General features: G+C 42.0%; 2 protein-coding genes across 9 annotated transcripts; one reads left to right on the top strand and one right to left on the bottom strand.

Moving 5' to 3' along the window:
* Nucleotides 1-9172: 9172 nt before the first annotated feature.
* Nucleotides 9173-14576, top strand: kcnj1a.1 (potassium inwardly rectifying channel subfamily J member 1a, tandem duplicate 1). The gene is made up of 2 exons (XM_071471562.1): nucleotides 9173-9328; nucleotides 11519-14576. Exon 2 carries the CDS (start codon nucleotides 11537-11539, stop codon nucleotides 12656-12658), a length of 1122 nt encoding a protein of 373 aa, XP_071327663.1. The 5' UTR covers nucleotides 9173-9328; nucleotides 11519-11536; the 3' UTR covers nucleotides 12659-14576.
* A 1273-nt stretch (nucleotides 14577-15849) lies between these two features.
* Nucleotides 15850-47375, bottom strand: fli1 (Fli-1 proto-oncogene, ETS transcription factor). 8 transcript variants are annotated; one of them, XM_071471554.1, is made up of 10 exons: nucleotides 47166-47375; nucleotides 45296-45407; nucleotides 35677-35888; nucleotides 35268-35419; nucleotides 33986-34189; nucleotides 27665-27733; nucleotides 20840-20899; nucleotides 20293-20352; nucleotides 19766-19813; nucleotides 15850-19579 (listed from the first exon to the last, which is right to left on the bottom strand). In XM_071471554.1, the coding sequence occupies exons 2-10, from the start codon at nucleotides 45359-45361 to the stop codon at nucleotides 19050-19052; spliced, it is 1401 nt and encodes a 466-aa protein (XP_071327655.1). In that variant the 5' UTR covers nucleotides 45362-45407; nucleotides 47166-47375; the 3' UTR covers nucleotides 15850-19049. The 8 variants fall into 8 exon arrangements, with proteins under 8 accessions (XP_071327655.1, XP_071327657.1, XP_071327654.1 ...); XM_071471556.1 differs by having other exon boundaries at nucleotides 45323-45407; nucleotides 47166-47373; XM_071471553.1 differs by having other exon boundaries at nucleotides 35268-35422; nucleotides 47166-47371.
* Between the last annotated feature and the right edge of the window lie 7205 nt (nucleotides 47376-54580).

Genomic DNA, 54580 nt, shown 5'->3' with positions numbered 1-54580 from the left:
GTAGAAAAGAGAGATGAGAGTGTGTGTGTGTGTGTGTGTGTGCTTGTGCCGACAGGGAAAGCGCAATGGTGAAGAGGAGTGTGGTGTAATCAATTGCTCTAAAACTGCAGTTGAAAGAAAGCCCTAAGGATTTCAGAGTGATATAAAGTGGAAACAGAGAAAAGAGTCTTTGGAAGAGACAGACAGAGAAAGACAAAAGACAGACGGTGGAAGAAAGTCACAAAGTCGTACGATAAAAGAGTGAAAGGGAAGCAAGTACAAAGGGAGAGCAGGTAGGCAGAGATTAAAGAGGGGAAAGGAACACTCTGACCCTCCGAATTTCTCCTCATATCCTACAAATCAGATTGGGTGTCACTTTTACCGAACACTTTCACGTACCACGTCTCTTCACAGACAGTAAATGATGACTCCTGAATAATCTGGCTGACCTCGACTCGGCCACATTACCACCACATCTACCACGATGATGAGCAGCGTGCTCATGAGGCAAGGTTCAGATGTAAAATAGATTCACATAGCTTAGCAGCAGAATGGAGTCCGTGGGATCATTTATTCCCCATATTTTAAATCCTGCTCAGTAACCGCCACGGGGAAGTGTGTGATCTATGATTGGGGAGCGTGTGCACATGAGAGAGAGAGAGAGAGAGAGAGAGAGAGAGAGAGAGAGAGACAGACCGATGGATACTTGGCACTGGGATGTTATTAGGCATGGAGAAAATTGAACGTAGACTCGACATAACAGAGGAGGAGCAATGGGAGTGAGAGCAAAGAGAGGGAGAAAGATGATGATGATGACGAGTGGGGGGAGGGGCAACACAGGGGGCTATCACCAGGAAAGGCTCTTCGTGCACTTCCTGCATTGAGTTTTGAGAATAGATTGATGACTGCAACCCATCGTTTGTTCCTGCATGTAACCCCCACCCCACTGAATTGCAGGGGTGCAGCGAGATGACTGGGAGATACTTCTTCTTCTCCTGGTCTCGACCAGCAGGGGAGCCAATAACAGTGGATTATGGCACATCAAGGAGTCGGGCTGCAGTAATAAAGAACTTGGGATTTGGTTGAGGGGTATGACCTCTGCGCCATGCTCGCCCCCGAGGTAGAAGTGCTAATCTCAGCGGTTATCATGAAGTGCTGGTGATCCTAACTATAAAAATTCCGATCCTTGGGCGGCAGGGCTACGTGGATCCTGCCTGTGGATCAGCCCCTCATGGGCCCCCAGTGGTTCTGATCTTGGGCATGTGTAATTATTTCCTCTACTGAGGTTACACCTTTATTGATCCAAGCTAAGCCCCTTCCATCTTATTGCCTCCGCCGTTCATCCTGTGGAGAAATCCATTGAGTTGGTTGTACCGGCTCACATTAATCACACATTAATAAAGCTTCTTGGCACATTCATTATTACAAGTGCTCGGAGGAAACTTGTGTATAGTGTAGAAGCATTAGCATGAAGATAAAAGGGTGTGGGTAACACAACCTAACAGGTCCTTTAATAGATGATCCATTAGAAGTATCAAACTGGATTATCCAGCTAAAGTAAACTGCAGGATGAAGACACCTAATACAAACACTGAAGTGTTATGTATGTTCTGAGTCTGATTTACTATTCATCAATGCAGGCATTTCCATATGAAATAAATTGAGCTCTGTCTCCTATGCCCTCTGTAGGTATGTGCTATTCTTGGTATTCTTCTTGCAGACTGAAAAATAAGCATGCATGTCAGGCAGCATGGCTCAAATCTGTACAAACAGAAGAGATTGTAAACGGGAAACACATGATGTAAATAATGGATTGGCCCATTCTGCCAGGACACTTCAGACAGGATGGCAGTATCGGGGGGTCAGTGTAGGCTATAGTCCAAACCAGCAACTCTGACTTGTAGCCCCACAGTCGATGGCATGTGTCAGACCATGGCCATCAGGTGAAGAAATGATCATTTGAGCAGTCATAACCGAGGGGAGAGGAATTAGTTCTTCCTTGCATGGAGTGAGAAAGTGAGGAGGAAGTGTCATTTTTCTTAATCCTCTCTCTGCTCCCCTGGCTCAAGTATTCTTTCTCCTCCTGCAACCCCTATAGGCCTACTCCATCCACCGACACCCCCACCCGCATTCTCCCATTCACTCCTGCTTTTGGCTCCATCCCTCTTTGTTTCCTCTCACCTCCTCCCAGGCTTCATTAGCTCTGATTGATCCTCTTGTCAGAGCTTGTGGCACCCGATGAACTGCATTGTTACTCGTGGCTCGGAACGAAAAAGGGGCTTGAATGGAAATCAAGAGGAAAAGCACAGTAAACGTACAGTATCGCTACAAGGGCGTAGTGGAGAAAGCTGAGTCGCCGGGCATGCGTGTGTTGAGATACTGAAATAAAATTGTGCAAATGTGTCACACCTTTTGTCCTCAGTGCTGAATTGTTTAGCAAAAATGCAGAAGTTGTAGTTAGAAGCTGCAATATCAAAAATATTTAACTCTTTAAGACCAAATGCCTGTTTTACATCTGGTGTTGAACAAAGAGCAGAGCTGGAGGCCAGAATTTAATTGCATGAAGAACTGGTGAATGCATGAAGAGGCAAGCTATGTTTGCAATGGAAAATGTGTAAATTATTAAAAATCTATCTGAGCAAGCTGGTATAGCTTTGACTGAAACAAATTCATCAGTGTCAATATACTGAAGCAAGAAATCATTATGCAGAAGAAAGAGGCTTCAGGAGCTTCCTAGCACCCATTATATAGCTACTCTTTATTTTTTATAAGCTCTGTCGTTTAAAGGGGAGCTAAACTTTCGGGAATGAGCAGATCTATTAGTGTTTAAATTATGAATTATGTGAGTGTGAAGATGTACAGCACAGCACTATGCTTGTTATATATGAATACATAATTCAGAGATACTGTAGCATGTTTTTATCTTGTGCACAGAAAGCTCAAGTGTCCACAGAGGAAGTAAAGCAGACCTGTGCACACACCATAAAAGACCACATCCAATGACCACTGAACACTCTCTCAAAAGAAAACATTCAGACTGATGCACTTTGCTTTATACTGAATATAATTTTAATTATTCATTCATGGTCTCATTGGCTCATTGAATAGATATTTAATTTGCAACCTAATAGTCAAGGGTGAGTCACCTCAATAGATGAGAAATTCTTCACAAATACACACATCTTCATGCACTGAGACTCTAGTCATATGTGAGATGGGTGTATTTCATTAGCTCGATTTTCTTCAAGATGTAACCATCGTAAAATGAATACTTTGTTTATAAAAATCACTGTGTCGATTTTATTCTAAAACAATGAACTGTGAATGATCTGCTGCCATATTATATTTTGGACTGGGTGAACAGAATGTGCCTGATCCTGGTTTGAGCACCACCACACAGTCCAGACACAGTGACACTATGTGGAGGAAAGAGGTATAACAGGGAGGGACTGAACATCTCTGATAGCTGCTCTGTGCTTGGAAGAGGCTTGACTGGGTGGGGGATCTGATTCCAGATCTGAGACATTTTGGAAATTGTAGCACTCATATAAAAGCAGCAGACTGTTAAGATTATTGGTCATAACCCCTCAGTGACTGACAGTCTGAAGCTGCAGCTCTCTTAGCTGCTTTCTGCTAGAGCTACATGCAGTGAGTAGATGATTTAATTGGTGGCCATATTTTCAACTTCAAGAACTCAGTCCAAACTCAAAATTGAATTTGTTTTGCTTTTGTTGTTGTTCACAGGTATATATTTTACAACTTTTTCCCAAGTGATGTGGGAAATCTTGTGCATCCAAATGGGTTGATGTGCCCTGTTGGGTAAATAGTATCCGTAAGTAGTATCCGTAACCCACTGGCCCATTTTCCCTGTACAGTCTAAGTTAAAATTCAGTCCAAGGCCATCAATGTCAAAAAGCTTTGGCATCCATGCTCTACAGCAATCTCCTCCTGTAATGGATAAGTGTTAAAAAGTATGGTCTTCTGGGACCTGCTGCCATGTTGAGTTCTTTCTGAGAGGAACAGTGTCATTCCTTCTGAGCATCCCTGCAGGCAGAAGGACTGTTAAGATCTCTGATACCTTCCAGCTCCTTTACATTCATGTAAAGGATCTAATATGCAGGTTTAGAGACACCTTCTCTTCTAACAGTGCTGTATTTTAATATCCAGGGAAGTGCTTACCACTGCAAAGCAGAGATTAGTCTTAGTAACTAGATGCTCTATTTTTTTTTTCATTTAAAGGATATCACTATTTGAGATACTGAAAAAATGAAAATAAAAAATGGAGTAGCCATAAAAGAAAGATAAAGGAGTGAAAATACATGAAATGTGATATAGTGGCTGTCTGGCTCTTTCCACAATTGAGAAATGTTATAATCCCTCAAACAGAACAATAGATCAATGTTCTCATAGGCATTTTGTCACTTCTGTCACTTTGCATTGCACTAAATTGAACTGTATGGAAGGAAGTGAGCGAGACAAGTGATTTTAAGCTTTGTTTTGCATTTTCATTCCCTTTCATTGAGTTACTTACTCAGGCTACGTTCTTTGAGTGGTGGGTGTATGACAGCAGTATGACAGTTAATTACTTGTAAATTCATGCCATACAGTACTGTACATTAAATCCAGCTGGTAACATATACATAAAAGGGGTATTATACATACTGCATTACATCTGCTTATGAAGTGGAAATAGGTTATTTCAGTAGAGTGCAATAAAGAGATGCTGTATGGCGGAGTGAAGACATGCCTGATCCCATTATTTTTGATTAAGCCCAACAGTTAGTGCACAATCAATCAAAGTCTTAGTCCTGTAGTGGAAAATCCCCACAAACCCTGTTGGCCAGGATTCTCATCTTTGACCTCATTCAGCCCTTACAGCAAAGGTCCTCGTCTACAGGCTCCTATTGATATGCACATTGCACCCAAAGGCATCAATACAGGATGCATAGATCCCGAGGCAATTATAATCACAACAGCTTGCTTTGTGTGCATGCCTACATGTCTGAGTTTTCAAGACAAGATGGTCTTGTGCAAAAGTGTGCTGGCAATTAGGCATCAAAGTGCAAAGACGTCCTCTGGAAAAAGGTTTTGCAGCTTATGTTTGTGATATCATAAGAGGCAAATGCTTCACAAGCACATTGCACAGCTTGGGATTGCAATGCTTGGCATTTAGCACTTTGCCATTTTTACTCTGAGAAAGATGGATATGGAATATGAATGCTCACTGACATGATGACTCAGCAAAATGGCTGCCTTCAGCATACAGCCCCCTCACCCCTTGTTTCCATTCACACAAACACAAGCACACACACAATCTTGTGAATACTTGTGAATCACAAGTATTCACTTCCACCCAAGCAGATCACACAATAGTAAGCCCCGTGGTGAATGCTATGGCTACGTGTTTCCAAAGCAAGTCTGAATCAGGCGTCATTTCTATTCACACAAAAAGTAATTAAAAGGTTTTAGCTTAATAATCTAGGCTACATTTCATAATTAATTGCGATTGCAGTGGATTTTTTATTTATTTATTTTTTTCAGAAACAGCCATGTGTTTTTTCTAAAAAAAAAAAAATAAATAATAATAATAATAATAATGTATGAATGGGCATGGAAGGGGCAGCATGTGCAATAGGTTTCTTGAAACCACAAAAACAAAATATAGCCAAATCAAAACCTTGAAAGTGATGTCTGTCACCATCAACCTCTCACCGACTAACTGCTGTGTTAGTCCTCAGGTTGGAGGCACAACTAGGTCAAGCAAAGGGAACCACAAAGGGGCTAAAGTGAGGCAGGATATGAATCTTAAAGGGCCATGACAACATGTTGACTGTTTAACAGCTTCAAAGTCTCCTCAGCCTCATGACCTCAGTCAAGAGTCAACAGACTTAAAAAGACATCTCTGGTCTTGATTTCATTGCTTAAGAAGTGCTGTCATTTCAAATCATCAATTTGCCAATAATGAAAATAAAAGTAAGAGTGGCTTTTCCTAACTTCAGTTGATTTGAGCGTCTGGAACCCACAGCACAATTCAGTATTGTTATCAGGAACGACATCACATATTCAACAGAATCATTGTTGCTTATAGACACTGGCACACTATTTAAAGTTTATGCAGCATGGCTGTGACTTTTGAACCTGCTCTTTCCCACTGATCTGCAGGGAATTCCTTATACATGTATTATTCAAACTGTCTGTCCAGTTTTTTTTACAGTCCTTTTTTATTCTATCGATATGTGACCCCATGACTCTACAGAATGTAGAAAGTATAAAAAAGTTTTAAAAAATCACCCTGCTCTACAGTTCCGCTGTTCTCCACTGAGCTATCTATCTATCTATCTATCTATCTATCTATAGCTGGAAAAAAAAGTGGAGCATTCAGCTGAGCCAGCTGTTTCTCTGAAACAGCCTGAAAAGAGTCAGAATATTGGACCTAAATTTGTCAGGTGACCAAAAACACAACTTCAAATGAATGCTAATGTTGCTCTGTGTCTGCTGGATGTGTAAATGAGCAACAGTTAACATGTCTGCTGTATCAGCTTATAAAGTGATAATAAGTCATGTAAAAAGTAAAGAAATAAAGTTAATGTGCTGAATCTAATATATAAATATAAATATAAATATATATATATATATATATATACACATATATATATATATATATATATATATATATATATATATATATATATATATATATATATATATATATATATATATATATATATATATATACATACTATATATATATATATATATATATACATACTATATATAGTTTCTGATGTGTGTATATATAATGATGAAAATGAAAAAAAATGAAAGACATCCATGTTGTTTGGGTCTAAATCTGAGGCTAAATAGGAGGGTTGTTCTTATTTTTCATTGTGGTAAATCAAAGTAGTTGTTGAACAGTAAACATGAATTCCATCACAGGGATGGTTGACCCAGTGACCATTGATGAAGACATGCAAACATAGTGTTTAATCATGCAAAAACGTGAGCACCAACATGTAGTGACACATGCCAGTGTGATCTGTTTTATTCTTTTTTGTTATGCCACTTATCACCTTACGAATAGTGAAGGTTAGTAGGTTGTACTGACTGCTGCCTGCCTGAAATTGATTGACAGAAACTGATATAGAAACTGACATTATTCATATGAGTGGTCCAACTGACGCAGACAGAAACTGCCATTGTTTTCTATCAACACAAGATATCCAGTTATCAAAGGCACTTAAGTCCTGAAACATGTATTTCTATTCACTGAGGGCTTGCAGACAATGTTGTGTTTGTGTACTAATCAGCTTATCGTAAGCACAAAGGTAAACATGAACATATGTTTACCACAGTGTGAGCCTGTCACAGGTTGGAGCAGTGAATAGAAATAGGTCTCACTTGTGTACAGTATTGTATTTTAATAGCTTCACATTTCAGTTGTTATCAGTCTGTAATCTATACAGTATATTTATACATTAGTGCAGTTTATAATCTCCCCTAATAATGCTGTTACCTGTACACTGAATTAGTAAGACTTTGATTTATTACATTCAAGCAACTTCGTAGATTATATTTGATAATTTAAATTATCACAAAAATGCAGAAATGAAGCACTAAATTTGCAGAAAGATGTGATTTGTGTTGTTATAACTTTTCCTTATTAGTTACAAAAAAAAAAATAATTTAAATTAATTTTCTTGAAAGGTTCTTGATGATCAGTGCTGTTGATAATAGTGATAGTTTTCTTCTCAGGCATGGAAAAAGCATCACCCTATCTGGGGACTTATCTGTTGTTGTTTTTATCATTATTATTCAGTAGCAGTAACATTCTCAGATTGCATCATCAATCAAATGGAGCCTCCACAACTGTTAAGTTGCTAAACCAGCCCAACAATCAGTGCAGGCATGTTCTCTGACGGCTATTTGCCAGTCTTTTATCTGATATAAAAGAGATAAAAACAGGGGAGCTGATTAAACAAACAGGCAAGTCACCTCCTGAATAAAGACAACCCTTAAATGCTAAAAGCTTGTCATCTTTTTACAATAGCATGGATTTAGAGACTAATCTTGTTGCGTGTAGCAACAGTAATGCTTTGTGTCTGTCAATGGAGTACACATTCTGCAGCATGCAAGGTAATACTGCAGCCTTTTGTGTCACCTTTGCTGGGAACAATAGAATTGAAAAATGACTCCCATCGCAATTCACAACTTTTCTCCCTGACCGCATTCTGAACGTCTTCGCCTCTGAAATTATTCGGTCCCTGGTCGACCCCGGAGAGCTTTCTATTTGGATCTAGAGCTTCTCCTTTTTACACTCAGCCACCTCTGTTGTCTTGCTCCATCATCTATTTGTGTCTTTTGGTCCTGGTATTTCATCACAACACAGCTCTGTAGTTGTTCTTAAGAGGGGACAATGGTTGTAGCTTGGAGCAGGACGGCTGTGCTGTGCTGACCCGTGAATCACTGACGTTTGATTTACAGTGACAACACTTTGCCAAGAATCTGCTAATGGTGACGGCTTTCAGAGAAATTGAGAAATGCGTAACTCAAATTCTCTTAACTATCATGAACACATATTCTGGGAACAACATGATTATTATAACATATTAATTATCAGGTGAATGAAGATGTGAGCAGCAAGGATGATTAGAGTCATCAGGAAGGTGCTTTTTATCACTTGCCAAATTCAGACATCAACTGGGGAAAAAAAATGACTTCACCAGAACAGTGCCAATAAAAATGTGTGTGTAAGTGTGTGTCCACAGTAAACAGTGTCTCACAGACTGTTTGTCATTGAAATGCAGAGAACCGGAAATGTGTACAGATACAGTACATACGGTACATAATGTGAAATTAGTGTTGTCAGTTGGCAAATTATTCCAAAATGAGTGAACTGTGAAAAGGCTTAAGTTTCAAAAAAATCACAAACTTGGAACAACTGACTATAAATCCACAGCAACTCCCAGTCTGTGGTGGACTGGGAGTGATAGAGGTCAGCTTGGCCCTCGGTGCCAGCTAGGCATCTGTGGAGTAAACACAAGGTATTAGAGCCGGGGGAAGGGCGTGTGTGTGTGTGTGTGTGTGTGTGTGTGTGTGTGTGAGGGTGGAGGGGTACTTGATGTGTCTGTGGGCGTAAACATCACCTGGGTGATTCCAGCACAGCGAGACAGGACAGTATAAATGCACACAGGTATTGGTGAACAGGCACAACAGGAGGACACACCTAAACTCTCTAAAGCAGTTGTGAACAAGAGAGGCACAGACGGCGAGCAGAGACGGCTGAACTCGAGATTTCCATTCATCAACTTTTCACATGTGCATCGAACAACTCTGACTTCATATCACAGAGGTGAGTTTGGACTGAAGGAGGTTCCCTTCACTTTTTTTCTATCTCTGCAAGAATATGGCGAGGGTTGTGATACAGCTCATTTCATGGGAAATAGGATCGTCACCTTGAGTGTGCAAAAAACAAAAAAAATCAACAAAAAAAAAAAAAAAGAAAGGGGCTGCAAATAAATGGATTGGTTCAATTTCCTCTTGTGAAGGTGGTTTGTACCTCATTAACAAAAGAAAGCATTTGCCACAAATAAGGTGCTCATTAGAGACTTATTCCAGTAATCTGCCTTTTAAATCAAAGAACAGCTAAATCCCTGCTCTCTCACTGGAATTATATAACACAGCACTTTAATAATGCAAACTATGAAACTTTACATTGATTCTTAGTTGCAGCATTATAAAGACTTAAAAAGAAAAAAGTAGGTAGTTTTCTAATATGAATCGTAATGGCAACAATTTCCATTATAAATTATTTGATTTGACTATTTGAATTCATTAAAAAAGAAATAAAAAAACCTCAAAATTCATACTAAAATTCAGTATGCAATGAGAAGACAGTTAATCTCCCAATGTAAATCTAATACCAGCAGAAATAGAGGAGTCTAAAAGCTTTAAACCCAAAACATATTTAATTGTAATGACTCTGAGTAGTAAAGACACATTCAAAAGCACGTGCAATGACATTGGAGCTTAAATCTAAGGAAGAATACAAGGGAAAAAGTCCATTATTCTGACATACAGGCTAAAGTGATTGATGATATATTGCATATTAGCTGTTTTAACTCTGGTTGGTCTTTACGTTGAAAAACTTTGTCTCTGAGCCATGACAGTGAGGCAACTATTATATCTAAAGCTGTGTGGATGCCCTTCAAGCATTCTTTACACTGGCCATTTCCATTTGTAAAACTATTTGTTTTCTAATGCAAAACAATAATTTAGAGCAATTTGGAGCGAGGTGTACAATTACACGACCTAAATACCTGAAATTATTTCAGCGCATATCTTGTTACAGTATGAAAACATACTGATGTAATGATGAGCTGTGCAAGGACAAGGACGTTTAATTCCAAAAAGGATTCAAGTTTTCAGATGAGCTGCAGAGTGGGATTATCGGATTTCTTTTGCCAAAATAGCTGGCTTTGAGGCCTGCATACAAAAACATAAACTCACTGCACTGATCGTTTTGTACTATTTGACACTCACTAACAAGCACGCCATGATCCAAATGGGTAGTTTGCATGACTTGGCAGGAACAGACCCCATACTTATTTGGAAACCTCTGTGCAGCCAGCACTGCCAGTTAACCATCCATCAAACACCAGACTTACGAGAACTCAGAGCTTGAATAAAGTCAGAGATTGTTATGTCTGTGAGCAGCTGGCCCTCTGGCAGGGGTTGCCCAAATTATTTTCATGTCACGTTTATTTTTGCTGCACTGAAACCCTGCAAACAAAGATGATGCTTGTTTTGAGACACTTACGTGGGACTGAAATTCCCAAATCATTTGGTTTATTTGCAGCACTTGTGTGTTACGCTTCAGTGGAAACTTTTGTGTCTCATTATAACTTCAGGTCTTTACTGCAGTGCTGCATCTACTCAGGATTATGGCATTTTCAGTGAGGGTTAAAACTGCAGTGGGACACAGTAGCTTGGAAATATGAGACTGTACATACGTGCATTGAGACTCAACCATGTCACCGTGGGAAGAGGAGTAGAGAACTTGGAGAAGGAAAACAAGAAATATACTGACTGTATACAGAAGTAGGACAGGTGCTCACTACAACTGATTATGCATTTTTTCTTTTTGATACCTAAAAATTAAGTCTTTCATGTCAGTTTTAGTCATTCCTTGCTTTCTATAGGTGCTAAATATTCCTGCATATGCAAAATATCATTTGTTCTTGGCACAATATGCGTTTGCATATCCTCCTTTCATCTCCCTCCGGAACCTGACAGACAGTGTCACTGTGTTACTTTGCTGTTTGATTGTAGTGAATTATAGCATTTAAGGAAGACTGACAGTTTGAGAGGGCCTGTCACTGCCTGACATGATAGATACTGCAATTCAAAGCCTGGTGAGTCCCCAGATGCAGTGTCAAGTCAGCTATGAGCAGATTGTTATTGCTTAGTGTAAAGTTTGCAATCGTTTAATTGTGTATCTGCTCGTCATCTATATCTTCTTTCCTGTTCTATTGTCTTATAGGTAGTGGGCTTGTAGAAAATGTTTGGACCTTTAAACAAACATATCCAGGACAGGCTGGCAGAGCGAAGAAGCCGCAGGACCAGACTAGTGACCAAAGATGGTCGCTGTAACATTGAATATGGAAATGTCAAGTACAGCAACCACTTTGCCTTCCTGGCTGACTTCTGGACCACCTTTGTGGAGATCCGGTGGCGTTTTGTTCTCTTCTTCTTCATTGCCTCGTTCACCCTCAGCTGGTTCATTTTTGGCCTGCTGTGGTACTGGATAGCCCGTAGTAATGGAGACCTAACATGGCAAAACCCGCCAGCAGACCACACTCCATGTATTGACAATGTCGTAGGACTCACCACAGCGTTCCTCTACTCCCTTGAAACCCAGACAACTATAGGGTATGGCGGGCGAGCACTCACCCCTCTCTGCCCAGGTGCTGTAGCCCTTCTCATCATCCAGTCCCTCCTTGGAGCCATTATCAACTGCTTCATGTGTGGAGTCATCCTGTCCAAAATCTCTTTGCCTAAAAAGAGGGCAAAGACCATCACATTCAGTGACATGGCTGTCATCAGCCCCAAAAAGGGTTCGCTCTGCCTGTCCATCAGAGTGGCCAACATGCGCAAGACCCTGATGATAGGAAGCCAGATCTACGGCAAGCTCCTGAGAACGACTAACACGCCAGATGGGGAGACGATCATCATGGACCAGGTGAACATTGACTTCATGGTGGACGCTGGGAAGGACAACCTCTTCTTCGTATGTCCTCTCACGCTCTACCACATCATTGACAAGAGCAGCCCCTTTTTCGAGATGGCAGTGGACACACTCCACAAACAAGAGTTTGAGCTGGTCGTCTTCCTGGACGGCACAGCGGAGTCCACCAGCTCCTCCTGCCAAGTGCGGACCTCCTTTATTCCTCAGGAGATCATGTGGGGCTACAACTTCTTGCCAATCATCTCCAGAAGCAAGGAGGGCAAGTACAGAGTAGATTTCTCCAACTTCTCTAAGGTGGTGCCTGTAGCAACTGCACATTGTGCCTACTGTTTCCACAACATCAAGGGTCATCATCACCACTCCAGAGACGGACATGACAACCAGGGCTTTGAGGTGATTGATATCGATGATCCCCCGAATGCCACCAAGATGTGAGATGGTGGAGACAATGACTAGCAACAAACTTTAGAAAGTGAGACTGGGAGAGGCTTGTATGTCTCAAAGGCAAACTCCTAAGGACTAACAGGGTTTGTCCTTTAGGCAGGTGGGGTGTCCTAATGGCGGGCAGCACATTGTGTAGCATTTAAATATGAAGTAAAGCAAACTTACTTATTTGTTATTCTTTTGTGTTTAACAGAGATAAGGAAGCTGTTTGTGGGTTTGGACAGTTATTGTTAAGTATTTGTATGTAAAACCACACCTACCGCTGTCTTCTGATCTACTGACCAAAAACCTGTTTTCAAAAGAGAGGCCAGGTCATGCATGATGGTGCAGCTACAATTCATGCAAGATGGTGCAGCTACAATTGAAGAACAGAAAAACAGAAGGCTTTTCCAATCACTCGCTAGAAACAAAACTCTTGGCCTTGTACTTCAGGTTTACTGAGTATCGAGAGGCAAAGAAAAAAAAAACACAAAAAACAACAACAACAACAACAAAAAACACCCCCTCCCTAAAAAAAAAAAAAAAAAAAAAAAAAAAAAAAAAAGAAACAAAAGGCATGTATTGTCCTGTCCATAAATCTTGCAGTTACTTGAAGGACCAATGTTGGGGGCCATTCTATTGTCATGGATGAGAAAAATATAAAGTAGTTGTTCAATAATACATGCTACTGTATGCTGTCGTGCATAAAGAGACACTTGGACTTGAACCATTAGAGTGTGCTTTAACTATTCAGACACTGAGCAAAGGGTTGGGCTCAGGGGCCAGTCTTTTCAAACAGTGGGTGATGTTGTTGTGGTCTTCTTCTCAAGTGAGGATACTGTGAGAGAAGAAAGCTCAGAGGAAACACAACAAAATATGATTGCATTCAGCACTGACCATAGTAGGAAAATCAATTCTGTTTGTGAAGTTTTTTTTTTTTTTTTTTGTATTTCATCTCAGGGGAAAAATACACTGAAGGCTATTTTTGCATTTTAAAAAGTGTCTGCGCTGTATTATTATTCATTATCTAACGAAGCCGGAACGTCATATGAGGACTGTGATCAAAAAGGTCAAAGCTACGTAATGACAGGTGCCAACCCCTATCATGGCTTTTTTATCTATAAACAAAGCGAAGTTGTGACAGCAAACAGGAACCCAAACACAACGGAGTGGTAGTGTTTGGGAGACGAGAGCTGTTGCTTATTGTCCACTATTTTGCCTGCAGATTCTGAACATGAAACCAGAACTCTCCATTTGGGGAAATAACAGCACATACTGCATGCTAGCATGGAGCTTTGACAGGTTTTGTTAAGGCGGACCTCCCACTATGCCCTGTCTAATGAACTGCATATGCTTGGAGTCTTCTGTGTGTGTCTCTCTGCACCCGGGGATGTTGCTGCAGCAAATGACAGAGTAATAAGCAAAGCCAGTGTAAAAGATTATGAATATTGACAAATATGTGAAATTACTAAGTATATACATGTGACACATGCTTCACAGACATATTTTGATTAAAAAAAAAAAAAACAAGCTCCACAAGTGTCTCTTGATGGCTATTCACTGTGCCTTGTTGTGCATATTTCTGTTTTCATGCTACCATATGCAAAATAATAGGGCACTTTGCAAGTTATCATTTGAAACTGACACCATGCATACACAATGGTTGTTAAATTACCAACACCTATTATTTCAAGCTTCAGAAAGAGAATTAAATGATACAATGAGCCATTAATAAACCAGTTAGTATGTTTTATGAAGGAAAGTACTCAGTAGACCTACATACTGATAGATGTATACCACATTAAAGCAATTTTAAATCTTATGCTAATATGTAGCTAGCCTCTTCATACAGTTAACACTGAATGACATTCAGTTGGGATTTGACATTTACATCAGAACAGAGGGATGTGTAAGTCAGGTGTGGTAGATGGGTGTATACATGGCATGGGTTCAGGATCTGTCTCAGTCTAATGTCAGTTTTGACATTTTTCTTATTTAGAGCTGACACAACTGCACCCTGAACTTATCCAAGTGGTGCCAGTTGCTTGACCTTACTGAAGGAATATACAGCTCAAAGCACACATCCAAAGTCAATGCAGAGAAATTTGTCTGAGATAAAGGTGAAAATATAAGCAAATATAACATAATGCTGACAGTATTGTAATGCAGAAGATAAATGGTATACACATTTGACTGGTCAAAGTGAATGCATAACTGCCCTAATGGATTCTTACAGTGCTGCTCACGATATCACGGTGGAAATTTGTGGATGTATTAATTATCTCACACGATAAGAAAGTGCAGGTCTGTAATGATTAAGGTAAAACTAAATAAACTCATTTTTTTCTTTGTAGGGAGAACCTCCATATCTGGGTCTTTATTGCGTCACTTTCTAAAAACAAAGAAAAGTACAATTCCCTTGCTCACAGCTTGTGGCTTTGTATGATCTGTTGATTCAAAACATGATAGAACTGAAAAGAGTGTAAACACAGCTCATCATTATTTTTGCGATGACAAAATGGAACTTTTGATCACAGCGAAAAGCTGAAAAAAAAAGCCTCCCCATACCCTGCCTTTCACCCACGTCTTTCAGCTGGAATTGATAGATGCTGAAATTATACTCTCTTGTTAGTGCATCAGGTACAGCCAGCTAAAACTAATGCAGTCTAATGTTTATTCTACCCTTATTAGCATATGTTAAATATGGGTGCAGATTAGAAACATCTACAACAAATATAACACAAGTATGACACCATACATTCAACAGCACCACAAACTACAGCCTCTAAAATGACCAAATATTGAATCCAGACCTTTCCAAAACAGTTTCAACATTGAACATTATAACCTTCATGAAGGTAGGACTTATTGCATGGCTGTTGTGTTGGACTGCATTAGGTGCACCTAAAAGTAAATGAGTTTATAGTCTTAATAGGACGCAGAATTTTCTGCAGCCCCTTGTCATGGTTAGTTTTTGCATAAATTTGATTATATTATAATCAGATATCAAGATAAAGTTGCCTCAGTATAAACGTGGTAGTGCCTCAGTATAAAGGTGGTCACTTTATCTGTCTGTAAAACACATGTAGATCCAGGAGAAAAAGCTACACTTCAGTGTGCATGATTGTTTTTTTTTAGAATGAATGCATGCTTTGTTTGTTTCTTGATACAGATACTAAAAAATCAGGCTTGAGATAAGGAGGCAGAAAAGCAGGTTTTTAACCCCTCCTACCCTCTGAAGGTGTAAATACTTCCAGTTAAATACAACAATACAAGTGTTATGCACTGTACTATATGGAATAATAAAATGTAACACATCACTGCTCACTTAAATGAACAAATACAATGTCTAATGAGTTTCAAGAAATGTCATAAACTTGAGGCAAAAGAATTGTGAACACAGCTGAGACAAGTGTTGTGCAAAATGTGCAAGTCATTATCAAGACTGTTGTGTACTTTCGTAGATCTGGTTTCTCAAAATGTCCTGATGGGAAATACAGCGACTTTGTTTTCATCTGTCATGACACTCAGGCAATGGAAGATAACATGAGAGGTAAAAACATTTATTTCGTCACATTTTCCTATACAAAAGCCCTTTTCCAAAAGGTATTCATACATTTCAGGAATTACAATAATAATAATAATAATAATAATACACTGGTTAATTGTAAAATTATACACACACGCACACACACACATATACACACACACACACATCTATATATATATATATATATATATATATATATATATATATATATATATATATATATATATATTTGGTATCCAAAATACATTGCATATACGAAGTAGCACAGATCCCTTTTCATTGTCAATGCTTGTGAAACTTGGAAGTTAAGGGTACATTACAATAATTTCTTTATGCTACGAATTATATGTTCCCTTTTTTATTTGTTCTTTTAAAGCTATAGATCGTCAGGAGAAGCCGGTTTTGGATATTAATACTGTTGGTATTATTTTGCATAAAAAACCTGAAATTTTTTAATGCACAGGAAAAGCTTCCAATCCAAAGGCTATCTGGCATAAAAAGTGATTCAAGATGGAAACAAACCATCTTAACCACAAGTTGCATACAGAGGAGAGGAGTCCCTGGCTATTGGATTATGATTCAAGCAGGCATTTATGGTTTGGGGAATAAAAAAATTTTTTTGTGCATTTAGGATGTTACAACCGAATTTCAGAAACAATAACAACAACAAGACAACAAAAAATGTTAAAATGCATTGCCCAAATGTACAGATATAAAAAAACGCTTAAATGCTGAACACACTACTTAGCAGAAATGGACTCAAAAGGTTTGCATTTTTGACCGAGGTCAACTCGTATTAATTCTCTTGACTTTTTTATACTGTGTCACATATGAAAATAACTCTGCATAATTTATACAGTAAGTTGCTTTAATGCCTAGTTGACTGATGCTTATAAAATAATAAAAAATAGGTCTGACAAACGCACAGCGTTTGCGAATCTGAGGATTTCTTTGTTTCATCTCGTCATACTTTATTGGTTTTGTTCGCTGATAAACTACTTAGTCCCAAGTAATTTATTTTCAAGTGTCCATTTTCAGTTACTCTTTAGGAATACTTTTGCTATAAACAGCTTTGAACACCTGAAGATGGATATGTTTTGATATGATACTATTACATGATGATGATGAAATCCTGACTTGAGATTCATGTGCATTTTGCTGGGCTCTAGATCAGTGAGAAACTAACATTCAAACACACATGCTGCTCTCAAACTAGGATCCAGCCCTGGTATAAAAAAAAAAAAAATGCAACTTGACTGTCTAACATGACTTACTGCTAAGCCACTTCTCTGTGCTGACCCATACGGTCCTGACTGGCCTACATAGAGGAACGGGACACCGTGGCAGCCGTTATTGTCAGAGTGCAGTTCAAAATCAAAAGTTGTCAGATTTCTGGTCAGACATAGAAATGAGTTATGTATTTCACAATACACTTTTAAGCTGTAATGCTGTTTAATCTTTAATGAATAGAAAATATATGGTATAAAACAGCAGTTAAGGCATGGCATTAACACTTGAAGGGTTAGGGTTTTGGGTCTCATCATGGCACATAGTGAACCACCTCATAGTAAAAGTAGATGCACTGTATGGTACTTTGAAGGACAAACAAACAATGACATCCACTTATCAACATATAACCTCCAGCTTTGTTATGTTGATAATATCTACAAAATCGCACCTCTTATGTTTTAGATTTAAACAGGTGCAGCAATCATGGTCTTAAGGATTGTGAAGGAATTTATTTCTCCGTTAAAAAAAAATTAACAAAACGAAAACATCTGACAAGTCTTGATTTTTGCTGCAGGGGTATCCCTTTTGCGCGTTTCACAAACCAGCAGACATTCACATTAATACTGACATGGTCCAGCGACAAAACATCTGGAAATGGCATGGCTGAAAGGCAACAACATGGCAAACATTTAGTAGCCTTGTGTGTGGCCCCCTGAAAACATCTGAGCTGGGTTGAATTATTGTTGCAAATGACTTCAATTACATCTTGACTCAGCTTCCCCGGCACAAACGTCTCAACTGTACACATCGGGCGCCTTGAACTCTGTGCACAACACACAGAAAGCATTTTAAGTAACTGAGTTGACCCAGGTCAGCAAAACATACAGCGCTTCCTTCTCTGGCATTTAACTCTTCTCTAGCCTTCCAGTTTGGAGGATAAATTAAATTGTGAATGGCATATTCCAGTTGCCAAATTTTCATTCAGTGCTGAGAAAAGTCCATCCTTCTGAGAGCTCTTCCTTATCCAGCAAATTCCAGAAGACTCTCCACACACACATAAAAGATGCAGATGGACAGACGAGCAGACGAGAGTAAGAAACCCCATAGACAAGCAGAAAAGGCGGATGCTTTAAAGCATAATGTACATAATGTACTGAGGAGGATGAAGTTTGAGACCCATTAATAATAGGCCCATGTCTGGTAGTGGAGCAGGAGGAGGAGGCAGACAGACTCGGGTTGTTTCTCCTGTCCTCAGGCTTTGGTTTGGGAAGGTTTTGGGAAGGACACCTGTAGGTGCAGCTTTCAGGAGGATGGGGAAATAGAAAGGCACAGGAAACTCAGACGCACGTCCAAAAAACATAAACAGTTGCTAGTCTTGTAAAGGTAAGTAGTATTCCATTTTGGAGCATAGCATCCAGTTGTTTATAAATTCTTACATATAAAAAAAGTCCTTCAATTTAATCATCCTTCATTTAGGAGCAAAATTTCTTCAGAGGTCAAATGCCTCCATCAATTCAGTCTTCATCGGTTTGGCGTCACTGGGAGTGCAGGTCAGCAATTGTGGACTTCGTTGTTGAGAGTGGGCAAGTTTAAGAGGGTGGTGGATGGACAGGAAGGCACGTTTTAATAGTAACTCCCCAGGTGGGAAGGCACGTGGGTGTTAGGGTGGCGGGGAACATTTGGGTTGGGGTAGATGCCTGCAGTGGGCGAGCTCCAGTATGGAGCAGTGGGTCCAAAGAAGTTGGAGGAGGTGACAGGCATGGATGGCGGGTGCGGGGATACAAAGTTGACCTTCTGCTGGTGAGCGTGGTAGGAAGGCACATAGGCTAGGTCCGAGGGGTACTTATACATGGAGGACTCGGTGGGGTGCGGCTGCAGCGCCTGGGCAATGCCGTGGAAGTCGAACTTGTAGGCGTATCGCTTGCCATGCACCTTGGTCATGATATTTTTGTCGTAGTAGTAGCGCAGCGCGCGGCTCAGCTTGTCATAGTTCATGTTGGGCTTGCTCTTACGCTCGCCCCAGCGCCGCGCCACCTCATCCGGGTCCGTCATCTTGAACTCGCCGTTGGTGCCCTCCCAGGTGATGCAGCCAGCGTTGGCGCTGTCAGACAGGAGCTCCAGGAGGAACTGCCAAAGTTGGATCTGACCTGAACCTGATGGTGGACACACACAAGCACACAAACTGGTCAGAAAGAGATGCAGCCTCATCCCACAAAGGAAACAACCAACATTATTCACTGTCCACAGCTTGATGTGTCATTACCTGTCTGGTGATGGAACAACAACAGCCTATTCACAGCAGATTAATTACAAATACTAGGGTGTGCTCAATACCTTACCTGGGTTGGCTAGGCGACTACTGGTGGGACCAAGAACCTGATAAGGATCTGTGGACAAAAGGAGAGCTGTGTTGGTCTACACACTGATTACTGATAAGATATAATGGCATGTGACCTGTACGGATGACTGAAGACAAAATCAAAAACATGTTGCTGGGCAACAGCTGGTGCTAATAATTTGAAAGATGACAGTTGAAAAAGTCCTCTTCTTTACTCAGATTGAGTAAATCCAGCTAAATATGCAAAACATGTACAAAATGAGAGTGTGTTATGCGGTCAAGTCTTGGTTTCAGTGTGTGTGCGGATTATCATGCTCTGCACACCCGCTAACTAATGAGCTGACTAGGAAAACCAATTACACATGCTAATAGATGTGTGGTTGAGAGGTAAGGGAAAAAATACCAACACTAGTAGTAAGAAGCTTGTTGGTAAATTTCTGTTGAATCTAAACAATAGTTTTGCACATTTCTGAGGCTGTGAGGATTTAATCATGTCAATCTGTATCAAAGGCGCAGGGAAGCTGTTACCTGGCTGAGCTCTGGGCTGCTCAGTGGACTTGGTCACATTCTGAGTAACCACCGGTGAGCCTGCAGAGAGAGAGAGAGAGAGAGAGAATCAGGGAAGGAGAGAGACACACAGAGAGAGACAGACATAAAAAGGTTCAGAGAAAACACTGGTGGGGTGGCTGCAGATAACCAAGCTACACATCATGAAGGCAAGTCAGCAGAGGTCCAAAGTAAATAAGGCAGTAACTGGGAGGCTGGACTGACTTCTTTTGACTGTGTGTTCCTGTTCTGACAACAGAGGCTGTAATCGTCAGGAGTCTGACCCACACGTCTAGACTCCCTCTGTGGATGTTGGAACTTTCACTAGTGTGATGCAGACTTAGGTTAAACAGCATTTGCAGATAATGTGGATGTTGAAACCTGCACAACATACCAAATGACCACCACCTCAGATGAAATGTAGGCTCACGCTGTCTCTCAGTAGGTTACAACCAGCAACACTTACTCTACCAGTATTATCCAGGCAAATATAATACATGAAGATCTTTAACGACTTGTGTGTCCTCACCTTTACCACTGTGCATGTTGTTTGACCATCCTGTCCGCCGTACAGCATCATATGAAGGGTCTGAGGAGGACAGAGGAAAGGAAGCAGGACAACCTTTGAGTACATTTAAAAGACCTCCCAGTTGCTTTATTTCTTAGAGGGTGAGAAATGTGCTTAACTCATACAAGATCAGTGGACGTACTTAAGTGTAAATTCCTGTGTATTTACTCACGTTGTGATCTCACAATTTGCCTGTGCCTGTGCCTGTGTACATTACTATTGTCACGTACACCTGTCTCATCTCATTGTGTGCCAGCCACTCTCAAGAATGCAACTGTCACAGACCTTTGCCAAAGAGCATCAATAAATCTATCAAAACTTGGTTCAAGATGCCCTTCACAGGATATCTGGACATGGTAATGTGGTTTTCTTTGGAACGCTGCAGTGGTTAAAATGTAGATGGCAGTCAGTTGAGCAGCTTGCAACACTCAACCGCAAATAAAGGGTCTGATGCAAATTAACGTACGACAGACACACACGCACGCACACACCCACACACACACACACACACACACACACGGACGATAAATGTGTATGATATTCACCCTTATCCCATCTCCCCACACAATCTAATTTCTCTGAAGCCTTGACAAGCAGCCAAACTGGCCCAGTTCGCAGGAGTTCTACCTGCCGTGCGTCTGCCTTTCAAACCTGCGAAGCGGAGTGAGTGTGAAGGTGGACGGCTTCCAGCACCAATCGCTCCCTCTGACACGAACAGATAAAAAACAGAGGATGTAACGTTCTCTTGGCAATGTCTCAAAAACACAGTCACAGTGCACCTGGCCAGCCCCCTTGTGTGCTAGAGCAGTTCAAACAGTCGCCAGCGCGCGGGGGGGGGGGACGTGATGCGTGCCGTGGCCAGATATGTGTTGTGTGCAAAGTGCTGCTCGCGCTCTTATTGTGATATGTTAAACTTTTCTGTCAGCAGTGCTCCTCCCGGAAGGGCAACAGATAGAGACAGTGTAACAGTGATGACTGAGGTGGTTTCTGGGATCAGAAAGCTGTTACAGGGTCAAGAGGCAATCCCATTTCCCATCAGCGTGGGCTGAGGTTTTGAGAAGCAGCCTGACTGACAATCAAAGCTGGCAGTGTCTTCTTCTTATAACAGGGAAGCAGACCGAGCAGGAGCTGATCTCGCTGTGACAGAGTGGACACAACATTCTTTTCTGACTTATCTAGCCAGTGCAAATTCTGTAGGAACATAGCCTGGCATGATAAAGAGGGCCAGGTGTTGATGAATAACATCAAACATAGAGAATGCAGTGGTTTTTACACCACATGCATGATTAATTATCAAACTGAAAATCATTAGAGTGATATGTTTTGACATTTCAGACGGGAGTGAGTGTGCTGATGCCAGACTATGAGTGCATTCTTCTTTGTGTGTATTTGTGTGTGTAGGTGTTTGTTTTCCCAGACATGAATATCTATTCGTTTTCAAGTTGTTCTCATCTGTGTTTCATCCAGTGCACTCAAATAATTCACATGCTGGTAAGCTGTCAATCATTGCTCTTTAATATGATTCCACATATTTGTCTATAAACTTTATAGGTCATTGTCATGTTTACATGGGCAGGTCTCCTGATTTTGTTTTTTTTTTACAAGTGCGGGAAGCTTTTGGTTTTTACTGTGCCTGAAACAAATGAAGATCTTTACAAAAATGATACATTTGGAGTTTGGTGAGCCCTCTTGACCCACATGGACTCACACAACCACACCAGAGAAACATCCAGCAACATCGAATGTTCGGTCAGCAGCCACTACATGTCCGGACATTTCTGAACACTGTACAACACTGCCCTCCTGTGGATCAGAACATACTGACAGCCTGGTTTCCCTGAAATAATCAACAAATAACAAAGTACTCTGCATGAAACTCCTTATTTCAGCACAATTGAACTTTAGATTCTAATCTCACTGCAGCCGTGAAAACAAAGTGTTCCTGGTAACCTACCACACAAGTGTTTTATTGTTTTACTCATTCCATAATCCACCACTGAAAATGTAAAAACACTTCAAATCAAATTACGTGTACGTGCTACTTTCAAAGGATGTTTTGTTGCCTTGTTTTCTCTCCTCACTAGCAGAATATCCTCGAGTGGGAAAACTTCCTGCTGCTCGGAGGCCTCTTGATCTCCTCAATAATTTCTAACTTTTCAACTTTTAACCCCTGAAATTTCAGTCAAGGGCCTGTTCCTGTCTGCAGACAACGAGAGGAGATCTGGTGTCAGTGACTGGAAAGAGGAGAGCAGAGAAAAATGCAAGACAGAGCAAGTGACGGCGCAAAAACATATGGATAAAGTGCAATGAAGGAAATGAACTATGCAAAAAAGCATGAAAAAATGAATAAATTAGAGAATGATCAAACGAATGAAAGAAAGGCAAGTGTAATGGAGAGAAAGACAAAAAGAAGGAGAAGAAGGACAAATAACAAGTGGGCTGCCGTGGCTCAGCGGGGCTGTCAGGTTCAATCTGGTGTGGGCCGGCAGGATAGCCAAGGAGCAGTGACTGGGGGAGAGTCCTGGGAGACTTGCGTTTCCTGCCTGCCTCGCCTGCAGACAACCTCTCTTTGTTTTACTGGCCCTTTTTTCCCCTCTCCTCACCGCCAGTACCATGCCCCCCCCCCCCCACACACACACCACCCCCCCAAGCCCCCAGCCCTCCATCCACTCTCAACTACACCAAAAAAAACCAAAAAAAAAACACAACGGGGCTACCTCCATCTATGTGCAGAGATTTACAAACAGGAGAGGAGATGGTGGTGGGGGAGAAGAAGCAGAGACGAATGAAGAGAGATGAGAGAGGAGGTGAAGGAAAGAGGAATGGAGATTATTGAGCAGACAGATGGCGATGGAGACGGAGTCAGCAAGCGCATAGAAAGGCACGAAAAAGAAAGAGACGAAGAAACTTAAGAGGGAGGAGAAAAATAATGACAAAAAAAACAGAGTCAGACGAAACACAACTTTGGAATTTGAAAAGAAAACAACGGCACCAAACCCAGCTCCTCTCTGGTTTGGGCTGGAGGAGATGCCCAGCAGTCATGTGGGCTCATCCACATCTTTTTGATACCCTGGGTGTAGCTGCTGGCACCGGGTTACATTAACCTCAACAACAATTTTCCCTTTAGCAAGATGCAAGCGAGAATAGACACAGAGAGAGCCAAAAAAAAAAATAAAAATCTCAAAAACGCACTGAACAAGTCGAGGTTTTAACCAATAGAACGATTCCTTTTTTGGGGTTAATTGGACATAGAGAGAAGCGGCCATGGGGAAGTGAAAGTGCGGAAGAAGGAAGAAGCAGCAGATGTAAAACGTACAAAAAGGCCAAGTGGTTTCGGGGTACGCGGTACGAGCCAGCCACGCAAATGCATACACAGACCCGAATGAGCACACACACATAGAGCCGCCTCAGCACCCCCCCCCACCCCCCACCTCCCCTCCCTCCCTCGCCTTCATTTTTCCAGGCCTCGCTCTGACTGCGACTTGAGCCAGTTTCCACTCTGGTCTGGGGTGTGGTGCACGCTCCTGGGAGACTTTGACTGCAGGACCAGTTAGTCAAAACAAGGCCCGAGTGCTAGACAGAAAGGGAGAGAGAGAGAGAGAGAGAGAGAGAGAGAGTGAGAGGGAGAGAGAGAGAGAGAGAGAGAGAGAGAGAGAGAGAGAGAGAGAGAGAAAGGACAAAGACAGAGGGGAGACAGAGTGGGAGAGAAGGAAAGAGCAACTGTGCATACAAGGTGAGAAAGAGGAGAGGAGAGAGACAAGTCGTGGACTGTTTTTAACCCAGAGTCTGAGCCAAGGAGAGAGACCCAGACAGGATAAACTTTTTTAATACCCGTAATACAGGTGCTTTAAAAGCCATCTGTGTGAGAAGGGAGCCATAAGAGGAGGAGAATAAGGGCAAAGTACAGGAGTTACACACAGTGAGGAGACAGTGGGTGCACCAGAAGAGAGAAGCATCAACTGCAAAAACACTAACAGGGGACAACAGTTCCATTGCACCCACGAACCTGAGCACATTAAGAACAGAAGCGATGCGCAGCTTTGTCAGCTGACCCTGTTTGTATTTTAGGAGAGAATTCCAACCGTCATTTATTTTTTTCTTGACTTCTGAAACACATGTACAACAGCGTGTGCCCATAATGGCGCACTTCAAGTTGTATTGCCACTTGGACATGGCAGCAAAATGAATACTTTCACAGAGGTGAATCATCATCTTCCCTCAGGCACAGAGAAGCGGCAGAGAATATGAGTGTCCTTGCTTGGAATTAGAAAAATCCACCATCAAACAAAAACTTAAAGACTGAAAAAGGTGCTAAAAAAAATCTAGAGAGTTCGCCGTCAAGCAGAACATTTGTGTATAAACGTAACACCCAGATGTACAATGTACATATAGCTCCCAACATACACACTCAAAAGCAATGCAAATGAATACTGTGATACGTAGTGTACTACGACATACAAGACTTCACCCACACACACATGCCTATCCACAGACACAGACTGTAGATAGATACACACACACACACACACACACACACACACACACACACACACACACACACACACACACATACACACACACACTCTTTCATAGCTGCTGCATTCCGTGTTTTATATGCTCTCTTTTATTCATAACATTGCATTTTACACCACAGAGTCTGGAGCAGATTAAGGGTTGTCTCCTGCTGTATGCTCGTGCTTACTCTACCCCAAAGAGCCTGTATGGTATTTGACTGTTCTCAAAAGGCAATATGAACTTGAACATCTGGCAATGCTGATCTGTGAAAATGTTAATAAAGGCTTCTCCTGAAGCTCTTTTATTGTTGAGTCACAAACTCCCGGCTCCAAATTCTTGTTTCGCTTTTTTCATTTAACTTCGCCTGAAAGTAACTTTGTGATATTTAATGTGGTCAATACGTTGAGTGATTCATTCAGTGATAACACGGATGTGTCAGCTAGAAGCTATGCACAGGCTGGGATCACAGGACACAAGTAGAGATGCAGCTGGTGCTACAGGAGCCCATAATAGAAGTCACCTCTTGTGAAAGGGAAATGCTGTTGAAGGGAGTGACGCTCTATTCCTGCCAGTCCAAATACCTGGTGCTGAGAACCAGGAAGACTCGGGTCAGGGGTGACCGAGCAGAATCTTATCTGGCCTGTCCATTGGTCTATTGGTATTGAAGCCGGGCGTGAACAAGTACGCGGCTTGCTCACGCTCACCACTGGTGGCAGATAGAGAGAGGCAGAGGGCATTCTCGGACACTTATCAGACTCAGTGTTTCCTCTCCTCCTGCCTTGATAGGGCCCCTCATCCTGTGAGCAAGGCTATCATTGTTATTGCAGTCCTTTCTCCCGTCTCTGGTGGTGACACCGTATAGCCGATGTAAAGGATGTGTAGCTTTTTTTAAGAGATAGGCAGTGCAGCCTTCGCCTAGTCCGTGTTGTGTCAGCACAAAATAATGTTTGTGGAGTGAGAAGGTGTCCAGAGGAAAGAGACATTCATCCTGAGCTGCCATTGTTCTTAGAAACCCAGCTTGGCTTCTACAAGAATCGACCGTACCAACACATTTCATTTGACTGCTGCTTCTCTACTTTATCATAGATTTGTCAGCGTAAACACAGATTCTGTCATTTGTTGCAAACCAAGAGTCTCACATCATAATGATGCAAACAAAAAGCCCCCCTTAGTATTTCCTTTACTCTTTCATTTACACAATAAAAAAATCATTAACAAACACGTGACAGATCTCTAAAGTGTTAAAGTTCCTTTTGTTCCTTCAGGTAATGTTCCTTTTTAAGACCCAAGTGTCAATATCTTGAAAATAAGACAAGAAACTGCATTTGATAATTTATATTTTTTAGCTGATTTGTGTGGTGAAGCCACAATAACTTCAGCCAAAACCAGATTTATGTTCTTGTTAAAAAACAGAATACGTGGTACATGAAACTGTGTGTTAAAATGAATATCTTTGCAGGCCCATACCCAGTATTCACTGTGCCACATGTTTGAATCAGGGTAAATGTTGTGATTGATAGACAGTGACTTTAATCTCATAAAGAAACTGCTGTAACTAGTATAAAGGTGACAACAGATGTCAAGTTTATTCCAGTGACAAAAGGACCTTTAACCTTTTGTCTCCTTTTCACTCCAGCCTGGACCTGAAGCAGCCTCCTCGGCCGTGTTTGCACGGCACATTGTTGCTTCAGCACCTGTCTCTGATGCTTGTCTTTCCATCAAACAACCTCATTCACATGTCTCACGTCCTCCTGCTTCTTTCTCATAATCGCTGCATTCACAGTCTGTCCTCGTCCCTGCTGCTGCTGCTGCTGCTGTGGATAGAACTCATCAGCACACAGCTTTTGTCTTGTTGCTAATTTGCCTCTATTCTGTGCCTGCCCCCTCTGAGCTACGATGTGTTGTCACAGTGCTCAGGTAGCGGCTCTGAATAGCACACTCTGCTGTAGCAGCTTGGCTCTTGTTATTTTAGCAACACAAAAGGTGCACCTGCGTAGAGCTTTGTCAGTGGCAATCACTGACTTGTGCATTTGCTTTGGATTTGTGCGAGTGGTCTTGTATATTCTCAAGTATGTGTGTGCGCTCTGTTTTGATCTGCTTGTCTGAAGCTGGCGGGTACCGTGGAGCAGAATTAGCCTTTTTATAGCTTTTACAGGGAAGAGGAGAATTCTCTGACTTCTCGTTTCAGTTACACCAATCCAAATAAAAATAATCCAGAAATACAGACACGTGAAGAACGGAGAGAGAATAGAGAATGAAATGTGTTCCTACCCTCTTTGGCAGCCAGGCGTGGGGATGGGTCTGTGTGAGATGGTGTATTGTAGGATAATGATGAGCTACCTGTAATGAAATACGATAATACACAAAAAAGAAATTAACGACGCTACAAACAACAAACAAAAACTGGGTAAGAAACGTGATCAATTCATAAATTCCTACAAATAGTTTACAGTAAATATTGTATATCACTGAGATTCTAAGATTCAGCATCAGCAGTATGACTTTACTAGTGTTCAGTTTATATAGTAAGTGATCTTGGAGAATATTTATAGGTATGAATTTGTATATAAATCGTTATTCATTTGCTTTAAAGGAAGGTGTAACCTCAGTACGCCCTTTCTGAAGCCAGGGTGACAAAAACCTGAAAAGGTTAAAACAACAGCCAGCAGGTGGCAGCAAAACCTTCAGCTCAATTACTGTCAAGCAGCACAATAGACTCCTTTTCATCTATTGAATTGTGTTACTGTTTTATCTTGAAAAATAATCTCAGAAGGAAAATAACTCATGACACATAAATCTAGTCCCAAATAAAGCACAGCCAGCACACAGACGGCCCTTTAAACGTCTTTAAACGAAGGAAAAAGCCTGCAGCCTGTCAGCATTTTAACGGCAAACCCTGCTCCTTAATAATAAAGTCAGGGAGGCTAGACTCTGCTTATGTCTGCCTATTCATTTCACCTTATGGAAGCAGAACTCTGAGCCGCATTCCTCCACTTACACAGGCACCCTGGGCGGCACCAAAATGCTCTCTTAATTTTAGCTGCCCCCAGGCATAAATCAGCGAGTGGAAAAACAGACCCAAAAATGCACAGAGAAAACACAAGAGCAGCTACTACGTGGGTAGTGTCGATATTTAGCACTAAGACGGGGCTATGGGAAGCTGCTGAGTGGGGAAGGGGCCTTTTGTGAATGGAGCAACTTGAAAAAAGAACAAAAAGCTGAAAAACAAAATTAAATTTGTGAGGGGCTTTTCTTGAAATTTGGTGTAGGATTCTTACCTAGCTCACTTGGTGGTAGGATTGGGGGGTGAAGGGGCCCATGGTGGCAGCCTAGGGGTCTGTTTTTTTAGGGGGTGGCCAGGAGAGGGGGGGGGGGGGTGCTCAACAAATGTATTCTAACCTCCCAACACCCCACCCCTCCCAGTCCTACCTACTCCACGGCACCCCCAAGGCTCTGGGTCTAGTTTAGAAACCTGGGGGCCTCAGAACAGGGGAGCCATTGTATGAGGCAGGGTCCCTGCTCAGCAATCAAATGCAGCTCTCCGTACAAAAATAATTCCACACGCAGAGTGTAAGCGCACAGGGGCAAGCGAGCCAGCAGAGCACCATCTCTGGAATGAGAGGGAAAGTGTAAGAGAAAGATGAACGGACTGACAGAGGAAAATAAGGGAGAGAAGGGGCAGAGAAGGGGAGGAAGGGGTTGTTAACCCTTTTCCTACTGTGTGCCACATATGTGGGCTGACCCAGACAGGCAAGCAGGCAGCATTGCTGAGAAAACCTCAAACCATCCCACAGACAAATGCAGGGCTGCTGTACAGGAGAGAGTGAGAGTGAGTGAGAGCGTGGGGGTGAGCGAGGGAGACATACAGAGAGAGAGAGAGAAGGAGAGAGAGAGCACAGCTGACAGTTTGGTGGAGGGGGTCTTGGCTGTGCTTCCTATTTATTTGTATGGCCTCTTCCTCTCTCGGAAAACAAACATGTCCTGGTAATCTGACAGCACAGTGGGAGGACTGGCCAATGTTCAGCTTCTAAGACCCTCACTCTATTTCCCTCCCCAGTCACATCTGCTCAGAGTCTGTTAGATTACATAACATCCACAAACAATTTTCTTTTCTGTCATTCCTATGACTGACGGCTCTTTCAAACGGTCGAGTCCTCCACTTGGCACGCCCATAATATTAGCAGAGATCCTCCAAGGCTTGCTCAGCATTGTAACGGACCTCCATCGGGCCCCTGCTGTTTATCCTGTAGAGCTATATGATACCATTGGCCCGACCATTTGGTCTGAGCTTTGTCAACAAACTAAGCATCCCAGTCACCCAGTTTTGGGCATCTCGCCACCTCAAGGGGGCTAAATGGTCTCCATCCAATGGTAAGTCCGTCTTTCAGCTTTATAGGATAAAACTGTCAGTCTTACACGGTGCACATGCAAAATTTCCAACAGGTCTTCCAAACCACAAAGTATTATTTGTCATTGCCTTCAAAAACGACCCATGTGAGCGTTTTCTCTGCTGACGCCTCTTTTGTCAAGTTTACATTGTTTGTCAGCAGTGTTGGGTGAGTTAAAATGTAATTACTCACTGAAAGCTCCCGATCGAAAAAGTAATTAAATTAATTTACTAATTTCTCAAACACAAACTAATCAGTTACAGTAATCATTGTTTTGCTTTAGTTACTCAGCTGTGTCAAGAGTGCCTTTAAACACAGACGCCTATACACCCACACGTCTCACATTCTGTTCTGTTCTTCCTCCCAACCCAATGTTGTTACCCAATTGATCTGTTACAAACATTATGTTATACATTATTCTATCACACTGAAACCTCCCTAACCTTGACCGAGTGCATTAGATGCCTGACCTTAAAGGGCCAGGGTATGTTCGAAAAAAAAGTATCATGAAACCTGTCAGATATGTCAGAGGGCGTTTAGGCCTATAGCAAACTTTCAAACAGACTGAAAGGCATTCATAAGCTTTGTCCCATTTTAGGGGCTGAGGTGTCTGGGGGCGGCATTTAAAGACAGATCGTGTCACAGCGGTGTGGTGGTGAGTCCTGCTTACCTTTCACCTCCCAACACCTGACCGATCAGTTTGCCATGACCTTAATCTTCCCCTAACTCAACTTAACCGTGTAATTGCGATGCAGAGACATTGCAGTGTGAAAGATTTTTGAATTTCAGGGTTCTGCACAATTCCCCAATATCAACTTTCTTAACTGGCAATTGGTTTCCAAGTACAATTATCATGTACCTCTAAGCAGCGAGCTTCAATTACAGCTGAGCTCATCTCAGTGTTTACATGACTAGCAACTACTTATTATCCTCCTCCACTTATGCTAATGTGATATGTACATAAATTCTTGTAGTGTTAAGTGTCTGTGTCCCGGCAGCCGAGTGAGCAGCCACAGACTGCTCGCTCTGTAATGGTGGCTAACTGCAGACAGCTAACAGTAAAGGGCGCAGAGCCAGGCCGTTGAGCCCCTCTGCACCAGTGATAATCTGCCAATTGAAAGAACTAATGCAAGGGGAGCTCAATAAAAATGTTGTGAGAGGAGAAAGAGGGGAGAGAGTGAGTGAGAGAGTGAGAGAAAGAGGAAGAGAGAGAGCTCTCCAGACCTCCTTTTTCCCTACTCAGCCTTCGAGCCCAGATGTTTATGGTCTGTATAAACTATTGAGGGCTCGAGAATGTCCCCCACTCTGGAGCGAGCAGCAGCAGTGCAGAAGCCCAGACTTATCTCTCTCTCTCTCTCTCTCTCTCTCTCTCTCTCTCTCTCTCTCTCTCTCTCTCTCTCTGTCTTGACTCCCTCACTGTAAATCCATCCAGACACACAAGCAATGGCGACAGCTGGGAAACAGAACTATTGCTATCCTCCAAAGGCACTCAATCATGACCACCTCAGACCGTTTCCACACACTTTTAAAAAATAGTTCACCCCCTGACTTTTTTTTTTTTCTATCTAACACTCGCGTTCTATAACTGTTTTCTCCCGCTCACACCCTCCTGCCCTTGTCCTCAAATAACTACTGCAAAGGCTGTCAAGGGTATCTTTTTTCATCCACTTTCTACTGTTATGTTTCTTTAGAGCTACAGCAGATCTGCTCTCAATTCTCTGTCTCGTTACTTTCCCTCTTTTCATTTCTGCCTCTTTCTCCCCCTCTCCTCTTGCATCCCCGTGTGTTGGAGGATACAGTCTCTCGTTGTCTGAGGTTTCTTGCTCCGCTCCGTTTCAGCACATGTGGTATCAAACCGACCTACATGGGTGCGATAAAGCAAACAGTCCGTGGTCCCTCCCTGACAGACTAATTTGAACAAATTCTCAAATTGCACCCAAAATTGAAAGCACATTGGGGTGCGGGCGGCCATCACTTATAAAAATCTGGATAAGTGACCAACAATGAGGCCAAAATAATGCATGGGTAACTACCCTTGTTACTGCAAGCAGCTGGGCAGCCAGACAGATGTTCAGATTGTGCCCGCAGTTGCACCAGTGTGGGTGTCTGAACGATATTTCTGCACATGACGTGGCAGGAATGTTTTGTTATGGTATGGCTGTAGGGCGGGGAAGTGCCTCCCTGCCCCGTGCCGAGTGTATATCCAGGGCTTAATGACTCTGAGGAATGTTAATCAGAGGTTCAATAACCAGAACCAAACACACACGATGCACACAGATGTTTATGAAATAATTGCATTGCCGTCGTGGACCATCCATCTTTTGGAGGAGGATGGGGGGTATTATAGTAAAGATTGGTGAATGGGCTTGGAGGAAGACATCACATGACCTGTAATCACTAATACTTCCAGGGCTTGGCTCAGCCTTTCCCCTCCCTCTCTCTTTTTCTGTATTCTGGAAGCTTGGCCCAGCTCCAGTACTCGTGAGTGAAGCCAGAGGTCTATTTTCTGGACGGGGTTATTCCTCGTCTATGATTGTGTTTGTTTGTGCTGCGGGGGGAAAAGAGAGAACGGCTTTAGTTTCCAAATCATCAGCCCTGCAGGGTCTACATGAAGTCTCAGCCGTCCTCCTCTTCCTTCTCCTCCTCCTCCTTCTTAGTCTTCCTCAGACGTTCATTTACTAACATGGTTTCACTTGCCCTTAGGCTCCCAGTGTCAATAATACACACTGCTCGCTACTGAGAGAGCTGCCCTGAAACAGGTCAGTCAGTCCAGGCGCAGGACAGGAGCATTCATCTTTTTGATTGTCGGGAACTGATCCAAAGCAATTTCAACTGGCAAGTGGAGAGGATTCCCAAGACATCTCTTCTGTCTCCAAAACACACAAGGTCTAAATCAAAAAAAGGACAGCATCGGGCAGAGTCGTGGTGCAGCACGCCTAAGCCGTGGCTAAGTCCCGCAGCCAGTGGCCATAATGAAAACTGCTCTGCGGAGTGTGCCCAGTGGCGGTCAGACAGATCCACCCGCTGCAGTGCTACACAATGAGGCTGTTATACTCATGACAAGCATCCCTCTCTGCCCAGACGCTGTGCACAGAGAAAACTGTTGACACCCACAAAATACAGTTCCCATTACATCACACTGAGGCCCATCACAATTTTTTGGGAGTAATGTTAAATTTAGTTGAGCCATCAGTCACTCCACCCAGCATGGTCTCATGATGTTCTTCAGCCGCAGCAGAAGTAGCTCTCACTATTTGAAAGTACAGAATGTAAAGAATTGTCTGTATGTCCACCAAATCACATTACTCATGATCTGCTTATTTTTTCATAGCAAACAGTGGACGAGGCTATTGTCTGACTAGACATTACTGAATATTCAGACCAATACCCACACCAGATGTTACATCTTGTATTGAAATGCAATTTGCATACTGCCTCAGAAAATTGGCTGCGTTCCCCCGCTGAAACATATGAAGAAGGATTGCACCGAGGAACTCTTCAAAGGTAAGAGGCTCAAATTTAGTTGCCTCCGTTGCAAATTGCAGATCAACTTTCTTTGCTGTGCTGAACACACAGGCCTAGCGTGATTCCTGAGGCAATGCACCTGGGCTTCATCTTTCTGTGGCCCATGTGGAATAAGGCGCTGCAAAGTGTAGTAGTGGGGGTGGGGGGGTTGCAGTAGATGGTTATCTTGAGAGGGGAAAGAAACCATCTTGGTTTCCAAAGCTTTGCGCGGTACTGGGTAGACATTATGGAGAAATTAGTTTCCAGTAAAAGCAATTTCATTGTTTATTGATGGTAATGTGAATATGGTGCGGTGACAAAAAAAAAAAAAAAGTGTCATGTTGTTTGCCTGGGTTTGGCATTTTTTCACTCTCTCCTTTCATGCAGAAGTAGAGAAAAGTATATGAAAAGAGGCTTGTGTTTTGGTTGAAAGTTGATTTTGACTTTTCTTTGGCAAAGATGCATGCGAGCACAGACTTCAGCCGAGGCACAGTCAGCATGCAAGAATACAAAGAGCACAGTGCATCTACATTACTGGCCTTTGGCTTTCAAATAAAATCTCCATATGCTGATGATTCAATATTTTCTTCATTTTTCTGTTCTGTTTTCTATGAATAAATTGGAGTCTAATATATGTTCCAGTAAGACATTAACTGATTATCAGTGGCCTTTGTTCATTCTTGCACTTAAGTGTACTTACTTTCCCTGAGGTAATTGAGATGAGAGAGAAGCACTTCAGCGTTGTACACGGTGGTGAGCCGGAGGAAGTCGTCCTTGCTCATCTTGCAGAGCTCTTTGCCGTCGGTGTTCTGAAACATGGCTGTGTCCATCTCTAACAGACCATACTCCTTGATGGCCCACTCCAGCCACTGGCGCACATGGTCCTGGGACCACAGCGACGGGTCTGCGGGAAGACAGCATTGAGAACTGTATTGAATGTGAAATGATAAATTGTGAACGGACAGCAGGGGAGACAGAGCTGGGAGTGTCTCACGAAGGTGAAAGGAGGGGGAGAAATGAACAAATTGGAAGCAGAATTTTATATCAGCAGCAGACGTTGCTTAGCAAGTTGTAAATATTCTCTGTCCTATTGTAACCATATGAATTGGTTGTGCTTGACTCCTATTAGGTTACAGTTAAATCATCTTTAGGATAATATTTTGAAATCTCTTCCTGTGTGATACTTTGTAGTATGTTTTGCTTTGTTTAAGCTAAATACAAAGTATTTTCAAGTTCTACTTGACCCAAGTCTGATATACTGCACAACCAAGTTGGAAAACCAAACCCCAAACTTACCACTTGTGGTTTAGGAGTGGCCTCCATGTGGCGTTCCTATTAGGTTGATAGATGAGTGGCCTTTTGCATCAGTTTAGTACTAACACTCGAATAGCCTTTATAATGGAAAATCTACCAGGGCTCGATTCGATTTTAATTAAATGAATTACATGTGCTCATTTTTTGGGAAAACACAGCCATTCCCTCTGGCTCTCGGACTCATGTGTAACAAGATAATCAACTTACGCATTAAAATTAAAGGCCTTAACCCCGAAACTGCACTTGTAGCTCCCTGAACTGTATTATTCTGCATATTAAAAAAATCAAATTTGTAAAAACAGTGAAGAAATATATAGGTCTGGCAGACGAACTGACATCTCTACCTGCACGCATTCAGCCGTGCTCCCACGGGTGATGTAAAACCCTGGAACAATGCTTTACACCATGAAGTGGGTGAATAAAGAGTGGGACTCATAAAACATTTACAGCATTGGCAAAATGATACCAAAAGAGAGGAGCGATTCTGTCTGAACTCACAGCAGCAGCAGCGCAGGAGAAACACCTGGTACAATTTGAACCTTTATAAATATGCAGTGAATATACAGATACACTCCTTTATGAGTAGTTATCATCATTCATCTCATATCGGGTGTGATTTCTTTTTATTATGTACTGCTTTACACTGGTGGTCACATAGCTATTCTTACCTGCAGGTACAATGACTCTACGCTCATTGGTGGTCATGTTGGGGGGAGGGGCGTTCTTCTCATCCATGTAGTTTCCATAGCTCATCTGAGAAGTGTCGTTACCCCCCACCAGCTTATTGCATTTACCCACACTGCAGTCCACTGGAGACTCCCTGCTACACAAACACACACATACAAGTAAGTAGTAAAAATATTATCAGCAGATAAATTGGGTGTTGTTGGTTTTCTTTTCTAGTCATTGACTTTGGCACAGGATATTTAAGCCGAGCAGTTCCCAGAGCCAAGTATATCAAAGATTAGAGGCAGAAGTGAAACTTAGTTGTGGCAAAGAAATTTATATTTAAAAAATATGTATATTTCACACAACACTGACGAACATAAGAGGCAGGAAGTGGCTGTCGTGCCATACCTGGATCCATTCATGTGCTCATATTCTCTCTTGACATTGACCCGCACTGGCTGGTTGATCCACTCCTGCTGGGGGGGTAAAGGGTTGATTTTGTGGGTCTGGCCGTAGTCCTGTGTGCCAGATGCAGTCATTTCTGTCTTGGGGAGAGGGGCAGCAGCAGCGTATGGAGGCTCAAATAAGGACTGGTCTTCACTCACCACTGATAGCGCCTCCTGGAGGTGGAAGGAGCAAATACTTAGTAATTGATTCACTTAACAAGTGAGAATATGTGACTAAATTCAGTACAGATCATATACAGCCATCATATCATGGGGCTTTAAAGGAATAGTTGGACATTTTGGGGGAAAACTGTCATTTGTTTTTCTTGTTGAGAATTAGATGTAACATGATATATAATATGTTCATTAAAGAGCTTTGTCCAGAGCCAGGCTAGTTGTTTCCCCCTTCTTTCTTTGTGCTAAGCTAAACTAACTGCCTCCTGGCTTTAACTTCATATTTAACCGATATAAGAGTGTTACCTATGTTATATTTCCCCAAAATGTCCAACTATTCCTTTAAGAGTGGGAGGATACAGTCATCCACTAGGAATGGTTAGAATACACTGAAACTCATGAGCAGATACAAGATCAGTCACTCGTTTGACACTACCCAGAAATTTGTGATGTCAATTTTTCAGTCTCTTGTGTATTTCTGTTTACAGTAATTATGTGCAGTTATGGGTCATATCACAGTCTGGCATCCTAAGTGGTTTGTGTACACAGCCCATGTAGCAACTGTTGTTTCCTGTTGATGTTAGGATGACTTCAATCATGCCCACAGTGGAGTAAGACAGGGTTGTAAGATTGGGCGCATCCAACGTATTGGTTTACTAACATATAATCTATTCGGGAATGGATTTTTTTTTTTTACAATTAATGAGCCATTAAATGTTAAACAAACAAAACAAGAAATGTTTTTTTTTTTTTTTTATATTAGGAATCTCACATTTATGTCTCATACTGACATCACAACAGTATCCAAAGAAATTTCCCAGATTGCTGGCTGTGTAATCGTTCTCTCTCGCCTCTTATCAGTATCCTCTTAACTTCACTGGACACAAAAATCCCCCGTCAGGCCCTGATGTGTCTGTCTTGTCTGGGCCTTGGGCTTCCCTCCACAGCTGAAGACTCAACAGAAGCAGGGGGGGTCACGGCTACACTGACCCCTCTGCTGTGGCTCAGCTGGAGCAATGTAAGTTTATTAAAGAAAACAAACGCAGAAACTCAGGGCTGGCCAAGACATTACATGGTTTCAACATGCTCCTCGTGTAATGTCTTGGAAGTAAAGCTTGTATTATGCACTTGATGGGTAACATTTTAACATGCATATGTCACCACTTAGTGTTTGATAATGAACAGTGAATCGGGCAATGTCACCATCTCAGACCTGCGCCAGGCAATAACTTTTAGCTGGCTCGGAATGAAGGAACTGCTTCACAATGACTTGATGAGTCAGCCTTTGTTTTAAACACTCCATCCATCATTGTTAAAAACAATCAAAGAAACAAACACACACAAAAAAAACAACAAGTCAGAATATCAAGTGAAATCATTACAGTCATACGCCTCTGCTGAGGATTAGGCTCAGGTCTGATGCACATCTGGATCTGATAGGATCTGATGGCACAGCTTAGACCGAGACGTGTCTAATCCCCAGGGACTGAATTATTTCATTCCAAAATGCCACATATCTGCTTCAGGGGGTAAATGCTACTTGATATTCATTGATCAATATTTCCAACATGTCGTTTGCATTCTCGAAAATGTTACTTTTATGAAACAGAAAATCCTCCTGATCTCACATAACTTCAGTGCCATTCCTTCCTAAGACATTTCATGCGAGTAAAAAGTCTTCACTTCTGCCTGTTGGAATGACAAATGTCTCTTTTTGCAGTGAGCGCTTGCATCGGCACACATGGACATAGACTATAATATGTTTGTGGTATATACAGTATATGCACAAAAACACTAGAGTGACTATTAATTGTCAAGGATGCTCTCTTTCCAACTCTATTTTGACAATGATTTGAAAAATACAACATACTAACATGTCCTTCAACCACAGTAATCACAACCAGGGTGTCTTTAATGGCAGTTATAACTGATTTATACATTATATACAGAAACAAAGTGACTGTGAAAGAAATGATGTGGCATTTGTGGAGTAAACCAGAGTTCTCAAACAAGAAACATCAGCAAGAAAGTTACTGTATTTGATTACAGTATTTTTGATTATGAGCACCTCTATACCAATGCTTGATCTACTGTACATTTTGACCATATACTCAAATTGTAACTGTCCACTTTTTCATTGCTGCAGTTGAAATAATTGCTGCTTTACAGACAGATTGATCTCAAGATGAAGGCTTTGCTCTGTACAATTTATTTCCAGAAGTTATAGCGACCTTTGCTGAGGAAAAGTGTTCAGAATTGAACTGACACCATAGTGCCCTCTGTTGTAATGCCACAGCCTTGGTACCTGGCTGTAAAGTAAGGATAAAAAGATTTGCAATGTTTTATGGCTAAGTTTCAATCTTCTTTTGTGAATATTCTGAACAAAAATGCAAGTATATTCTGTTTTAATAATATGATGATGTGAACTGACAACTCCTTATGAAGCCAAACTGAGAGAAATATCAGGCAATATATTTAATTTCTCTTCCCACAGTCAGAAATAGCCATACAACAAACACAAAACAAACTCTAGAGATTTCCAAAAGAACTTCTCTTAAGGTTAACGGTATGATAAAAAAAGCAGAACCTCTCTAGAAGCATTAACCATCTCGCCAGAATTAGATTTTCCAATGATTTCATCAGTGGATCCATCATAGTCTGAACACTGGCAGCCGGACTCACTATCTGAGCACAGCACAGCAGCTCGTCTGTGGATGATAAAGTGTAAAAGAGTGAGGGAATGTCTCACTACAGCCAGATAAGGGCTCAGTCGCCTATTTTGACTGTTACACGTTATATTTACAGTGACATATCAGCCTGTGCAATTGAAACCATGATTGGCAAGTGGTGTGTGCGTATTAAGATTGCAAGAGGGTTTTTTAAAAATAGGAGCTTGCCACGCTCATGAAGAGACGCTGAAAGGATGACAGAGCAGTGCCAATTTGCTGTGTTTTCTTTCCAGTATCTGAGAGGAACACACACATAGACCAGTGAGGGCTACAGGCGGTTACTGTTTTTTTTTTTTTTTTTTTTTTTTTTTTGTCTATCTCACAATGTCCACAGATAATTTGTGAAATGGTGAAGTGCCACTTTTGAGCACTACAGATGAACTTCTGCTGAGGAAAGCTTCAGAAATAAAAACATTTAGTCTTTGGATTGGAAAATATATTTTTTTAAAGGATCTGAATTCTAATTGTGCCATATATCTGTCTACAGTGCCACAGACAAAGTAGTTGGAGGGGGAAACATCAAATAAATCAAAGCTCAGCTGTGAAGCTGCAAGTCCCGTTGTAAGCATTGTGTGAGTGTGACACCTGCTGGGAGCCACCTCTGTTCTGTTTACATCAGCCAAGTCTATCTCTCCAAGTGCGTCACGACGTGTCTGGAGCAGACTGGATATATATGAAAGAGCTCCAACATCCAAACGTGTGTCTGCTTGGTGTTCACACACAGCCATCTAAGCGGTGGCCACCCGGGGTATGTGGGGGGGGTTGGAGGTGGGGGGGGCATTCCTGTCTTTTGTTTAAGAAGGAAGAGGAAACCTGTCAGGAAAAGATTGTGTAGGACGGGAAGCTCTCATGGCTAGAGAGCCCTTCCTTTCTTTTAGCGAGCATGAATGCAGCTCACAGCCAGTCATTTACACCCAGGGATTCAATTATGATTACATTAATTCACACAACTTCTTGCTTTGTTACAGACATCCAGGCTGTCCCCCCATAGTAGGCCTATGGCATTCATTCCCAGTGCACAACAAAACACTCACAGCGCTGTGAAGGACGGGATTCAAAGTGACTATATATGCAGCCTGACATTTTTGTCTGGCCAACGTTTACACTCCTCCAAGACTCACACCACACCCAGCCGCCACAAACCAGCTACTTTAAATTTCCAAAAGAAAATAAGTCCCATCACTTTTCAGCAACAATAACAGCAAATGCAGATGCCGCATTCTTCTGAGCTTAGACTCGTTAACCAGAGGACACAGACTCATGGACGCATGGCAGAGTGAACTAATAGGGACTTGCCATTCAACATCTGGTGGCTGCAGCCATAATACATCTGGAATTTGACTGTCGGGGGCCAGTAGCCAATGTTAATGTAGACCAGCGCTCTTGACTACCAACATACCATTTCAAAATAGTTGTGTAACTATATAAGTACAAGCCAAGTTATCATTGTGAAGCCTTGTGGTTTAAAGTGTTGCAAACTGTGCAGTTACCGCATGAAGTTGCCAAATGACAGTTTTCCTTACACTTTGACAAAACTCTCTGTCCGGTAACGGAGAGAAAGCACTTACAACAATCAACAGCTACACACAGAGAAAGATTGTTTCTTTTTCAAACATCGAATCATCACTGTTTTTTTGACCCACGACTGGATCTTCGGACCGAGCCGGGCGATGTGCCACACCGCTGTTGCGCAGCTCGACACATCGTATCCAGCGCTACATCCAGTCAGAGCTATTGCTCAATCTCCGCTTCCCAGACTAAACCAAATCGTGGATTTCTTATACATATATGAAATCACAGTTTACAGCGCCTTATCTGAAACAAATAGCCACTCCTTTGTGTCTTTCCAGACGTGCGTAAATGTGCGCTTGGTCCCCAAAATCCAAAGCGTGATTCTGATTTAGCCTTAAATCCACACCGTAGCGTATCCTCACAACCAGGCATCTTATTGAAAAGGGACAAGGGATACTTTCAAAGAAAGAAGAAAAAGAAGGAAATCTGGTTACCGCTTTCAGACCAAGAGAAAAAAGCCGCTCATCGTCGTCAGATTGGAGGTCCCTGCTCACAGACCTACACAGAGGGGCATTTCAACCCATTGCTTAAAAAAAGGAGGCGCAACTCCGAAAAAGCAGTCTCCCACAAACTCATACACCCCGTTCTCCACCCTTACCTTAATAGTTCCGTCCATTTTGCGCAATTTTCAGCGGACCCCGACAATATCCCAAACATGACACGCTCCTGAATTAATTCCAGCCCCCGGTATGTGGCGGAGAGAAAGAGACACTTTTACCGGATTGAGTTTTTTCTTTCCTCTAAATTTGGGAAGTGAAGTCACCACTGTTGAGAAGGTTGAGAAGGAAGCTGTGTGTCACCGAAAGCCCTGCCTTCAAAAAAGCAGGATACTGTCCCAGGGAGATAAGCAGGGAAAACAATTGAGTGTTCGCTCCGCTGTTATGTTTTTCTGTTCGGAAATATTTACAGGATGGCTGCCTGAGTCGTGCACAGCCATTGCCGTGTGTAGCCTGCTGTAGAATAGTGTTGTGTGTTTTGCTTTCCCAGTAATGGCACAGATGGCGTGGAGGGGTTTACTATTCATCCAGCTTATGAATTATTTCTGCACACATTTTCCTCAGGTTTGTCTGGACTGAGGTTTTGCTGTCACTGGACACTATAACTTATGTGATCCCGTGTTTTAGAGCGCTTTTAGTTCACGCCTACACTTCACACTCGCATCTGGCCGTGCCTCCATCCTTCTGTAAATCAACACATTTTCTGTTTTCTTCTGCATTTCACAGCGAAAGTGATACACTGAATAAAGTTGGTCTTTGTGAGCAGATGTTTCTCTCGGACCTATAGCTGCCGCTGGTGGGGCTCTAAATCAAGGCAGCAGAGAAAGGTGAACACCTACGGCAGGAGCTGTTGCAACCTTGTCTTTTTAGTTACAGCTGTCTGTGAAGTTTTCCTGAGACACCATTAATAAAAATCCAAGCATTCAGCTCCTAACCGCACTATAGTCTGCGGGTCTGCTCTACACATGTGCGTCTGCTGCTCAGCGCAGGACTGAATGGATGAGATGCAGCCTCAACAAAACGAACACAAATATATTATTTTTGTTATTAACCTATTATTATGCATTGACTTTGCTATTGTTATTCCAAGGTTTCTCTCTCCACTCGCCTGAGCCAAAAAAAAGAGGAAAAAAATAGAAATCCTCTAATCCCCACCCCCACATAGGTATTTTTTTTTCTTTTCGTCTACCCTGTGAAATTGCCCTCATCAATTCAAGCATAATTTTAGTGCAGATGCTAGACATGGAGCCAGCTCTGAACTGGTCCAGGCCAATAACACTGCAAGAAACGTCCATTTTCACAAATTTATTGCCACATTCAGCATTTCAGTGTTGGTGTTTTTTTTTTTTTATTGAAGACAAATGAAAGATATAAATCTAGAAAGTAGGTAATTTAGACTTAGAGCCTTAAAAATAGCCTACTTTAACCCAGTTTGTACTATTGTAGTCGCTTCAGGGATTTTTAAACAAGTTTATATAGTTTGGAAAAAATCTGATCATTCAATCAGTATCAAGAAAACCACATTTGATTGTAAGAATAAAAAAGCTTAAGACTTTACTTTGGACCAAAGTGAATGTATTTCATTACACTGGCTGTTTTTATAATGTTTAACAACACAGGCCTAATACGATAGAGCTGAAATGATGGTGAATATTTCTTGCAGTGTTGGGGTTCTGCGGCCCACGCCGCCGCGACGACTGACAGCAGGGCCGGCCTGTCTGCTTTCGACTCGGGGGTCTGGTGGGGCTGTGGGCCCCCACCCTTGGGACCACCACATCTGGATCCTGCTAAGGGTCAAGGCTTCTCCTGCCTGAGGCCAGTTCAGACTCGTGTAATTAAGGGAGACACCTTGTTTAACTCTTCAGTGACTGGTTTGGTCTCTTTTTTTCGACTCTACATTCCTGTGTTCGTGGGTTTGAGATGGTCACATTTTATGTGACTGATGCCGCTGATAAAGTGACAAATTAAAGAGGTGCTTAAGCTGTAACCTTGAGTTGGTGGTTCCCCTTACGGAGCTTTATGACCACCAATACAAAGACATATCTTAAAATACCCCCTCCTGCTATTATGGCACTGTGATGTGCTTCTTTGGATTGATGTCACCAGTTTCCATTAATAAACAAGTTAAGTTTACCCTCCACTCCTCTGTAGAGGCCATGATCACTTTAGGTTGTGTAAATAGCTGAGATGTAATGTTATGGAATTTACAGGATGCTTTTCAAATGACACTAAACCATTAGACAACATTACTCCCTCTCTGTGTTGAAATACCCGCCACCCCAGTCATAAAGCTGATTAGGAGGACTAGGGGTCCAGGACCTACCAAGACCATAATGAATACAGCGGTAACAAACATTTTGGAAGGCCAATAAACAGATGCAAGTTGGTTTACACAGTGAACCACAGAACATCTGGCTTGACGCTGGAACTAGACAGCCAGACATTTCTGCCCTTACACCACGAGCCAGTAGCTCCTCTGTCTCTCCGCTGGGGCAACAAGCCAGATGTGGGCGGACACTATGGAGACTTTATGTTCAGCAGCCTTTCGATTGTTAGGCCCATCCTTTCTTCTTTAGCTCAAAGTTCCACTAAGATTTGGAGTATGGAGTTAAATGTCATGCATGAGACAACAGTGAGTATTGAGGCTTTTATTTGTCACACAGGCTCAACAAGTGAAAACAAGTCAGTCAAAGGGGGAGATATAAAGAGGAAATAAACTGAAGGGTGGTGGGGAGTAAGTTCTGCTTCATGCCAACGTTTGGTATTTGTTTCTAAAAAAAAAAAAAAAATCTACATGCTTGTGGACCAAATTATCCTTTTTTTTTTTTTTTTCTACTGACGCTTTGTATCAAACCATTTTTGCATGCACATTGGAAACTCACTCTGCAGTGGGGAAATGTGTGTGTGTGTTTTTTTTTTTTCTGAGTGTTGTGAGAAACTTTTCGGTGGACTGTTATTACAATGAAGAAACAGTCCCAGTCCATGTGAGCCTGCTTAAAGTTGCTGTTTATTAGACTGCAGACTTGTATTCAGATCATTCCTTCTCTGGGGCTATAAGACAGCCCGAGTCAAAATACTGAGGGCGAAAAGCGCAGTCTGCAGCGCACATAAGCACGAACTGTCTGGCCCCTCGCTCCAGGCCATAATTAATTTGAGATTTATTTTTATTGGAGAGTTCCAGTCTCGCCTGGCCTTAACCAAACAAAACCAAATGCTGCGCCGTGGATTCGCTTGAATGAGGGATATTTCTTTTAAATTTTGTATTGAGGCGTGCCACATTCTGACCAATATCTCCCTAAGTGTGTGAGTAAGAGAGCGCAGCATTTGCACGCAAAAAAAAAAGAGTACACGCTAACCCTCCATCCAGGCAGAATTAACAAAAAAAAAAAAAAAAAAAAGAACAGTATTGGAATCAGAACAAACAAATAATCTAGGCTGCATTTCCACAGCAAATCAAAGAAGCTATGAGATGCGAGAACTGTAAAATTGGAAGTTAACTCGCCTTCCTTTGCCCAGGTCCCCCCTAACCTCTTTTCCTCCTTCACCGGCCTCCTGTCCTCTTTATTTTAGGGAGCAGAGAGACTCATTTTAAAAGCATATTTTCTCCCAAAACATTCCTTGCCATTCAACTCAACCTCACAACAAATCAGGAATTGTTCTGCCGAGTCTCTCCGCAGTGGCACAAACGCTGCGCCTGGATGAAAAGAGGCCTTATTCAAAGGGGGAATAAGTCTTCAAAACATTAGCAAGTCGCCCCTGGAAAAATACCTTGATTATGGAGATATCACCGGGCTCGCCTCTGCATAATGGCTCATTTTAATGAGGCAAAATCCGAGAAGTCACCCACGGTATATTATTATGGTATGAGCAAACCATGTCACGCAACCACCCAGATTGACGGAGATAAGTGCGAGCAAAGTGCACATTGAACATCATGTGGGGCATTTAGCCTATGTGGTCTTATATCAAGAAGAGACATTTCATGGCTGGAGCGCCTCAGAAATGCAGCAGAAATGCAGGGTCTGCGCCATATGTGGCACGATGCAGATTATATGTGAAAACCAGATGTGCGCTGTTTGCTTTATTTACATTCTCAGGACTGTGGCAGAGAGAGAGAGAGAGAGAGAGAGAGAGAGAGAGAGAGAGAGAGATGTTCATGACGTCAATCATGATAATGAGCCATAACAGAAGCAGTTCTTGGATCGAGGGCAAAAAAAATAAATTAATTAAAAAAATCAAATCGATATTCGGATAGAACATACCAGAGCCAGAGCGTCAACATGCAGTCATTTTCAACTACAAGGAGAAATACGGCCCCATTCAAATGCAACAGGCCTGGCACAAGGTGTCAAACTTATCATGAAATGTTGCAATGACATTCTGAACAAGTTCTATTCATATAAAATCAGGAGGAAATGCAGAGGAAATAATTCATTCTACTCGTTTCTAATGCAAAAAAGCGAAGCTCATCATCGCATCACGTCCACTGAGTTGAAGTAGGATAATAATGGTGCAGGGGGGTTTGGGTTGCTCATGCGTGTTTTTTTTTTTTTTTTTCAGCCAGAGTCATAAGAAATGAAAGGACCCCACTTTGTCCCGCCAACATTACCTGATCGAAGAGACGGTGGTGTCTTACCTTGACGTAAGACGACGTGTCAGGGACAGTTTGAAACATGTCTACTTGACAGACAGGCCCAAGGGTGCTCAGTGTCCAGTGGGCCCTGAGAAAAGGAAAACATAGACAATCACTCATTACTTAATAACATTCTTCTTGTCATTATTATTATTATTAGTATTATTATTATTATTATTAGCCTTGTTGTTTTTGTGAACCTCCACAAAGGGCACCCATAGGTTACCACTTCCACCAAAATAAAGGTTAAGTGAAATTTGCTTAATGGCCCCCTGTATGCCTAAGTGCACATATAATGCCTTCATTCATTCATTCATTTTTTTTCCTTCTTTCAGCAGTGGTCAGTGGTATTAGATGTGGGCAGGTTTTAATTACAGCTGCCCATACATTAACAACACCAACAAATGAAAATTACACCCCTAACCTACTGGTAACATGAATGAATTACTCCGAGTCGCCCAATCGGAGCTGGGCTGCATGAAGAAAAAGGGGGCCTCATCCCAACCCCCATCACGTTTTCCCCCTAAAGCTTACCACATATTGAAACACTTTTCGCTTTAATAAGTGCAGCTTACAAAGTCTAGGGTGAAAGGGCACTTAGAGGACGGTGTCTTTAGCCCTTCCCTCCCTGTGCAATTACTAGGAAGGTAGTGGCATATACCATCACAAACGGCTGTTATATGGACTGTGTGATAAAGCAAATTAACGTATATGGACCTGTATAATGGCATCCAGGACGCGCCATTAAAGTTCAACATATCTTAACAAGGCCTATGGGACATCTCTCTGCTGCTCAGTAGCATGCATGCTCTGACCTGTCGGGATTATAAATATACAATCGTGAACCCTTTTCCGATTGTGCATTACAGGATAATTAGTGGTGGATGCAGATCACAGGCCTGTGTGATCTTAAGCCAATACCTGACAGGGAGATGCAACATAAAAAGAAAGTAAAAAATAAAAAATAAAAGCGGAGGGGGTTTAATAGCACCACCATATCTCTTTTTTACTGCGCAATTTCACGTTTCTGATGAAGTTTCTTTGCGCATTGAATTCCTGCCCTATGATAAATTAGCCAAAAAAAAAAAAGAGGGAGGGGGAGTCATACTTGAACGTGGCACGGTTTAAATACTTGTATGGGGCCTTTTTTTTTTTTTTTTTTGTCTTCTCAGCTCCTGCAGGCAAAAGTAGGGCTCGCCTCATAAAGTTCCCCAAATGCATCCAATTTCTACGCGGTAAAAGGAGCATAGGATCCCGCATCTGCAGCCAATTAAGGCTGAGGAGGACTGGTGAATAACGGCGTGAACCTTCCTCCGAGACAGCCCCGTGGGCCGGGACCCCTCTAGTGTTACATTTTAAGCATCTTACCTTGCTGTTATCCATCATAAACGAGAGCCAACTGATTTTCAGCTAATACGCATTCCACCCCCTCCCTTTTACCTATAGACTCCCCTAAAGTGAGGCTGAGACGGAGTGAGTGAGTGTTTTTCGACTGCGAAAGTCAGACTTAACTCAGACCTCGAATAAGGCAAAACGTTCAATAACAAGTCTGATGCAATAACACACAAACATGAACGAGAATTGAGATGGAGGCTGCAGTTTCATTTCACTGTCGCAGTCATTTCGAAACGTGCATTTTTTTATTTTTTCGTTTTTTTTTTTTATTTTGGCATCTATTGAGGCTCAATCTGCTGCTTTTCTACAGCCAGTCTGTGCATCGGTCACAGCGAATAAAACAATTAGTGCTGATTATGAGTTACCGTCCTCCTTCACGCACACCTACGCTGCAGAGTGCGCAGGACTTCAGCAAACGCAAAAATCCGCTTTAGCTATTTTTCACACTCACCTGTCGTTTCCGTGTTGGTCGCTTGATCTCTTTCGATCGAATCACTCCTGCTCCAATTCTAAATAATTAGTCCCGTCCAGGCAAAGCCCGTTTTTTCCCAATGATGATGACAGTGAGTTATTTTGAAAGGGGCTGAAAAGGAGCGCCGGGTGTATGAATGGAAATGCTCCTGAGATGGGAGAGCCGCGACCAATGAGCAGCGAGAGAAAACCTCCCCTTGCCTGCCGTGTGAGGCCACTGAACCATGAAATGAGGGGAAAGCAGAGAGAGAAAGAACGTCATAAATCTGCTTTACAAAGTCTTCTGGTGGAGAGAGGCGTCGTTGAATATGTAAAAGATATGTATTTTGTTTTTAGACGGTTTTGAGCTTGTTTTTATTTGTTATTAGTATTTATTTGCACACGCATCCCAGCCGCAGGGACACATGTGGGTGAACTGCTGTGAAGAGTCAAAGAGGCTCACATGCACCACAAGCATCACCGCAAAAACAACACTTTTCATCCACGAAAATTTGATCATGTATCCTCTCACATGAAAAACGCTGGGGTTCAGTTGGGTTCAGCTATAACTACAGAAATAATTTTTCCATGTGACAAATGTTCAGAAACTAATAGATTATCATTCAAAAGGATAAAACTTGAGTGAGTTTCTGAACAGTCGCCCTTCTAAATGTTATGCTTTGCAGACCATCATTCCCTCCGGTTAAAGCCAAATATCAGTTCTTTTCCTTCTTCTTCTTCTTCTTCTTCCTCTTATTATTATTATTATTATTATTATTATTATTACTATTATTATTATTAATGTGTGTGATTCATTTGAACGACCAGCATCTGTCCTGGAGTTTCTGCGCAGACGCTCACTGACGTCCCTGCCTGTCCTCACGGTGACAGCTCCCGCAGGAATACAACAGCAGCACCAGTTCCTCCGCAGCAGGTTTGTCTTTTCCTGCTCAGTTGACCCCACTCAGTTCACTAACTTCATTTCCTTCACTTTGCTGCCCTCAGCTTCGACCAAAGAGTCCCACCAAAGGATGTGGGGCAATTCACGGTGAGGAAAGCCGCCCAAGCATAGCATTTTATAGCCTCATCAAGGTCGCTATTTCACGCAGAGCCACCGAAGTGAAACAGAGAAGTCGCCTGTAACTTTTTTTTTTTTTTTTTTTTTTTGCATTACAGAGCCTGTGATACGAGACGTGAGCTGTGGGCTCTATTGCTGTAATTTGGGCCTGTTGACGTGACCATTGCAACAAGCATCTATTTAAAAAAAAAAAAAAAGTGTTCTTCTTGCTCACTGTTATTTTACAACATAGGATTTGTCTATTTGCCGCCAAACGGTGATGCAATCATAAAACTCTGATGGACACTCTTACGTGAAGCAGGTTGGTTTAGTTTGGGAAGAATTACAATAACGACACTCCCAATAGTACAATCCTTCAACGCAATATTATACTGACTGGCTTCACTGTTTTTTTTTTTTTTTAACTGTGTTTGGGGGATGGGGGGGGGGGGGGGGTCATCTGGTAAAAAGGTCGTCTTTCATCACCGGCTAGACCTTCTGTTTGTTGCACCGTTTCCTAATGCAATGATTAAGAACAACAACATTGATAATAGTGTTCCCAGCACGAAACAATGGACGGATATCCCAACATCCGTTTTACTGAAAAATGGCATTCATGCGCCTGCTGTGTTGCCTTCCTCAGGATACAGTAGAAGAAGTTTTCTAACACATTTGAACAGCAACTATTAAATTCTCAAAGAGCAAAAGATGAAAAATTATATAAATGGTATTTTGTGCTAATATGAATAGAAATATTAATAGAGGCCAAAGCATTCTGTTGTCTTTAAAGAGCACCTAGTCAAAGTGTTCGCATTTAACCAAAAAAACAGCTTTTGGTGGGAATCCTTAATAAGTTTCCATCATATTTAACACAAATTAAGTTGAATTTCATTTCAGTGCATTAAATTTAGACTGTGAGGAAAAAGAAGTTGTGATTTATTCACATTAAAAGACAAAAAAAAAGGCATCTCTCTGTTTAAAAATGACATCCACTGTTCTATGCCTATCACACTACACTAAGTTAATTAATATTTCTAATTGCTGCTATCACTTAGTTAAACTTAGATGGCAATAAGCACAATGCTACTTAAAACAGCAGCATGGCAGAGATCTGAGGTTGTTGAATGGGCCTGCTGAAGTTGACTACACTTTCTGACAATGATTGCTTTGTGTTATGTGGCAACTCCCTCTCATGTGTTTTTGAAGGAGGTGAAAAAACAGAATATGTTTGCAAATCCCTCAAGTCCTCTGTCTGGTTGTTTCATCAAGTCTTGCACCATCAAGGACTTCTTGTTTTTGTGCTTTGCCATGGTAATGACATTAGACGTGGAATGTAGCTGTGAGGTGGAGAGCTCAAACAAGAATCTTGACAGTCTCGATTGTCTCATGTTTATTTAGCATATAGTTGCAAACAGAATCCCCCCTTGTGTTTTAATAAGCATACTTAATCCCACTCTGCAGTCCGGCCAAACAATCTACCATCAACGGTTTCCCATATGCAGTCCCCTGCCAGTCTTTCTTCACTGGTATGTTAACATTTCAGAGCTTCTTCTCTTGGGATTCCACCAAAAGCACTTGTATTTGAGATGATGTGGGCAACCTACAGACATCTGAGATTACATCGCCTAGAGTAAATGAAGCTCCTTACTCTGAACTGTAATGAGTTATTTATTTAGTTGAAGGGGCTACCGAGAGATGATCTAGAGATGGAGATCAGTCTCATTCCAGCCCTTTTTTTTTCTTTCTTTTCGCTCCTCAGGGAGAGGGGAAAATGGCAGTGTGGCACCAGGGAAGGCAGGGCAGAATATCAAATCTTTTCATGCAACCTTCCAGGCAGCCATGGCCCAGACATGGAAGAGTAACTGCAGAGCACACGTTCAAAACAGTAGAAGTTCCTCTTCCTTAATATTTTAAAAATATTTGTATGTATTGAATCACAGCTTGAAAGATTTAGGAGAGGCCAACTGGAGAAGCAGGGTATGTATGTCTTGGTGCCCACTGTTCAGCAACTAGACCTGTAGCTCTTGGAGGCAGGTCTTAACCTGTGTACACTCTCTGAAATGCAACAACGTCCCAGCTAAGGCTTTGTTTGCTGTGAGTAAAGGGTTAGAAAGTGTTTTGAAGCTGTGCTTGTCGAGTCAGAGAAACAACTTGGTGTATGGAGCAGCAAAATACACAGAAGCTCATCAAAGCTCGTGCCCTTGCTGTCCATTTAAAAATTGCGCGCACAATGCAGAGTGCAGATAGCAGCCCGCTTGTGAGTGCAGTGATAATTAGCAAGGGGAAGTATTAAATTAAAGCAAGGCAGTCATTTTATGAGGCAAGCATTTATGAAGGTAATAGCATCCCTATAAATTTACGACCTCCCAGTGCCTCTGATGTGTTGCCACTCATCAGGTCCAGAGCACACCGCTGATATGTCTTCTGTATGACCTTATCTGTTCAGCCTTGGTATTCTTGCCTCAGGGGGTAAGGCTGAGATGAGGGCTTAGATGTTTGGGCAAGGACATATGGTGTCGAGACAAAATGCATGTTGTCATTACGTACAATATGTTCTGGTATGCGGGTTACCATAAGAAAAGAGAGGTGTTTTTGGGTCAGTGTCTGCATGTGTGTCTGTGCTTCATGGCTCTACATTGTGTGTCCATATAATTACTTTTCCCTGCACCACAAAACACTGAGAATTTGTCTTCTCTCTGGGTATGTACAAGGATTTCCCAGACCACTTATCTTATGTCAGTTCAGCTGTAAGTGTGGACACACCCTGCCTCTAGTCCAGACTGGGCATGGGAAACCAAGGTGCTCCCCTTACATTTTAAATCAATCTGGGTTGCCAAGGGGGGAGGCATCCCTACATGAACAACATGAGGCTGAAATGAAGCCCCTGAAAATGACTGCTCTTGTGGAAAAAAGCAGGGCGAGCGAGAGCAGGAGGAAAGCAGTGCCATTTAGAAAGCCTAAATCATCCCCTGAACTATAAATCCACTGACCGCTCATCATTCAGCAGCATTTTAAAAAGCCCTTAAAGAAAAACACTGAGTGAAATGAATATGCTGTCACCTCTCATTTGGGTCTGGCCCACTGGCTCAATAAGAAAAGTGTTTTTCCCTGGAAGGCTGCTAGCCTGGTCTGAGCTCTCAGGTTTAAGGTTTACCCCTGTCCCGCATTCTCAAGGCTTTTACTTTGAGGCCCGCGTCTCTCTTTCCTCCCCCACGTCCCCCCAGACATGTCTGACAGGCTGAACTCGATGTGGGCTGCTCACCAGACTACAAAAATCATTCATCTGTGCCTTCAGACGGTCAAATCTGGATCTAATAAAGGGAGCTCGCTTATTGATCCTATTCATGGGGAGAGGTAGTGCCAGCTCTTGCCACTGGAGGGCTCTCTGGCTCAAGCTAGAGGTGGCTCATTGAGGACTTTAGGTGCCCTTTTGTTCAGATTGGGGACATTATGAGGAAGAAGTGTTGACATTTTTGAGTGAATTTTCTCAGGTGATTCATTATTAAGATTAAAAAAGATCTTACAGAAACTTATTTTCTGTTTTAATGATGTTTGTGTTAAAAAAAAACAACTTAAAGTGGGATAAAAAAAAGTCTGAGACCAGACTTTTTAAGAAAGTGGTTCATGTACCTGTTTGTACCTGTGACTTATCTAAAGACAGTATACTGTATACATATACTTCCTCTAAGGCTTTACATCTGTGAGATAAGACGTTTTTTCAGGCCAAAGACAACAAGGACAGCCTCCTTTTTCACCTGTGGCACAAACAAACATGTGAAACAGGAAACAGACGCTGCTGAGCACTGACACAGTGCCAGCCAGATGAGGTCAAGACATTGTTTTCCTCTAAACACTGGGGTGAAATACAGAACGACAGCACAAGCCACAGAACAGCACGAGAAACATCCTCACAAGGGTGGACAAGGCTAGGGAAGCACCTACGAATGAAAGAGGAGAGAGACAGCATGAAGGAGAGTGAGTCATAGTCACTTTTAGGGTTGTGTTTACGTGTGGATGAGGGCACTACCCCAAACGCCTAGGCAAACCACAGCATTCCACGCCGGGTCTTAAAGAGACAGAGCGACGCTGTCATCATGGGTATTTGGGGAGTAAAGTGTTAACATATGGTGAGGGCTATTTGAGACGGCTGGTGAGACGCACAGAAGCCAGTAGGTGGCCGTGCCAGCTCTCTGACTGCAATCTGACAGCAGGGTTTACCACCTCAAATGCTAGGTCAGGTAGTGTGATGACAAAAAAAAGAAGAAAAAAAAGTAGCTTTAGAGATGAATTTGAATTGGTCAAAATAAAAGAAGCTCATAAAATGTCTTAAAAAAGCCACAAAAAAGAAAAAAAAAATCATGCTAAGAATTTTTTCACAGCCAAGGGGACTTGGATTTTTGGTTTGTGTCATGCTACTGCTAAAAATGACAGTTTAACACATACTCCACCTGCATTTCAGTAAACCAGACATAGAGGGCAGAGTTGAGCTGTGAAACAAGAGTGAAAGCAGTGTCTTGTGTCAAGCTTGTGCTATGAACTTTTCTCAGTTACATACCCTTGATTATACCAAAACTTGCATACATTTCACAATCTACTCATTAACTTAAAATTGTATTTATTGTCACTATTGCATTAACTTCTGGATCTTTAACAATAACTGCACTATCCATGTTAAACAAAAAGACAAGTTTCCTATGAGGTTAGCTGATGTGGAGTTCTAAAATTCCTGTGTCTGGTTTATATTTTCAGTATATCAGTGCATGCAATTACAAGGTGTACAAAACCAGAGTTGCATTTGCAGTCTTGAGGTTAAATCAAAATTTGACCACTGCTGTTTCAGCACTTTATGACATACAGTCTTGTGTGTGCGCATTTGGTTGTTTTTGGGATGTTCTGTATGTCACAAACATGAAATAGGGCCCGGTAACACAGCGCTGTGAGGTGCCATACTGAAAGCATCTACACACAGACAGCAGAGTGGGTGAGCAGTCTGAATGATGATAGGCCCAGATTGCATGTAGGAGAGGGAAAAAAAAGCTCTCTGCTAGGAAGACAGAGAACGAAGACGAGAAAGAGAGAATGAGAAAACTAGAGAACTGTGTAGGTGTGAGGAGGGAGGTGAGAGCGTGTGTTGACAATTGGGCAGTTAGAGAGAGGGAAAAAGCAAGTGGGAGAAAGAGAAAGTGTGTTGGTGAGGGGGGGTTATGGAGAACGGGCTTTTGAGAAGGAAAGAGAGGATGCAGAGAAGAAAATTAAATGGAAGTGAGGGGGCAAGAGGAGAAACAGCCTGTTTCCTCACTGAAAACCCATGGCACAATGTGGACCTAACATCCTTAAACCATCAACAGAGCTCTAAAAATAACCCCATTTCTGCACAGTAAGAGGTGGGAGTGGAGTGGGAGTAAGGGTGAGTGAGGTGTGGGTGAGTGGGGTCGGCTGGTGGTTGGAAATGGGATATGGAGCTTTAAACTGGGAGTGAAAAGTTGGAGAGAAACAAAGAAAGGCGGTCCTGCCAGACAGCAGCGATGAGAGATGAGTTTGACTGCATATGCATGTGCGAGACCAACATAGATGGAGAGAAACAGAGTGTGGGAGTCAGAAAGTCAAAGTGGAAGAGAGACAACCTCAATCAAGCCCCCACAGCACACTTATCACAGTACTTTCTCTTCACAAACACTCTTACTTTTTGGAAATAGTTTTTCTTTTCTCTTAAATGCTGAATCAAATGCAGCAGGGGCAGAACATGGTAGTGGCACTCACTTGTTGACTGACATGGAATTTGAGGCAGGTACTACATTGGATGCATTTATCTGACACCTATAGTTACTAATCACTTTGCAGTTTCACATTTCTCATGCAAACATATGACGAGCTGATTAGAGATGATAGATAGATATCAGCTGCACCTTGACCCAGGATGACCTTAAAATGCTGCAGTGCGTCAGGTATTGTATGTATTAAGTGTTTATGCATCTTGAAGTAACTGAGCTTAGTCAGACATCACTGAAGCTGCCATTTAAGCAGTTTGACACTGCATTGTGTTGTGTTGAGTGGATGAATGATGGACACGAGGCCTACGCTTGTTTCAGTGTATGTTGTCTGGATAGGAGGAGAGTGAAAACATTGCTCATTCATACAGGTAACTGTCTTATGGAGTTTCTCTGTAGAAATTATATTATAAATTCAATAACATGAACATATGTAACTGGATATGGAGAAAAAAAAAATATAATGGTCAGTCACAGTCGGCTTGCCACTGTCAGCTCAGATCCACCAGATCTAAGATCAACAAGGTATTTCAACACAGCGGCTAACTAGCTTGTTTCCTGAGTGCACTATTTCATGTAATACATTCAATT

This window comes from Trachinotus anak, unplaced genomic scaffold, assembly GCF_046630095.1.
Source record: "Trachinotus anak isolate AG129_WGS33_773 ecotype Australia unplaced genomic scaffold, CSIRO_AGI_Tana_v1 ptg000034l, whole genome shotgun sequence".
In the NCBI taxonomy this organism is placed as follows: Eukaryota; Metazoa; Chordata; class Actinopteri; order Carangiformes; family Carangidae; genus Trachinotus; species Trachinotus anak.
Note: the sequence above shows the minus strand (reverse complement) of the source record. Positions and strands in the feature narration are given on the sequence as shown.

Coding starts and splice junctions, on each gene's coding strand:
- kcnj1a.1 (XM_071471562.1), top strand. CDS start 11,537: ATGTTTGGACCTTTAAACAAACATATCCAGGACAGGCTGGCAGAGCGA.
- fli1 (XM_071471553.1), bottom strand. CDS start 45,361: ATGTTTCAAACTGTCCCTGACACGTCGTCTTACGTCAAGGTAAGACAC. Junction 27,734..33,985: donor TCTCAATTACCTCAGGGAAA/GTAAGTACACTT, acceptor ATTTCATTACAG/GTAGCTCATCATTATCCTAC. Junction 20,353..20,839: donor CAACATGCACAGTGGTAAAG/GTGAGGACACAC, acceptor CTCTCTCTGCAG/GCTCACCGGTGGTTACTCAG.